Raw genomic sequence first — 72089 nt, forward strand, 5'->3', positions numbered from 1 at the left:
TGATGAGCCACATATTTCAGACATCCAGTGTTACATACTCAGTACTGGAGGGAAGTATGTGAGATGAGAATAAGATAAGAAGACATGAGATTTAAATTGCGATAGTTGTTTTAGGATCTTTTTAAATAATTCCATTTGTACCTACGAAGGTTGTCCTAAGACATGAAGTAGGGTGGTCATTTCCCTTACCGTACTGTTGCTCCTTCCACACAGTACAGGATGCAGTGGAAAGTTCCTGTAAAACAGTGAATAAACTGATGTCTCACAACAAAAATTGCCATCATTTGCACCTCTAATTTTGAAGGAATTTTGGAAAGAGGACTTCGTTATTGGCCAGGCTTATTTCCCTTCCCAATGTGTGGGAACACCACAGTAATTTTTAAAACACAGAGCTGATTGTTGGGCTTCTTGGCTGAATCGTCAGCACGGTGGCGTTGTATCAGGTTCAATTTCTGGTCGGGACAGGGATCGCATCTAGTTAATTCCCTAGCTGGAGGGTTAGATGTTTGTGTTCATCTTATACACATCTTAATTTACGTACAAGACGCCTCACTACCAACCACCACAGAATCACGCAATAGGGAATTCACCCCTCCGCATAGTTTGACGTAAGAAAATACATCCGGCAGTGAAACTGCTCTGAATCAAAATGTAGTGCCAACCCCAACTAGCTGAGGAAAGGTGAGAAAGAAGAAGAAATGCACAGAGCTGGTTCACACATTATTATTTTTTTTTTGCTAGTGGTTTAATGTTGCACTAACACATAGAAGGTTTTCGACAACGCAAGGATGGGAAAGGGTTAGGATTGGGAAAGAAGTGGCCGTAACCTTAGTTAAAGTACAGCCATAGCATTCTACCGGTGTAAAAATGGGAAACTACGGAAAACCATTTTCAGGACTGCCACAGTGGGATTCGAGCCCCCAGCCACAAAAAAAGAAGCGACAACTAAATGGTAAAATAAATGCAACATACTGGTTTCGGGAAAGAAATTTATTATCAGTGTGAATGAGTCTTCATTTTAAAAATATTGCTTGCGAGTTGTTATTCAGAAAACACTGAGTGTTTTCTAAAGATAAAAATGTGTTACAAACTCAATGGCACATCATTCTTGTGCTACTCTTTTATTTTCCTACAGTGAAAGTTGCGGCACTCTAAACCAGGTTTACATTCCGCAGCAGGCGGATTTCCCATGAACATCAACCCCGAACAGAAGTCCCCTTCTCCTGGAAGCAAAAAGAATAAAACAACATAACTTTACACACAACATCACAACATAATACAGCATAACATAATATATACCGATCTTCTTGTTTCAATCTAAAAGTTGTTGTTCGGGTCATCAGTCCATACACTGGTTTGATGCACCTCTCTCTGCCACCCTATCTTGTGCTAACCTTTTCATTTCAACGTAACTAACCACACCATACAGGTACTCTAATCTACTTCTTTTCTTCTTCTTCTTCTTCTTCTTCTTTTCCTACCTCTTTTCCCACACCTGTGGGGTCGCGGGTGCGAAGTACGTGGCACATGTGGATTTGGCCCTGTTTTACGGCCGGATGCCCTTCCTGACGCCACCCTATATGGAGGTATGTCATAACTATTGCGTGTTTCTGTGGTGGTTGGTAGTGTAATGTGCTGTGTGGATATGAAGAGGAGAGTTTTGGGACGGAAACAAACACCCAGTCTCCGAGCCAGAAGAATTAATCAGAAGTGATTAAAATCCCCGACCCGGCCGGGAATCGAACTCGGGACCCTCTGAACCAAAGGCCGGACCATTCAGACAACGCGTCGGACCATACACGTACTCTAATCTGTTTATCATATTCATACCTTGGTCTACCCCGGACATTTTTACCGCCGACACTTCACCCAAAAACTAACTGAACAAGACCTGGATGTCTTAAGATGTGCCGTACCATTCCGTCCCTTCTTAGGGTCAAATATCGCCAAATTGTTGTCCACTCACCAATTCGCTTCAGTATCCCTTAATTTTTGATTCGATCTACCCATCTCACCTTCAGCATTCTTCTGTTAGCCCACATTTCATAAACTTTTCTTTACCGGGTCAGTTAACCGTGCGGTTAAGGGTGCGCAGCTGTGAGCTTGCATCCGGGAGATAGAGCGTTCGAGCCCCACTGTAGGCAGCCCGTGATTTCCCACAGCTGCGCTGTACCTTAATTAAGGCCACGGCCGCCTCCTTCCCATTCCTAGGCCTTTCCTATCCCATCGTCGCGATAAGACCTATCTGTGTCGGTGCAACGTACAGCAAATAGCAAAAAACTAGTTATTGTCCATATTCCGCGTCCATACAATGCCACGCTCCAGACAAAAGTTTTCAAAAACTTCTTTCTAATTCCTATATCAATGTTTGAAGTGATGATTTTTTATTTTCTTTTTTATGAAGGGCCTTCCTTTCTTGTGCTAGTCTGCATTTTATATCCTCCTTACTTCTGTCATCATTGGTTATTCTACTACCCAAGTACTTAATTTCCTAATCTAATAGAATAATGATGCTATTGGATTTACGTCCCACTAACTACTTTTTCGGTTTTCGGAGACGTCGAGATGCCGGAATTTTGTCCCGCAGGAGTGCTTTTACGTGGCAGTAAATCTACCGACACGAGGCTGACCTATTTGAGTATCTTCAAATACCTCCGGACTGAGCCAGGATCGAACCTGCCAAATTGGGCTCAGAATGTATTTCCTAATCCAACATTTCCTGCATTACCAGACTTCATTCGACTGCATTCCATTACCTCTGTTTTGGGTGTATTTTTCATCTTATACTCCTTGCGGACCGGTCCCGAGAAAACTCGTGCATGCCTGGCCGAACGTTGCGGACCGGTCCCGAGTTATCTCGTGTTAGCAGCAGACTGAAGTTTAGTGCTATCTTTTGATATATACCGGAACTATTTGGAGGTCAAGGGTGCTATAACTCTTATGCATGGTACTACACAATCGATAGTCGCATTTCCTTTCGATTATTCTTCATATCATAGCTTTTCTTTGCATTTCCTGACAATATGTTTACAAAGTTTGAAGAGCCATGCATGATGGCAGCGCTCACGGATCGCACGTGTTTAGACAGGGTTGAAATTATTCGCGTATTATGTGCTGATACAGGCTCAGAATGTCGAAGTGATGCTGAATATTTAGAGTTCGATGATGGAATACATTCTAACGGAAATGTTTCAAGTGATGACGAGTAGATATCCTTATCTTCAAGGTGTGGAACTCACGTGGCGCAGGACGAGTCTCATAATTGTGTTACGGGTGTAAATATTCTAAATATTGTAAATAATATAGTGTTTTCTGACAACTAGGTTATGGACAACAGTAAACCTAGACTAGAGGATTTTGAACGTGCTCCTGATATAAAGGTATGGCCTAATGAACCGGGAAACGTAGGACAAGTATCAGTACTTATGTTTGTGAGGACTTTTTCATTATGTAGCTGAGTAGACAAACTTATACTATGAGCAGAATTCACATTCTCATAACGTATCCCGTAAAACCTAAAGTGGACTAATGTCCCTAGGAGGGAAATTAAAAAAAATGTTTTGTGTATATTGATAGGGCAGGTTAAGAAACCATATCTGAAAGATTACTGGCCAACCGATCCCCTAATAGAAAACCATATATTTCGGAAAACTATGAGCCGAAATAGATTTCAGCAAATACTTACCTAACTGCATTTCAACTACTAATCAGGAATGCCTCCAGAATAAAACACAGCAGTCCTTCAAAGGCTAGTGAAGTTCTGGCAGTTTATTTGAATGCATGCACTCCAGTTTGGAGGTAGTTAGAAAGTGGCCGGGAACAGGGCTGTGCATGGGGTGAAGGGCAATGTGTTGGTTGTTTCCATACCATTCAGCAATTTCCCCAGATCTTCTGCAGACTTAGATAGAATAACAATATCATCGGCAAATATACATTATAATTTATTTATTTTTTGCTACGGGCTTTACGTCGCACCGACACATATAGGTCTTATGGCGACGATGGGATAGGAAGGGCCTAGGAGTTGGAAGGAAACGGCCGTGGCCTTAATTAAGGTACAGCCCCAGCATTTCCCTGGTGTGAAAATGGAAAACCACGGAAATACATTATAATTATATACTGTTCATTCCATTATAAACCGTCGTACTTCCGTGTATGAGTGGTGGAGGGTGGTGATTATTCTTTTAAAAGATAGTACAAACGGCCAGCCATCAGAATGGAAAAAAGAAGAAAAGCTTGGACACTTCGAAGAATTAAGGTAGGGGCAAGCGAATGAGCCACGAAGAGTGAGAAAGTAAAAATTTAAAAAAAATGATGGGCCTCACAAACCTTATACCGCCTGGGTCAGAATAAGAGTTTGCGAAGGGAGGCCAGACAGAAAAGATGAAAGTGAGGAGCCTGACATGGGTAAGTGGAAGCAATGCCAGAATCGGCAGGGGAAACAGAGGTCGCCAATCCAAGCTCTCTAGTTGAAATCCCTCTTTTAGCCGCCTCTTACAACAGGCAAGCAGACACCGTGGATGTATTCTACAGTATCCACCCACGGGGGGCAGTGAGAAGGGAAACAAAGGAAAGGGAAACAAAGATTCGTTCACAGCAGTCCATTTCACACCTTGTTGATATGTCTAATTTCAGTCTTTGAATAATAACCTTTTAAATAATTCTTCATTCATTTATCCAGAATTGCTTTAGCAACTTTGAAGTTAATATCTCAATAACACTTTCTTTCTAGACGTAATTTATTTATCCATTTCCGTATACAGTATACATTTCCATTGATATTTGAATTTAGCGCGATTTGTTCAGGTCAAGTCACTAGGAGCACCAGCGTCGAATTGTCTCCCATTTTAGCAAGGCGAAATCCGTAAGTGTCTCGTATTATCTCTACTGTATTTGCCGAGAGCAACCTGGCAGAAGTAAGTTAAAGAGCGTAGTTTTACGTGACTGTTTTTATTGTGATCATAGTAACGGGACGTCCAGATGTCCGTGGAATCCGAACCACATGGACACGGCTTTACAATTCAGCTGAAAATGAAGATTTACCAGGCTCAGCCAGGCTTCCAAAATTGTCACCTCAAATTCTAAGAAGTTTCAAACCATCAGGAACTGACTTCAATTCAGCGCTTGCCAGGAGATCCCCCTCAAACCTTAACACTCGTCAGAAATCTTTTCCTTTTCTCTTTTCCTTTCCAGTGATTTAACGTCGCAGGTTTTCGACGGCGCAAGGATAGGGGACGGTTAGGATTAGGATTAGGAACGAAGTGGCCGTGGCCTTAATTAAGGTCCAGTCCCAATATTTGCCTGGTGTGAAAATAGGAAACCACGGAAAACCATCTTTAGGAATGCCGACGGTGGGGTTCGAACTCATCATCTCCCGAATGCGAGTTTACGCGACCCTAACCGCATGGCCAACTCGCTCGGTTGTATTATTATTGTTGTTATTATTATTATTATTATTATTATTATTATTATTATTATTATTATTACTGCCGTGTTTGCATGAAACAGAGAGAGGTGAAAGAAGGTGCTGGCTTGAATAGGTCTATCTACGACAGTCAAAGATGAATTTAATACTTAAAAAAAGGTTATATTTCTTTTCAGATATTAAATTTTAACAAAACTATTCGCTTGGCGAAAGAACAAGATTTCAGGTACAGAGGTAGTTTGGTACAAAGTAGGAAAAAGCAGAAAAACCCAGTAAGGTTAGTTACAAAATTTGAGCTTCAAGCTCCCAATTTACAAAAGTCCCTACATCACTACTGCTGCGTTTAGTTACATAGTCAAGGAGATGAGTCTCCCAATTTCTTTTCTTCTTCTTAAGCCGTCGTCTCCAAACGGAGGTAGACGATCCACACGGCCAGTTCCTATCTTGACGTTGCAGCCATGCCATGTGGATTTATTGGGATATCTCTCAGGATCTTTAATGCAGTGGTTTCCCGTTGCCTTCTGCATCCTAATGCCGTTGACCAAACTGGTTCCTCCACCTTTGGGAACAATTTCTTGTCTCCAGGACAACAGAGTGTCCTTGCCCATACCCGCTCATCCACTCTCAAAGAGACTGTTGGCACTTGGATATTTAAATCACACAATTTTCACGAGCACCTTTTGCTCCAAAGGTTGCAAGTTACGGCCATCCACAGGCACCATACAATATTTACACAAATATATTTTACATTACAAGAAAGAGCCTCTATGCTCTATAATTCTACCAAGAAGACTGCGCTCCAAAATCCTAACAGCCGTTAACTTTTACACTTGTGATTAGAGCGTCTTTGCTCAATAAAATCTACACCTCCAGGCCTCTCTAGGCACAACCTACAATTTACAAGACCGTATTAGTTGTCTTTTAAGTTTATATGGAAGAAATAATACAGGGGTATCGAGTACCCATTCTACCGGAACTTTGCGGAAAATAACAGGTTCAATTACTGGCCCAAAACTCAAAAAATGTATGGAGGCGGAACATGCGCTCCTTAAAATCAAGGCTTAAAACCCTACTCGGGCTTGTGGCCCGACCGCCAAGAGACATTATTAAAGATTGGAAACCTTCCTCTCGAATTAGCTGGCAAAGATACCTACAGAGTTAGGAAACGCGCTCCATCGATTACAACATGTGAGACATGGTTTCGACAATTTAAATGTGATAATTTCAATTTGAAAGACAGTGTGCGCTCTGGTAGACCACAAAAGTGCAAAGACGAGCAATCGCAGGTGAAGCATGCTGAAACAGTTAATGCACAACGCTATCGCCACCAAATGATTAATTTAAATCACGCATTGATCGAAAGACGACCGAAATGGGCCAGAAGACATGGCAAAGTGATTTTGTTACACGACAATGCGCCGTCTCACACGGCAAAACCAGTGAAAGACACTTTCAAATGGCTTGGATGGGACATCCTTCCGTACCCGCCGTACTCACCCGACCTGGCTCCATCTACCTATCACGTCTTCGCGTCAATGGGGAACGCGCTCGCAGAGCAGCACTTTAGCAATTTCGTGGAAGTTGGAAAATGGCTCGACGAATGGTTTCCCGCAAAATACAAGCTGTTCTTCTGGCGTCGTATTCATAACTTACCTTAAATATGGGCGAAGTGTGTAGAAGCCGATGGCCAATATTTTGAACAAAAAATACGTGTTTTCTGTACCACAAATACTGGCAAAAACTTATGCATACACCTGGTATTTTTACCACGGTCATGGACACTGAAGTATGATTCACCCGCTTGCCACGCGCATTCGTCAGCCTGGCAGTATCACGCTCATTTCGGTGGTATTTGAGGGTGCTCAAATACGTCAGCTTGCTTTCGGTAGATTTACTAGCATATTAAAGAACTCCTGCGGAACAAAATTCTGGCACCTCTGGTCCCCGAAACGGAGGATCGGAAAGAAACTGGCCACCTTACCGTACATAAACTCTGGCTCAGGCACACCTCTGCGGAGGTTCGAACCTGCCTTCGGGCAGAATACACCCTTACCTTTGGTCCCCGAAAATTCGCTATCTGATCGAATCGAAATTTTAACACAATATACATTGGGATGTTTTATGCATTGCTTATAAATTTAATAATTTTCTGTTTCCAAGGGAAAAAAGTAGTTATCAATTTTTTAAGGCTTTTTTCTTGGCTGGGGATGGTTGGAAAATAGCATTCTTGGTCACATTGTATTCTTTTTATATCCACTGGTTGTGTTGTATGACTGTGATATACGTTAATACTTCTTTTATATCAGTTTGTATTTTTGTATTGGATAGAATCAGTGGCGGCCGCTCTTTAAGGGCACAGGGTCACGTGTTCCCCACCCCTCCACTCCGGTAGAAGATATAGGCCTCCTTGCTTTTCAGGTAGAAAATGATCGAAATTAACTTATTTACGTCATCATGTCATAAATACAGCCAATTACATGTACCATATGCTTCTATTCTGCTTGCCCCAGCAGCAGCCGGGCGCAACCCCTCTGTGATTGAAGGAGCAATATACACTGACGGACAGTGACAATGCAACACCAAGAAGGAGTGGTTCGAAAGGGATGAAAGTTGGGGAAAAAACAGAGACGGCACGGACGAATAATTGATGTTTATTTCAAACCGATATGCAGGTTACACAATGCGCACGGCATCGACTCAGTAGGATGTAGGACCACCGCGAGCGGCGATGCACGCAGAAACACGTCGAGGTACAGAGTCAATAAGAGTGCGGATGGTGAGGGATGGTTCTCCATTCTCTGTCAACCATTTGCCACAGTTGGTCGTCCATACGAGGCTGGGGCAGAGTTTGCACACGGCGTCCAATGAGATCCCACACGTGTTCGATTGGTGAGAGATCCGGAGAGTACGCTGGCCACGGAAGCATCTGTACACCTCGTAGAGCCTGTTGGGAGAGGCGAGCAGTGTGTGGGCGGGCATTATCCTGCTGAAACAGAGCATTGGGCAGCCCCTGAAGGTACGGGAGTGCCACCGGCCGCAGCACATGCTGCACGTAGCAGTGGGCATTTAACGTGCCTTGAATACGCACTAGAGGTGACGTGGAATCATACGCAATAGCGCCCCAAACCATGATGCCGCGTTGTCTAGCGGTAGGGCGCTCCACAGTTACTGCCGGATTTGACCTTTCTCCACGCCGACGCCACACTCGTCTGCGGTGACTATCACTGACAGAACAGAAGCGTGACTCATCGGAGAACACGACGTTCCGCCATTCCCTCATCCAAGTCGCTCTAGCCCGGCACCATGCCAGGCGTGCACGTCTATGCTGTGGAGTCAATGGTAGTCTTCTGAGCGGAGCCGGGAGTGCAGGCCTCCTTCAACCAATCGACGGGAAATTGTTCTGGTCGATATTGGAACAGCCAGGGTGTCTTGCACATGCTGAAGAATGGCGGTTGACGTGGCGTGCGGGGCTGCCACCGCTTGGCGGCAGATGCGCCGATCCTCGCGTGCTGACGTCACTCGGGCTGCGCCTGGACCCCTCGCACGTGCCACATGCCCCTGCGCCAACCATCTTCGCCACAGGCGCTGCACCGTGGACACATCCCTATGGGTATCGGCTGCGATTTGACGAAGCGACCAACCTGCCCTTCTCAGCCCGATCACCATACCCCTCGTAAAGTCGTCTGTCTGCTGGAAATGCCTCCGTTGACGGCGGCCTGGCCTTCTTAGCTATACACGTGTCTTGTGGCACACGACAACACGTTCTACAATGACTGTCGGCTGAGAAATCACGGTACGAAGTGGGCCATTCGCCAACGCCATGTCCCATTTATCGTTCGCTACGTGCGCAGCACAGCGGCGCATTTCACATCATGAGCATACCTCAGTGACGTCAGTCTACCCTGCAATTGGCATAAAGTTCTGACCACTCCTTCTTGGTGTTGCATTTGCTCTGTCAGTCAGTGTATAAGGAAACCTTCTCGCTACTTTGCCGCTGGGCATGTGGACGAAGGCAACACTGCTGAAATTACAGGAGCCTCGGTCACAAGCGCATGTGCCCGGAGCTCACTGCTGGCACTGATTAGGATGGCGGGGTGGGAGGTTGCTAATGGTACTATCCCTTCACCAAGGAATGCTGTCAAATACAGTAGATAAAATACGCGACACCTCCGGATTTAGCCTTGTTAAAATGGGAGACAATTCTTAAGTGGCGCTCCTAGTGGCGTGACCTGAAAATTCGCGCTAAATTCAAATATCAATGGAAAAGCATATACGGAAATGGATAAATAAATTACATCTAGAAAGAAAGTGTTATTAAGATATTAACTTCAAAGTTGGTAAAGCAATTCTGGATAAAGGAATGAAGAATTATTTAACAGGTTATAATTTAAAGACTGAAATTAGACATATAATCAAGATGTGAAATGGACTGCTGTGAAAGTGGTTGATCTTTCATTTATACATTACTTCATTAGCTTTAGCATTCCTGCCTGAACTTTTACGGCTAGATTTGTCTTTATTTCTCATTTAAAAACATTGTATCAACACATTAGGATACTCGTCAATAAAAATATTGGCACATACCTTACACACATGATTCAATGAATTAACATTTGGGAGCTGGACGATTTTCCTCTTAACCTGAAGCCTACTAACAGAATCTATCAATTTAGCCTCAAAAACATTCAACATTTCCCTATAAGCAATACTTACCATTACGTTAGGATAAAGCAAATTTGAATCATCATTTTGTTTCAACAAAATATGTACATTTCTTAAGTCACCCATATTTCTTTAGTACTTGACAGCGCATTACGGCATTCCAAATGGGGTAACTTGGAACACAAGCAACCACACATATACGCACATGCATTTTCCTTAATTAAATCAAAGCCAACACATCGGTAATATACAATAAAATAAGCTTATTATATTTTAAGCCAGTTAAAATATGGGTCGCGCAGGTCAGAAGTTTAGGAAGTACTATAAAAATCTCGTGTCACTTGATACAAACACAATATTTACTTACATTTTCTTGTGACGAAGGAAACGGAAAAAAGACCGCAAATCCTTCCGCACTTCATGGTTATTGCAGCCAAACACAGCATATATCTTTCCACTCATTTTGAGAGAAGATATAAAGGAATAACACACGCTACTATTTACTTATGTCAACTTACTGCAAGCGCATAAATATCGCCAAAAACTTCACAAACAAATACACGTACTCTTATGACAGAATCCTTAACTCCAGGTCACTCCGCTAGACAGAGCTCTAATCTCTGTCCCTCGATATCTCGCAAAGTGTCGCGTATTGTCTCTACTGTATTTGGTGCTGTGCAAAGGCTGCAAACTTGCTGTTGTAGTCAGTGTGTTACTCATTTTCTGTGGTGTGTTAGTAGTAATTATTGTGAAAGCAAGTGCGGAGTGTAATCTTTATAAATCCAACAATTTAATTGTTGTATTTAGTAGTTATTCCTCTCAAAGTGGTATTCACAATGAACGAAATACAGTACATAAACAGTAAACGTTTAAGCTACGAAGACAGACTTGTGGCAAAACAATTAGGGCCCCCAAACCACAACTGTGCATAAAGAAGGTACTTAACGAAATAGATCTTACACCAGAAACTTCAACAAATCTTTGTGCGAAAAGTGTGAATGGATCTGTGGCTGTGCTGTAAGTACTACTCGCGCAACTTTTACTGATAGGTGGACACCCTAGTGCTGAATCGGTAGACCTCGACAATCTTCGATATTCGTATTGGCAACCTTTGAAACACAAACTATGAATCGCTTATGCATCACTGTGAGACATCTGGCGTACACTTTACGTACTAGAACTGTTGTTGTTTACACAGCAAATCCAAACTATAAAATTTATGCTAGGAACAAGATTCGCATCGAGAATGTTATATATAATGTTATCTAATGTGTGTGTGACACAGTTGTTGGTTTAACATAATAAAGGTTTTGAAAAGCGACCATACTATCGATTCAATTCAGATTTAATTTTCATTCAGTTGGCAGTATTGTCGGAACCGGGAGAGCTCCCTCCTTACTCATCAACCCCGGAACACCAGCTATCACTAAAAGTTGATCGAGTAACAATGCTTTCTTTTGTTTCCTATGTGTTTTGTTTGGGGGAGGAGATATGTGGTGGACAAAGACCGATGTTAAGGATTTAAATCACTTAAATGAGAAAATTAAGAAACATGGGCTTTATATAACCCATTTGAACAATGAACTGGTTTAGCTCTATTATGACAAGTTAATATTAGGCAACAGCTTGATTAAGGTTATAGGCTTTCTGTTCGTAGACACAACGAACAAGTGGACAAGAATATATACATTTCGTCTCCCAGTATCGAGGGAGTTACGTTTTGTGGCGAGTTTGAACTTGCTTTAAAGGGTCATGATGAATCAGAACACTCATAGAATCCAGGGATTTTTATGGGGCTAATTGATTATAGTGCCAAAATTAATAGCGTACTAAAAGACCATTTAGAAACCTTGTTAAATTATATGTCAAACACACATCAAAGCATATGTTACATCTTTGAAAGCCGATGAATAGTTCATGCAACTTTCAAATGGTGTTGATTTTCAGGTATGAGGTCAATGGTGAAATTAAGGAAATATTTTGGGGCTTTTCTGAGGTACACGATAGAAGTGCAGAAAGCTTATCAGAACTCATTTGAGAGCAACTGAAGGAAACTGAAACAGATATGTTTTCCCAGAAACTCATTTGCCAGACATATGACGGAACTTGTGTGTTTGGGGCCAAAGAAGGGGTACAATGCTACATCCAATGTTATGCACATCAGTCAAATTTTATTCTGCAACATGCAACATCTTCCTCCCCATCCCAGGTTTTTTCAAAGATCTACAAGGCATTGGTACATTCTTTTCTAGATCACCTAAAAGAATGGATGTGTTCTTTCAATTTGTTCAGAAGAGAATTCCGAGATGGTATTTCCAGCATAGAACTGTCAATACTGTCTTTGAAAACAAGGAGAGTTTGATAGAATGTTTCGAACACATCCGTGATACAGAATGCAATGACGAAAACACATTTATTCAAGCGGGAGGATTTGTATGGACTTTTAGAGATCAACCATTCTTGTTCTGGCTTGGATTTAACAACAAAATCATGCCTCATGTGTCAATTTTCTTTGATTGCATTTAGAAACGAGATATTGATTCACTTAAGGTCAGGAACTGTTTGGACAGGTTTTCTGCAAGTGTATCTGAAGTGCGCAGAGAATATGGACATGAGGAAGAGACTGCAGGTGAACCATTTAACAAATAAAGGTGTAGGAACGATGTAGGATCGATCTGCATCTAATCGTATCGTTGCTATTGAAGTTTGTGTTGCCATTGTGCAAAATATTACACAAAGGTTTTCATTTTCTAGTCGCCTGTGTTTGTCAAAACTATTTCTTGTTAATAATTTTGCACAGTATAGCGTGACGTTCTCTGAAAATGATTTTAAAGCCACTCTTCAAGCATACCCTTCTCTTAATGAGCAGAAACTGAAAACAGAACTGCAAGTTCTATATTTTAGAGCAAATGTGCAAGTGGCTGCCGGTTCTACAATGCTGTTACACTTCTTCATTCAGAATAATAACCTGTCGCGTACTTTCTCGGAATGTGTCAATGCGTTGAAAATAACCGTCGCCGTATCCATGACAATAGTAGAAAGTGAATGTTGTTTTTCGACTCTAAATAGAATTAAACATTTTCTGAGAAACACTATGAGAACGCATTGGCTATGCTCTCCTTTGACAAAAGAACGACTAGAGATATCCCAGACTTAGTAAGTCACAGAGCAGTTCGCAACAGCTAATGAGAGAAGACTGGAACTTCTATACAAACAATACATCATCAGATATGGATATCATTATTCTATGCATGTTCATTACATTATAATATTATTTATTTATTTATTTATTTATTTATTTATTTATTTATTTATTTATTTATTTATTTATTTATTTATTTATTTATTTATTTATTTATTTATTTATTTATTTTAGTTCTGCTCTTGACAGCATTTTTTACGTATGGATGAAAACAGCCCGAGTGATGTTGCTCTCTTTTATTCAGTTTTCATTATTTACTATACAATATAATTAGTGTATTCAGTTGACTGTTTTCTATACAATGTACTGTATTCTGTGCATTGCAATTCAATTTTCTGTGTATTCTTAACACTTTTGTTAAGTTAAATCATCCACGGGAGAACAATAATAATAATAAATATATCGAGAAAATCAACAATTATACAATACTAGAAGAACATATTCAAAGACTATAGCACTATGAAGAAGTGGTAATTATACCAATCGTCCTTTCGAATACAGATGCTATACCTAAAACTCTGGTAGAAAGACTGAAGAAGATGGATGTCAACATCAACATCTACAATACCATGCAGAAGACAGTGGACGACTGGAATTGTTCGGAAATTCATGTGTTCAAATTCTGCGTTAAAATGTCGTGTAAATTACGATACAGGATCGATCTGCATCTAATCGTATCGTTGCTGTTGAAGTTTGTGACGTCATTGTGCAAAGCCTATAATCTTCATCAAGCTGTTATATAACATTAACATGTCCTAATAAAGCTAAACTCATTTCATTGTTCAAATGGGTTATATAAAGTCCATGTTTCTTAATTTTCTCATGTAAGTGATTTAAATCCTTAACACCTATCTTTGTCCACCACATATCTTCTCCCAAACAAAACACATGGGAAACAAAAGAAAGCATTACCTACAGCGCAGTCACAGATCCATTCAACTTCTCGTACAAATATTTGTTGAAGTTTCTTCTAGTCATCTGCGTTTGTCAAAACTATTTCATGTTAGCAGTTTTGAATAGTATAGCGTGACGTTACCTGAAAATGATTTTAAAGCCACTCTTCAAGCATACCTTTCTCTCAATGAGTAGAAACTAAAAACAGAATTGTAAGTTCTATATTTTGTGCTTTGATTTCCTAAAATCTGTACGATTGCTCGAATATCATTACCACGAAAGTTTGCAAAATAAATAAATAAATAAATAAATAAATAAATAAATAAATAAATAAATAAATAAATAAATAAATAAATAAATAAATAAATAAATAAATAAATAAATAAATAAATAAATAAATAAATAAATAAATGAATAAATAACTTGTCCTGACTGACTGATTCATCATCGCCGTGCCAAAACTACTGGAAATAAGGAAATGAAATTTTGGGGATACGTTCATATTAACATGTAGGTGTTCGCTAAGGGAGGATTTTTGGATATTCCGTCGCTAAGGGGTGAAAAAATGGGTGAAGTTTTAAAATGAGGATATCTACATCTCAAAAACTTAAAAGTTTAGAGGCGTAAAAATTGGTACTTGGAATCTCCTTTTAAAAAAAAGAAGAACGTATTTTTTTTGTTTCCGGAAATTCCCATTAAGGAGGGGGGGGTGAAAAAGGGGGTTGAACACCTTTTGTGAGGAGACTTATATCTCAAAAACTGAAGCTGTTACAGACATGAAAATTGAAATTTGGAATTTCCTTGTAAATAAAGAAATGCGTATTTGTGTGTTTTTGGATAATCCGATGAATAGGGGAGGAGTGACAAACGGGGTGAATTTTTAAAAATACTATGCAAATTATCTCAGACACGTAACATATTACAGATTTGAAAACTGGTATTTGGAATTTCCTGTAAAAGTAAATAAACATAAATATTTCTTTCGGAAAAACCACTTTAGGGGAACTGAAAAAGGGGGTGATTTTTTAAAATTAGCGTTTCTACAGTATATCTAAAAAACTTAACATGTTGCAGACGTAAAATTTGGTCTTTGGTATCTCCTTTAAAAATAAGGAAACACGTATTCTTTGGTTTTCGGAAAAATCTTAAAGGACGGTGGGGGGGGGGTGAAAGAATTGAAAAATTAGTTGAATTATTTCTATGAGAATGTATATGAATACCAAAAAATCTAAAAATGTTACAAACGTGAAAACTGGTATTTAGAACCTCCTTTAAAAATAAAGAAACACGCGTTTGGTCGGGGAATCACCTTGGTAGTGAAAGGGGGGGGAGGGGTGATGAAAACGGAGATGAATTCCTTTTACGAGGATACATATATCTTAAAAACTGAAGATGTTACAGTCGTGATCATTGGTATTTGAAGCTCTTTTAAAGAAACGGTTACTGGTTTTTTTGGAAAATTAACTTGAGTGAGGAGTGTGAAAGGAAGTAAAAAGATTGAATTCTTTTTCTGGAGAAACTTATATCTCAAAACTGAAGGTTACCGACGTGGAAATTGGTATTTGGAATCTCCTTTAAAAATAAAGAAACACGCATTTTTGGGTGGGGGGAAACCAACTTAACGGGCGGGGATGGAGTGAAAAAGGAGTTGAATTATTTTCATGAGGATACTTATATCTCAAAAACTGAAGATGTTACAGACGTACAGACATGAAAACTGGTATTTGGAATCTTATTTCAAAGTAAAGAGACACATGTTCTTTTGTCTTCGGATAATCCACTTAAGGGGGTTGAATGAATTGGAAAATTAGTTGAATTCTTTGAGTGAGGATACTTATATCTCAAAAACTAAAGATGTTAAAGACGTGAAAATTGGTATTTGGAATCTCCTTTAAAAATAAAGAAACACGCACTTTTGGGCAGCGGGGAATCAACTTAACGGGTAAGAATGGGGTGAAAAAGGAGTTGAATTACTTTTATGAGTATACTTATATCTCAAAAACTGAAGATGTTTCAGACGTGAAAATTAGTACTTGGAATCTCCTTTCAAAATAAAGAAACAACTATTTGTTTTTCTCGGAAAATCGACGTAAGGGGTGTGGGGTTGAAAGTAAGTACAAGGAGTTGAAATATGTTTATGAGGATACTTTATCTTAAAGACTGAAGCTGCTACAGACGTGAAAGTTGGTATTTTGAATTTCCTTTCAAAATAAAGAAACAATATTTTTTGTTTTCGGGAAGTCCACTTAAATGTCTATTCACACATATCCGTGACGTGTCAGTGCCGTGACGTGTCAGTTCCGTGAAATTGCATCAGTGTCAGTGATGATTCATATCATTCCTTTGAATCTGACTGTCGTGTCCACACTTGTCCGGTTCAGTGCCGTATTTTCTGCGTCAGTATCAGTGCAGTATCCGTTCCGTGATATTGAGTATTGTTGCCAACGATATTTTTGCTGTTTCACGGACCTGTTCTGCTGTGAAGTTTGTACGCGCTAGTAAATAAAAAATGAGCGACGTAAGTTCAATGTGTGTGGTTAAATAAATATTTGTTTCATTGTATTTGTACTGTATTATTCACTTACCTCAGACAAACTGCTGACCGTTCTCTCGGTATTATTGCCTTTCTCCAGCGGTTGTCTTGTTTTAAATGAACTTCCAGTTTACTCAACAATATGTTAAAACAATTTTCAAACATTGTGAAATATTTAAAATATTTCGTTTGATCTTCAATTACTTCCTTATACAGGGTAGCAAATTCACCATCACGTTCTCTATTCTGCCATGCCTCATGTACCCACTTCATTTTTTTTTAAACTGACGCTATTCCTCTTCTCCTAAAATTACAGCAATAGCCGTCAATTCCACATCCGTAAACTTCAACATCTCGGCAATCACTGAACTGAAACTGAAACAATACTGATAGGTGCGGATAGCGATCACTGAGACGTCACGTACGTCACGGAACTGATACGTCACGGCACTGACACGTCACGGATATGTGTGAATAGACCTTAAGGCGGGAGAGGGGTGGAAAGAAGTGAAGAAGTTGAATTAATTTTATGAGTATACATTTATCTCAAAAACTGAAGGTGTTACGGACGTACAGACATGAAAACTGGTATTTCGAATCGCCTTTAAAAATAATGAAATACGTATTTTTTTGTTTTCTAAAAATCCAATTAAGGGGCTGAAAAGAATTGGAAAAGCGGGTGAATTTTCAAACTGAGTACCGGTATATCTACATTATATGTCAAAAACTTAGCATTTTAGAGACAAGAAACTCTGTATTTGGAAAGTCCTTTAAAAATACAGGAACATGTATCTTTCAGTTTTCGAAGAATGCACTTAACCGGGGGGGGGGGGATGAATGGAAATGAAAAATATTTGAATTATTTTTTTATGAGGATACTTATATCTTAAAAACTGAAGATGTTACAGACGTGAAAATTGGTATTTGGAATCTTCTTTAAAAGTAAAGAAACATGTATTTTTGTTTTCGGAAAATACGCTTGAATGGGCGTGGGGGTAGGACTGATCAAGGGGTTGAATTCTTTTTATGGGGATACTTATGTATATCTAAAAAACTGAAGATGTTACAGATATGGGAATAGGTATTTGGAATCTCCTTTAAAAATAAAGAAACATGTATTTATTTTTATTGACTTGAGAGAAGACTGTTTTTCACGTGTACAGTTCTATGTCACAAAGACGTCTTAGCCCCAAAAGGTAATACCACAAACATGGTTTACAAAGAATTTCTGGGGTACATGAAACTCAATTTTTGGGTGAGTTTTTATACTTTAGGAATTTTCAGATAATGTCTTAGTACAATGCCGAGGAACGATTACTTTGATCAAATTACGAAATCCACGCGAGCGAAGCCGCGAGTAATTGCTAGCAAATAAATAAATAAATAAATAAATAAATAAATAAATAAATAAATAAATAAATAAATAAATAAATAAATACATAATTTTTTGTTGCTAGGGGCTTTACGTCGCACCGACACAGATAGGTCTTATGGCGACGATGGGATAGGAAAGGCCTAGGAGTTGGAGGGAAGCGACCGTGGCCTTAATTAAGGTACAGCCCCAGCATTTGCCTGGTGTGAAAATGGGAAACCACGGAAAACCATTTTCAGGGCTGCCGATAGTGGGATTCGAACCTACTATCTCCCGGATGCAAGCTCACAGCCGCGCGCCTCTACGCGCACGGCCAACTCGCCCGGTAATAAATAAATAAATACGGTAAATAAATAAATAAATACTGTAAATAAATACTGTAAATAAATAGATAAATAATAATGTCAGGCTGAGTGCTTCAGACGGTACAGCGCTGGCCTTCTGAGCTCAAGTTGGCGGGTTCGAACCTGGCTCAGTCCGGTGATGTCTGCAGGCGCTCATATACGTCATCCTCGTGTCGGTATATTTATTGGCACGTAAAAATAACTCCTCTAGGACAAAATTTCGGCACTTCGGCGTCTCCTAAAACCGTTAATGTTCAATGATGGCTCGTGAGCTGCGATTTATTTATTTATTTAGTATAGCTTAGTTCTGCTCTCGTCTGTGTACCCCCTCAATTCATACCTCAGGAGCCGCCACTGGATAGAATGATATGGATCACTGGCTGGCCGGTACAGGGAAAGTCGTGAGACGTTGCCGCTGTTCCATAACCTCATTTCTATCCATATCGGTAGGGAGTACGTCTGTTTTGCAACCGTTTCATAAAACGGTTGTCTCCGCGCAACTGTTTCGGCGGCAACCGTTGTCTGACAGCAACTGTTTTGCCCAGTAAGTAAGTGACAGTGTCCATGCCCGTGGTAAAAATTAGCCTCTGCTACCCTTCCTCATAGCACATGTTACACGTTGCTGAGCGAGTCTCTACTACTTGCTGCGGCGCTATACAAATCGGTTAGCCGCGACGAATGATATTTTGAGCGTATTTCCGCATTAAAGAAATTAAAGGAAATAATTAGAAGACAATAAGGTTTGTATAAATTGCTTCTTTTTTATAATCCCTAGTTTCTGGCGGCTAAAACAGAATAGAAAGGGCGACTGCCCCCGCCCATTCGCTCCACCCTAATATCGTGGCTTAGAAAGGAAATAAGAAACTACTACGTCGTAGCTTCGTCGGCGGATGCAGAGTCCCCTTAGACCGTACAGCTAGCCATGCCTCTACCGTGGCCCTACAGCTCTGCGTTCGGGAGACGGAGAGGGACTGGTCCCCACTGTCAGTTGTCCTCGGAATGGTTTTGCGTGGTTTTCCATTCTCCTTCACTAAGGCGAATGGCGGGACAGTTCCTAATATAGGGCACGGTCACCAACCCCCCTCAACTTCTCCGAACATCTCCTTCACTGAATCAATCTCCCTCGCCTGAGAAACGGCGTTACCGTTTAGGATTTATGTAGTCGTGGTGGTGACTATTCTTTTAAGAGGAAGTACAACTAGGTAACCAGCCTGTATTAACACTAACCAGGGGGGAAAATGGAAGCGATCCGACACTTCGATAAATGAAAGTATCGGCCAAAGAAAGACAAGGGCCACGAAGGGCGTGAAAATGAAAGACTCCCTAGACCTCGGGAACTTAATACCGTCGGGATCGAAAAGAACAAGAGTTGACCAAGGGAGGTCGAATAGCACAGATGAAACAGAGGAGCCTGGCACCACTATGTCGAAGGAATGCCTGGACTCAGCTAAAGGCCCCGTGGTCGCCAAACCATGCTCCAAAGTTAAGAGTCCATGGGGCCCCTTCTAGTCGCCTCTTACGACAGGCAGGGGTTACCGTGGTGTTATTCTACCGCCCCCACCCGCATGGGGTTAAGACATCAGGGACGGAATGAAAACTTGTGTAGAAGTAGAAGTAGTAGTAGTAGTAGTAGTAGTAGTAGTAGTAGTAGTAGTAGTAGTAGTAGTAGTAGTAGTAGTAGTAGTAGTTTTCTATGCTGTATGATATAACTGTCAGGGATCCAGCCAATCTTCGGGATTATAGTATAACATAACCCATGCGTACATTCATCCATGGTATGAAAGTACAGTAGAGTCACGCTAATCCGAACTAACTGGGACAGGGGCCAGTTCGGATTGGCAAATTTTCGAATTAGATATCAGAATGTTCTTCCGAAATCCAGCGTTGCGCCTCAACTGTAAAGATTGGCATGTAATAAAATCAAACAGGTACTGACTTTATAAAGAGAAATAGCTGTATATATATTCAGTCGTCAGCCCTAAGGCTGGCTGGATCCTCAACAGCTCCACCATCAGCTGTCATAGATGGCCTAGGCATCACGGAAGAGGCGTACGAAAGTATTTCCTAGTGAGCCCTTGCCTCAGCAATACTACTCTTTTCCATCATATTTATATTTACATTCTCAGGTAATCTTTACATTATAGAATCTAGAATCTTTCAAACTCGTATTAATTCAGCGTTGTTATTAAAAATGGTTTCGATCCCAGTCGAGTCGGGCATTTTAATCGCATCTGATTAATTCTTCTGGCTGGGGGACAGATGTTTGTGTGTGTCCCAACACTCTCTTCTTCATATTCTGACAACCCACCACTTTACCAACCACGACAGAAACACACAACAGTGAATACATCCCTTCATAAAGGGTTGGCGTCAGGAAGAGCATCCGGTCGTAAAACAGGGCCAAAGCCTCATATGCTGTACAGTTCGCATCCACGATACCAAAGGTATGTGGAAAAAAAGCGGTAGAAGAAGAGAAGAAGATATAATGTTGAAGCTTTTATCTGAGTAAGTTATCAGACTCCATTAACTTACCTAGGAGATTTACACAAGTGTCACAACAAGCGCAAAAAGAACTGGCCTCCTTGACGTAACCATTAGGACAAGATTCAGCAGTAAGTCGTTCACATTGCACTGTATCGCAGTAATTTGATGGGCACACGATGGCTGATGACATCCCAAACATGGTCACTAAAACCACAAAGGCAGTACACCATCGAAGAGCAGCATCCATCTGTTAGGAATAATGCATTGAATTAATAAGGGCAATTAATAATAACAATATTGTTGTTAGCTATACGTACCACTAACTACTTCTACGGTTTTCGGAGACGCCAAGGTGCCGGAATTTAGTCCCACAGGAGTTATTTTACGTGTCAGTAAATCAAATGACAAAAGGCTGGCGTATTTGAACACCTTCAAATACCACCGAACTGAGCCAGGATCGAACCTCCCAATTATTAAAAACTTGACTATCTTACTTGTATAATACTTGTGTCTGCCTGTTCCCATTTATCGACTGCTGCAGCACTTCTCATCTGACTCTTCAATCAATCAATCAATCAATCAATCAATCAATCAATCAATCAATCAATCAATCAATCTATCAATCTATCAATCAATCAATCAATCAATCAATCACAACTGATCTGCATTTAAGAGAGACGCCTAGGTGGCAGATTCCCTATCTGTTGCTTTCCTAGCATTTTCTTAAATGATATCGAAGAAATTGAAAATTTATTGAACATCTCCCTTGTAAGTTATTCCAATCTCTAACTCCCCTTCCTATAAAAGAATATTTGCCCCGGTTTGGCCTCTTGAATTCCAATTTTATCTTCATATTGTGGTCTTTCTTAGTTTTAAAGACACCACTCAAACTTATTCGTCTACTAATGTCATTCCACGCGATCTCTCCACTGACCGCTCGTCGTGCAGCTCGTCTTCTTTCTCCCAACTTTTCCAGTCCAAACTATGCAACATTTTTGTAACGCTACTCTTTTGTCAGACATCACCCAGGACCAAGAACAAATCGAGCTGTTTATCATTGGATTTTTTCAAGTTCTTGAATCAAGTAATCCAGGTACACTGGAACCATACTCTATTTGGGCTCCTACCAGACAATTGTATGCCCTCTCCTTTACATCCTTACAACAACCCATGAACACCCCAATAACCTTATACAGATTTGTACCCTTTATTTACAATCCCATTTATGTGATTACCCCAATGAAGATCGTTCCTTATATTAACACCTAGGTACTTACATTGATCCTCATAAGGAACTTTCACCCCATCAATGCAGTAATTAAAACTCAGAGGCCTTTTCCTATTTGTGAAATTCACAACCTGACTATCAACCACGTGTATCATCATACCATTGTCTGCTGTCCATCTCACAACATTATTGAGGACCAAGCGAGTTGGCCGTGCAGTTAGGGGCGCGCAGCTGTGAGCTTGCATCCGGCAGATAGTGGGTTCGAATCCCACTGTCGGCAGCCCTGAAGATGGTTTTCCGTGGTTTCCCATTTTCACATCAGGCAAATGCTGGGGCTGTACATTAATTAAGGCCATGGCAGCTTCCTTCCCATTCCGAGGCCTTTCCTATTCCATCGTCGCCATAAGACCTGTCTGTGTCGTTGCGGCGTAAAGCAAACAATAAATAATAAAAATATTATCGAGGTCATTTTGCAGTTGATGACAATCTTGTAACTTATTTACAGTATAATATCATCCGCAAAAAGCCTTACTTCTCATTCCACTTACTTACTGATAGCATTTCTATATATAAGGAAACATAAAGATGCAATAATACTGGCTTAAGGATTTCCAATTTTCATTATTACACGGTCAGATAAAGCTTCGCCTACTCTATCTGAGATCTATTTTCTAGAAATATAGCCACCTATTCAGTCACTCTTTTGTCTAGTCCGATTGCACTCATTTTTATTTTTCCACTAGTCTCCCATGATCCACCTTATCAAATGCCTTATACAGGTCAATCGCGATACAGTCCATTTGACCTAATTCATCCAAGATATCTGCTATATCTCGCTGGAATCCTATAAGTTGAGCTGCAGTGGAATCACCTTTCCTAAACTCGAACTGCCCTCTATCGAACCAGTTATTAAATTCGCAAACATATCTAATATAATAAAAAAGAATGCTTCCCAAAGCTTACATGCAATCCATGACAAACTGATTGGCATGTAATTTTCAGCTTTATGTCTATCACCCTTTTCTTTATACACAGGGGTTACTACAGCAACTCTCCATTCATTTGGTTCACCTCCTTCATGCAAAAAAATTATCAAATAAGTACTTTAGATATGGTACTATATCCCAAACCATTGTCCTTAGTATACACCCAGAAATCTTATTAATATCAGCCGTTTTTTCTAGTTTTAAACTTTTGTATCATATTGTAAATGTCATTATTATCAGAAGGTACATTTTAATACAATCAATCAATCAATCAATCAATCAATCAATCAATCAATCAATCAATCAATCAATCAATCAATCAATCAATCAATCAATACTGATCTGCATTTAGGGCAGTCGCCCAGGTGGCAGATTCCCTATCTGTTGTTTTCCTAGCCTTTTCCTAAATGATTTCAAAGAAATTGGAAATTTATTAAACGTCTCCCTTGGTAAGTTATTCCAATCCCTAACTCCCCTTCCTGTAAATGAATATTTGCCCCAGTTTGTCCTCTTGAATTCCAACTTTATCTTCATATTGTGATCTTTCCTACTTTTATAAACGCCACTCAAACTTATTCGTCTACTAATGTCATTCCACGCCATCTCTCCGCTGACAGCTCGGAACATACCACTTAGTCGAGCAGCTCTTCTTCTTTCTCTCAATTCTTCCCAACCCAAACTTTGCAACATTTTTGTAACGCTACTCTTTTGTCGGAAATCGCCCAGAACAAATCGAGCTGCTTTTCTTTGGATTTTTTCCAATTCTTGAATCAGGTAATCCTGGTGAGGGTCCCATACACTGGAACCATACTCTAGTTGGGGTCTTACCGGAGATTTATATGCCCTCTCCTTTACATCCTTACTACAACCCCTAAACACCCTCATAACCATGTGCAGAGATCTGTACCCTTTATTTACAATCCCATTTATGTGATTACCCCAATGAAGGTCTTTCCTTATATTAACACCTAGATACTTACAATGATCCCCAACAGGAACTTTCACCCCCATCAACGCAGTAATTAAAACTGAGAGGACTTTTTCTATTTGTGAAACTCACAACCTGACTTTTAACCCCGTTTATCAACATACCTTTGCCTGCTGTCCATCTCAACATTATCGAGGTCACGTTGCAATTTCTCACAATCTTGTAAATTATTTATTACTCTATACAGAATAACATCATCCGCAAAAAGCCTTACCTCCGATTCCACTCCTTTACTCATATCATTTATATATATAAGAAAACATAAAGGTCCGATAATACTGCCTTGAGGAATTCCCCTCTTAATTATTACAGGGTCAGATAAAGCTTCACCTACTCTAATTCTCTGAGATCTATTTTCTAGACCTCTCAATAGCCACAAAATTAAAGCATTATAAAACAGTCATACAACCAGAAACAGCATACGCTAGTGAAACCATTTTCAAAACAACTAATACTGCAGCAATAGACAGAATACTCAAAATAGAAAGAAGAATCAGAACATGTATAAACAAAAGATACCAAGGAAATGGATATTGGAGACTAATTTCTAACGAAACAGTCTACAAAGAAATAGAACCGGTAATGAGCACTATCAGAAAAAAACGAATCTCATTCTTTGGTCACCTAGGCTAATTATAACACCCCAAAATAGAATCAGCAGGATAATAATAGAAAAAATTGTGGAACAGTAAGAGTAACATTAAGCGGATTACAGAAATCAAAGAAGATATGAAGGAACCCCAAATTACAGTAGAGGATTTAGAAAAAGACCCACAGAATCAAGGAACTCAAAAACATAGACACCAGACTATAGACCAAGATCAACAGACAAACCGTGGGAATAGTGATTTCAGACGAGGAGAGAAAATCAAAATCCGAGAGAATGAATAAGTACTGGGCTGAGAGAAAATCGAAATATCCATTGTATAATTGACTAAAGTGGTCCAATGAAGGCCATAAAATATAAAATAAATAAATAAAATTCATCTGTATCTACAAATGCATGCCCGCTTAAGGCCGTGATTAATTCACACGACTTGTACGGCACCGTTATTGAATTAAGACCCTTCAAAAAACAGGTCGCCTTGTAAAATATTTCATTTTCAGATAATAAAATATATTTATTGCCTATTTATAAAATGAAAGCTGGAAATCATGGAGGAAGTTGGATGAAAACCAGTGTGGTTGCTGCCAATTGTTCACTTGTAGGCATGACGAAATTAGACAGAAGTACATGGATATGATTAGTGAGAAGTACCGAACAATGGACAGTAAGCAGTTTCAGGATATAGAAAGTGAATGGGTGGCATACAGGTATGCTGTAGTAGAAACAGCAAGGGAATGCCTAGGAACAACTATGTGTAAAAATGGGAAAAAGCTAACACCTTGGTGGAATGATAAAATGAGAGCAGCTTGTAAACGTAAAAAGAAGGCTTATCAGAAATGGTTCAAAACAAGGGCTGAGGCAGACAGGGAAAATTTTACGTAGATGAAAGAAAACAGAGCGAAACAAATACGGTAGGTGTTGAATCCAAAACAAGTCTTAGGAAGATTTTGGAAATAACTTGGAAAGGCTAGGTCAAGTAGCAGGGAAACCTTTCTGAACAGTAATAAAGAATCTTAGGAAGGGAGGGAAAAAGGAAATCAAAAGTGCTTTGGGTCATTGAGGTGAATTCAAAGATCCCAGGGAATCACTGGACAAGTGGAGGGACTATTTTGAATATCTTCTCAAGGTAAAAGGAAATCTTTATGGTGCTGTCGCGAACAACCGACCTCACTGGGATAGGAAAATGATGTTGATGAAATTACGCTTGAGAAAGTGGAAAGGATGGTAAATAAACTCCACTGTCCTAAAGCAGCAGGAATAGATGAAATTAGAACCTCAAATGGTGAAGTATAATGAGAAGTCAGGGATGGAATACCTTCACAGAGTAGTAAGATTAGCATGAAGTGTTGGTAAGGTACCTTCAGATTGGACAAAATAGTAATTGCACCTACCTATAAGCAAGGGAACAGGTAGGATTGCAACAATTATCGAGGTATCTCATTGAGTGGTTAGTATACCAGGCAAAGTATTCACTGGCATCTTGGAAAGGAGGGTGCGATCAGTGGTTGAGAGGAAGTTGGATGAAAACCAGTGTGGTTTCAGACCACAGCGGTGCTGTCAGGATCAGATTTTGAGTATGCGCCAGGTAACTGAAGAATGCTACCAGAGGAATAGACAGTTGTGTTTCGCAGATCTAGAGAAAGCATATGACAGGTTACCGAGGGAAAAGATATTCACCATACTGGGGGACTATGGGATTAAGTGTAGAATATTTAAATCAATCAAAGTCATTTATGTTGACAGTTGGGCTGCAGTGATAATTGATGGTAGAATGAGTTTTTGGTTCAGGGTATTTACAGGGGTTAGAGAAGGCTGTAATCTTTCACCTTTATTGTTCGTAGTTTACATGGATCATCTGCTGAAGGTTATAAAGTGGCAGGGAGGGATTCATTTACTTGGAAATGTAGTAAGCAGTCTGGCCTATGCTGACGACTTGGTATTAATGGCAGATTGTGCCGAAAGCCTGCAGTCTAATATCTTGGAACTTTAAAATAGGTGAAATGAGTATGGTATGAAAATTAGACTTCCGAAGGCTAAATTGATGTCAGTAGGTAAGAAATTCAACAGAAATGAATGTCAGATTGGTGATACAAAGCAGGAACAGGTAGATAATTTCATGTACTTAGGGTATGTGTTCTCTCGGGATGGTAATATAGTAAGTGAGATTGAATCAAGGCGTAGTAAAGCTAATGCAGTGAGCTCGCAGTTGCAATCAACAGTATTCTGTAAGAAGGAAGTCAGCTCCCGGACGAAACTATCTTTACATTGATCTGTTTTCAGACCAAGTTTGCTTCACGGAAGTGAAAGTTGGGTGGACTCAGGATATCGTATTCATAAGTTGGAAGTAACAGACACGAGAGTAACAAGAATGATCGTTGGTACACACAGGTGGAAACAATGGCAGGAGGGTACTCGGAATGAGGATATAAAGGCCAAGTTAGGAATGAACTCGATGGATGAAGCTGTACGCATTAACCGGCTTTGGTGGTGGGGTCATGTGAGACGAATGGAGGAGGACAGGTTACCTAGGAGAATAATGGAATCTGTTTGACAGGGTAAGAGAAGTAGAGGGTGACCAAGACGACGATCGTTAGACTCAGTTTCTAACGATTTAAAGATAAGAGGTATAGAACTAAATGAAATTACAGCACTAGTTGCAAATAGAGGATTGTAGCGACGTTTAGTAAATTCACAGAGGCTTGCAGACTGAATGCCGAAAGGCAGAACGGTGTTTAATGCTGCATGTATGTAGGTGCCGGTGCCAGTACCAATATATTATTTACACAATGTTTTATTGATGTATGCCATATTGCAAAAAGCCAGAGCGGGAAAAGTAAAGGCATTTCGTTTTACGAATTGACATGTGATGCAGACGTAAGGCAGAAATGGCTGAAAAACGTATCATGGTACAATTTTGTTCCAAATTTTTAATCTAGAACATCGCTTGTTTGTAGTCTGCATTTTGTTGAAGCAGATTTCCGTCCAGGACTAAAAGTAAAGGAACTGAAGGATATATTGTTCGTTATGTAGTTAAAGTCCCCCATAAGTCCAACCCCTCGTCCACGTCGTGGGGGACGGGCAACGGTACTAAGTAGGGGATAGCCTGTAAGGGTGAGGTACAGCGGGGACCTTGTGTGTCCCAGGACCGCTACGGTAGCTGTGAAGGCCTTACAGGAACCCTGAAAAGTAACGGCTAACGGGGCTCTGGTGAAGTCCTTTACGGCAACTGAGGCGGAGAAGGAAACCTTTGGTACGGCAAAGTTGGCGGAGGAGGCAAGCCTTCCTCTTGGGGTAAAATAAAGAGGAAAACCACTGCCTTGTGGTGAAGACGGATCTTCAAAGGCTAAGGGAGACTACCCCAACAGAAAACAGCAGGCTTGGAGGCGTAGGTGTCAGCCCCACCACCAAGCTCGGGTGCTGTGGGCCAATAACTCGCACACCCTTAAATTACCTTATTACAGAAACATCAACAATGAGAAACCGGACTGATCCAAATATGACGACATTTGGCTTGAAAAGGCTAACGAAAATTGGGCTATGGAATGTGAGGACTCTGCGGGAAAGTGGAAGGCTACGACAGGCAGTGGCATGTATGAGGAGTTATGGCCTGAACATCCTAGGTTTGAGTGAGGTAAGATGGAGTGAGTTTGGGGAATTGGCAACCCATGATGGAGCTACATTTGTATACTCTGGAAGACCCGAGGGCGACGGAGCGAGTTATGGAGGTGTGGGTATATTAATGGATAAGAAGGCCAAGAGGAGCCTTCTCGAGTGGTACCCAGTGACGGAAAGGATAATAGTGGCACGTTTGAAGACCAATATTAGAAACATTGTGTTGACAGTATGCTATGCACCTACGGAGTCGGCGGAGGAGGAAGACAAACGGGCGTTCTATGGACATCTTAATACAACGGTTAATAAACAGAAAAGGAAGGATATCATCCTAGTTGGAGGAGATTTGAATGCAAAAGTGGGACTGGACAACGAAGGACTTGAACATATTATGGGAAGGCGTGGTTTAGGGGAACGAAATGAGAATGGACAGCTGTTTGTGGACTTCTGTGCGAGCCACAATTTGGTTATTGGTGGTACTATATTTCCACATAAAGACTGATTTAAGGTACATGGGTATCACCAGATCATAGGATAGAAAACCAGATAGATCATGTGGCTATTGGACGAAGGTGGAGGAGTTCATTGTTGGATGTGAGGAACAAGAGAGGTGCAGACATTGGTATGATCACCATCTTGTTGTGGCTACCTTTAGAATGAAGATCCAGGCACAAAAGAGAAGGATAGAGCAGATAAGGAAGCGATATGATGTTGGAAAGCTAAGGGATGACAGAAATGTGAAAGAAGCCTTCAGGATAGAACTAAAGAATCGATTCCAAGCACTCACTGAGGTGGAGGATGAAACTATTGAGGAAAAATGGGCGAAGACTAGATCTGTATTTACTGAAGTAAGTGAAAATATCCTGGGTTTTAAGGACAGGAGGAAAAAGGACTGGATGACTGACCAGACATGGGAAATTATCAGACAAAGGAAAGAGATAAAGGAAATAATGAATGCATGTAAGACACGAGCAAGGAAGGCAGAATTGCAATCCAAATATGCTGCGAAGGATAAGGAAGTAAAGAGAAGTGTGAGGAGAGATCAAAGGAAATGGATAGATGACCTATCTCAACAAGCAGAGGAAGCAGCCAGAAAGGGAAATCTTAGAGAACTCTATACCATCACCAGAGTTCTGGCAAGGAAGCAGATGCAGAAAAACCGTCCAGTCAGAAACAAAGATGGTGTCCTCCTAACAAACTCCGAGGATCAACTGAAGCGATGGCAGGAACATTTCTCTGCGGTGTTAAACCACTCCTTGGAGGAGCAAGTAGATGCAGAAGAAGGCGAAGAAGAAGAAGAAGAAGAAGAAGAGGAGGAAGAAACCCAGCCTGACCCAAGGATTAAAGTCTGCATTCCAACAGTGGAGGAAATCAAGCGGGCATTGAGAGAGTTGCATATTGGTAAGGCAGCAGGTGTTGACAATATTCCAGCAGAAGTCATGAAGGTTGATATGGATACCACTGCCAATATGTTGCAGCCGCTATTTGAGAAGATATGGGTTAATGGAGAAATGCCGACAGATTGGAAATGTGGGTTGCTGGTGAAGTTGCCAAAGAAGGGCGATACGTCAAACTGTAACAACTGGAGGGGCATTACGCTTCTTTCAATCCCTAGCAAAGTTTTCACCAGGGTTCTGTTGAACAGAATTAATGCGTATATCAACTTGAGGCTCCGACGGGAACAGGCAGGTTTTCGATCGAATCGCTCGTGTGTAGACCAAATAAATACCTTGAGGATAATTCTGTAGCAGTGTGTTGAGTGGTCATCTCGCCTCCATGCAGTGTTCATCGATTTTGAAAAAGCTTTTGATTCGATCAACAGAGAAGCTATGTGGAAGGAAGTGAAGCGGTATGGAGTGCCATCACAAATTACCAACCTCATTCAGGAAACATACCGTGATTATACATGCAGAGTCATACATGAGGGCCGTGTATCTGACCCTATATCTGTACGTTCAGGAGTACGTGGTTGTTTCCTCTCGCCAACCATGTTCCTGGTGGTGATTGATGCAGTAATGCGGAATGTAACGCGAAATGTAAAACCTGGTATCCAGTGGGGATTGGCTAATAGGTTAGAAGACCTAGATTTCGCTGATGATGTGTATCTCCTGTCTGAGGCACATGGTGAAATGCAATCAAAGATTGAAGACTTGGTAAAAGAAGGAAAAAAAGTGGGACTAACGATCAATTCAAAGAAGACCTAAGGATGAACACCAACAGACTAGACCCATTTGTCTTCAGTGATGAACCTATAGAGGATCTGGATAGTTTCACCTACTTGGGCAGTGTAGTTACCAAAGATGGAGGAGCAGTACAGGATGTTTCTCCACGTATAGAAAAAGCAAATGGTGCCTTTGTTCGGCTCTATCCGGTATAGAAGAATAACAAAATATCTACCAGGACCAAACTTCGCATTTTCCAAGTAATGTCAAGGCTGTTCTACTATGTGGGTCCGAGACCTGGAAAGTGACAAAAGTGATTACCTCCAAGTTGCAGACCTTTGCCAACCGCTGTTTAAGGAAGATCCTAAACATCTACTGGCCGGAAGTAATCCCCATTTATGAACTATGGGGAAGGACGGGTGAAACCGAGATGGCCATACAGATAAAGCGGCGGAAATGGAAATGGATAGGGCATACGTTGAGGAAAGAGAATGAAGCCATTGAGAGAGAGGCACTGGATTAAAACCCGCAGGGTAGAAGGAGGAGAAGAAGGCCCAAACAAACGTGGCGAAGATCTGTACACATGGAGGCAATGGAAGAAGGCAAGACCTGGAGAGAGGTGAAGAGGTTGGCTGGCAACAGGATCAGATGAAGATGCTTTGTTGATGCCCTATGTTCCACAAGGAACAACAGGAATTAAGTCAAGTAAGTCAAGTACGTAGTTAAAGGTTATAAACGCGAGTATAAACGCGGGTGTGGAAATCTTGACAGCCGGGCTAAAGTATTCATGAATTTCGAATCAGCTGTTTACGTTAAAAATGCGTAAATCAGTCAGCTGACAGATAGTGGCAATAAGTCTATTGGAGTAAAAACAACCAATAAGTGTTTTAAAGCCGATAAAGAGTGTTTTCTCACATTCACTCGTTTCTGTATCACTTTGTATTACATATCCGAGCCTACTTACGAAGAAATCTGAAAGAGTACACTGTTTTTTTACTCGCATCAGTCAATTCCTGCTGCTTGTTTCGTTTCATTTTACCAATTTTCGCAAGTATAGCACAGAAATGTAAAACACGTAATAGACTACAATAAACAACCAGTGTTAAATGGCTTCCGAGTTCGCGGGGTTCCATGTCTGATGCAACGTTGCCAATTTTCCATAACCGCACGAAAATGAAAACAACCGTACTTCTAAAGTGCTAACCGTTCAATACCAAGATGCTGTAATTAAATTAAAAGTATAAATAATGTTCAATGAATATACAAGAATTGATAAACGCGTCATTCCGTACGTTTTAAATGCGAAGAATGAATTCCACGGGAATTTATCAGCACTACTTTGGTGACAATAGTTTGGGAACAGCTAGTCACGGGAAGGAAGGTGGTAATGTAGTGTTTGTGGAATTATTCAATGTAGTAGTTCTCTGCATTTCTCCACAACTCTGCTCTGATCCTTGTACTCGGCTACCGATAACTGATCATCTGTAATGGAACTCGATTTGTTACGATATGTCCGCATGAACGGTTAATTGTTTGACGATGTCTCTCATGACCGCTAGGCAGCTCTCGCGCAGAACTGAAACGTCAGGTTCCAAGGTACAAAGAGCCAATTACAGAATTCAAGACTCTGCCAAAAGCAGTGAAAATATTTATTGCTCATATTAGAATATGAGCTACAGAAAACACGCAAAACACCATATGACTTGTTACTTTATAACATGATGGGAACGTACATGTAAGGGAACTCCGGATTTCGTAAAATAAATTTTCAAAATCGAATTTGAAAATTCAGGCGCCAGGTAAAATTGTTCAGGCGCCATGGTGACTGGGCGCCCGGTATTTTTCGACCCCTGGTTGGTATAATACGTATATATTGAGCGGATGAGAAGGCTTCTTTCCTTGGTTTTAATATTTTAGCGTCGGAGCAATTAGACCCCACCCCCTGTGCTAACCGTCGGTCCAGTTCGACCCCACTAATTGGTTAATCTCCAAATTCCTATAACCATCGAACCAATTCGACAACACCCGGTGTTAATGATTATTCTTTTAAGAGGAAGTACAACTAGACAACCGTCCTCAACTGGATTAAATTTCAAACTACAGCAATCCGTCACCCTGTCGGTCAGAAAACTGCGTAAAACAGTGCGTTATCTGGCAATTTACTTCTCCGAAGGGTTACACTTTCACACGAAATCAATTATTCAAGTTGCCTTTTAGAAGTGACAGATCTCATCAAAGAAAGACTCATCGTAGAAGTTGAAAGAACTGGTAGAGGTTCGGCCCCCGGACTCCAAGATGGCGGGTTCAAACCCGGCAAACGAAGGAGATGCCCGTGCGTTTAGGGTCGCGCAGCTGTGAGCTTGCATTAGGGAGATGGTGAGTTCGAATACCACCGTTGGCAGCCCTGAAGATGGTTTTCCGTGGTTTCCCATTTTCACACCAGGCAAATGATGTCCCCTACTTCCGTCACCGAAAACCTTCGATGTGTTGGTGAGGCGAAGGCCCCAGGGGCTCTGAACTTTGGAGCATGAGTTGGCGACCACGAGACCCTGAGCTGAGTCGACATACTTGTGACAGGCTCCTCACTTTCACATATCATATCCGACCTCCCTGGCCAACTTTTGCTCTTTTCGGACCTCGACGGTATTAGAGCATTCTAGGTTTAGGGAGTATTTCATTTTCACGCCCTTCGTGGCGCTTGTCTTTCTTTGGCCGATATCTTCATTTTTCGAAGTGTCTCATCCCTTCGATTTTTTCTCTTTGATTAATGTTATATAGAGGATGGTTTCCTATTTGTACTTCCTCTTAAAACAATGATCACCACCACCATTAAACCAGTAGCAAAAATCAAAACCCGGCAGAAGTAGTCGGATTTTTGAAGGACGGAAAATAGTCCATTCGACACGCTATATCATACGGTGTGTGCCTGTAAAATGTCTCTGGTGACAGATTTGGTGTTTACCCTACAAAATTAATTAAAAACTCAGCCAAAGACGCCCAAGAGAAATTCGGTTTACTCTGCCATCTAGTAGCCCTAGAGCAAAACGGAACGTCGAAATTGACGAGCAAGCAGCCAGATGGCGTCCAGTTAAAATGCATACACACGGTAGGTAAATAAAAATAATAATCGTATGGCCTCAGCTACCGTGTGCAGACATTTTAATTTGACGCCATCTGGCTGTCTGCTCGTCAATTTCGACGTTCCGCTTTACTCTAGGTGCACTAGATGGCAGACAGTCAACCGAAACTCTCTTGGGCGTCTATGGCTGAGATTTAATGAATTTTGTCGGGTAAACACCAAATGTGTGACCAGAGATCTTTTACATGCCGACATCGTACGACATGGAGTGTCGAATAGACTTTTTTCCGCCCTTCAAAAATCCGACTACCTCTGCCGGGTTTGAACCCGCTATCTTGGGATCCGGAGGCCGACACTCTACCACTGATCCACAGAGGAAGCTACACGGTAGTTGATGCTATATTATTATTATTATTATTATTATTATTATTATTATTATTATTATTATTATTATTATTATTATTATTATTATTATTATTATTGTTGTTGTTGTTGTTGATAAAATAGCAATAAAACAGCAATTGTTATATGACAAGATGTTTTACACATATTTTTGATTATGAGGATACATTAGCACATGTCGAGTCTAGTCGAAATGTAAACAGTTCTGGCAGTACGTCCATTTCAACAGAGAGCAGTGGAAATGGGCCAGCTTTTGCCAATAGTTTATTATGCCTTCTTATAAGCGGCACTTCAACCTCGTACAAACTTCGTTCGTTCATTTACCGTCCAGGGTTGGTTGTTCCCTCGAACCAACACCACCTAGATATATCTAGGTGGTGTTGCTCGAACTCAGCGAGGGATCCCACCTCTACCGCCTCAAGGGCAGTGTCCTGGAGAGTGAGACATTAGGTCGGGGGTATACAACTGGGGAGAAAGACCTGTACCTCGCCCAGGCGGCCTCGCCTGCTATGCTGAACGGGGGCCATGTGGAGGAATGGGAAGACTGAAAGACAAGGAAGAAGAAAGGGAGCGGCCGTGGCCTTAAGTTAGGAGAAATAGGAAACCACGGAAAACCACTTTAAGGGTGGCTGTGGTGAGAATCGAACCCACTCCTACTCAGTTGACCTCCCGAGGCTGAGTGGACCCCGTTCCAGCCCTCGAACCACTTTTCAAATTTCGTGGCCTCCGGGGGTGGCAGCTAATCACACTAACCACTACACCACAGAGGCGGACACAAATTTCATATTGCCTTTTTCTTCTTGAAGGGGCTGTCCGGTATTGAACTGTACAATCTGACAATGTCAATCATCAAACATATTGAAATTATTCGTTCCGTAATTTTAAGACTGATTACAGATAAGCACAAGGCAATGAAATGAAAATGAAATCGCGTATGGCTTTTAGTGCCGGTAGTGTCCGAGGATACGTTCGGCTCGCCTGCGCGTCGTGATGGGGATGAACCCAGCCCCCGTGCCAGGGAAATTAACCAATGTTGGTTAAAATTCCCGACCATGCAGGGAATCGAACCCGAAACCCCTGTGACCAAAGGCCAGCACGCTAACCATTTAACCATGGACAGGACGCCACAAGTCAAATGTGAATACGATGAGGTGAGGTGAGATAGGAAAAATGAAAGTGAGGAGCCTGGCACAAGGAAGTGGAAGCAATGCGAGACTCGGCTAGGGGAACAGTGGTCGCCAACACACGCTCCAACGTTCAGACCTCATGGTCCCCCACCCCTATAGGCACCTTTTACGACAGGCAAGTAATACCGTGGATGTATTCTACTGCCCCCACTGACAGGGGGAAGTGAATGAAGGAGTGAATGGTATTTTGCATTTATCAGAGATTGTTACGATATTTGATTTTTACATTTTCCTCAAGTACGTCGTGTTTTATGATTTTTGACTGTAAGTGCGAGCTGTATTCAGATCTCTAGCATGTAAACACAATTTTAATCTCTTCAGGCTCAGTATACTTTATTACTTACACATATATTTGTAGTTATTTTTGAATGGTAATCTCAGTTATGAAGTGGCTTGTGCGTGTACATTGCCTTATTGAGGTGATGGTGGTGATTACTGTTTTAAGAGAAAATACAGTTAGCAGCCATCCTCTATAAACATTGATCAGAGAGAAAGAAAAGGAAGAGGTCCGAAAATTCGAAAATTGAAGGTATCGGTAAAAGAAAGGGAAGGGCCACGAAGGGCAGAAAATGATGAATCCGCAAACCTAATACCGTCGGAGTAGGAAGAGAACAAGACTTGCAACGAGGGAGGCTAGATGAAATTGGGAACCCTGACACAAGAAAGTGGAAGTAATGCCAGGCTCAGCTAGGGTCCTCATGGTCGCTAGCATACACTCTCAAGTTGAAATTCCCTGGGGTTCCCTTTCAGTCGTCTCTTACAAACCAACAGGGCATACCGTGGATGTATACTACCGCCCCATCCCCATGAGGAAGACTCAGCTAGAGGCCTCGTAATCACCACCCCAAAACCCCAAGTAGAAGGCTCTGGGGCCCCCTCTCGGTCACCTCTTACGACAAGCAGGGGATACCGTGGATGTATTCTAAACTCCCCATCTTTATAGGGAAGACTCGGCTAGAGGTCACCAACCCACACACACTATTTGACAGCTCCTTGGAATCCCCCTTTAAGTCTCCTTTCACGACAGGCAGGGTTATACTCTTTTGTCCTCACCCACAGGGAAGAACCACCCAGTTTCAATTAATAATAATAATAATAATAATAATAATAATAATAATAATAATAATAATAATCATCATCATCATCATCATCATCTGTTTACCCTCCAGGTTCGGTTTTTACCTCGGACTTAGCGAGGGATCCCACCTCTACCGCCTCAAGGGCAGTGTCCTGGAGCTTCAGGCTCTTGGTCGGGGGATACAACTGGGGAGTATGACCAGTACCTCGCCCAGGTGGCCTCACCTGCTATGCTGAACAGGGGCCTTGTGGAGGGATGGGAAGATTGGAAGGGATAGGCAAGGAAGGGGGAAGGAAGCGGCCTTGGCCTTAAGTTAGGTACCATCCCGGCATTCGCCTGGAGGAGAAGTGGGAAAACACGGAAAACCACTTCCAGGATGGCTGAGGTGGGAATCGAACCCACCTCTACTCAGTTGACCTCCCGAGGCTGAGTGGACCCCGTTAATAATAATAGTAATAATAATAATAATAATAATAATAATAATAATCCTTAATCTGCTTACCCTCCAGGATTGGTTTTTTCCCTCGGACTCAGCGAGGGATCCCATCTCTACCGCCTCAACGGCAGTGTCCTGGAGCGCGAGACATTGGACCGGGGATACAACTGGAGAGAATGACCGGTACCTCGCCCAGGCGGCCTCACCTGCTATGCTGAACAGGGGCCTTGGTGGGGGATGAGAAGATTGGAAGGGATAGACAAGGAAGACGGAAGGAAGCGGCCGTGGTCTTAAGCTAGGTACCATCCCGGCATTTGCCTGGAGGAGAAGTGGGAAACCACGGAATACCACTTCGAAGATGGCTGAGGTGGGAATCAAAACCCCTCTAATCAGTTAACCTCCCGAGGCTGAGTGGACCCCGTTCCTGCCCTCGTACCACTTATCAAATTTCGTGGCAGAGCCGGGAATCGAACCCGGGCCTCCGGGGGTGGCAGCTAATCACACTAATCCCTACACCACAGAGGCGGACCATAATAATAATTAATAATTAATATTAGTGTGATTAGCTGTCACCCTAAAGGCCCGGGTTCGATTCGCGGCTCTGCCACGAAATTTGAAAAGTGGTACGAGGGCTGGAACGGGTCCACTCAGCTTCGGGAGGTCAACTGAGTAGAGGGGGTTTCGATTCCGCCCTCAGTCATCCTTGAAGTGGTTTTCCGTGGTTTCCCACTTCTCCTCCAGGCAAATGCCGGGATGGTACCTAACTTAAGGCCACGGCCGCTTCTTTCCCTCTTCCTTGTCTATCCCTTCCAATATTCCCATCCCCAATCAAGGCCCCTGTTCAGCATAGCAGGTGAGGCCGCCTAGGTGAGGTATTGGTCCACCTTCCCAGTTTCATCCCCCGACCCAAAATCTCACGCTCCAGGACACTGCCATTGAGGCGGTAGAGGTGGGATCCCTCGCTGAGTCCAAGGAAAAACCAACCCTGGAGGGTCGACGGATTAAGAAAGAAATAATAATAAGAAGAAGAATATAACCTAGGTTGCCTGCATGGCAATTTCGAATGTTACTCACCCAGATGGCAGAGAAACAGATCTTTGTTGGGTAATATATATTTTTGTCTGGCTATTTCTAGCCGGGTGCAGCCCTTGTAAGGCAGACCCTCCGATGAGTGTGGGCGGCATCTGCCATGTGTAGGTAACTGCGTGTTATTGTGGTGGAGGGTAGTGTTATGTGTGGTGTGTGAGTTACAGGGATGTCGGAGACAGCACAAACATCCAGCCCCCGATTCATTAAAATTAACCAATGAAGGTATGCGATAGTGAATATTATTTTAACAAAAATATCAACACTGGTTAGTTTAACATTAATCAGTTGAAGAAAATAGAGGAGACCTGACACAACGAGGATTATTTATTTTTTATTTTTTTACTAGTTGCTTTACGTCGCACAGACACAGATAGGTCTTATGGCGACGATGTGATAGGAAAGGGCTAGGAGTCAGAAGGAAGCGGCCGTGGCCTTGATTAAGGTGCAGCCCCAGCATTTGCCTGGCGTCAAAATGGGAAACCATGGAAAACCGTCTTCAGGACTTCTGACAGTGGGGTTCGAACCCACTATCTTCCGAATACTGGATTCTGCCCGCACTTACGTGACTGCAGCTGTCGAGCTCGGTATTGAAGAATGAAGGTAGCAGCAAAAGAACGAGGAGGATCACGTGCGCTGTAAGAAGACCTCGACAATGTTGTGAGAAGGTCAGCAGATAATGGCATGGTGGTAAACGGGTTAAAAAGTCAGATTGTAAGTTTCACCAAGAGGAAATGCCCTGCCAGTTTTAATTACTGTGTTGATAGGGTGAAAATGGGGATCACAGTTACTTAGGTGCTGACATTTGGAAAATAATAATAATCACGTCCCGCGAACTACTTTCACGGTTTTCGGAGACGCCATTATAAAAAATGTTCATTGGGGTAATCACATCAGCGAGGTTGCATATAAAGGTTACAGATATCTTTGTATGGTTATGTGGGTATTTAGGGTTTGTAGTAAAGATGTAGTCCGCCTCTGTGGTGTAGTGGTTAGCGTGATTAGCTGCCACCTCCGGAGGTCCGGGTTCGATTCCCGGCTCTGCCACGAAATTAGAAAAGTGGCACGAGGGATGGAACGGGGTCCACTCAGCCTCGGGAGGTCAACTGAGAAGAGGTGGGTTCGATTCCCACCTCAGCCATCCTCGAAGTGGTTTTCCATGGTTTCCCACTTCTCCTCCAGGCACATGCCGGGATGGTACCTAACTTAAGGCCACGGCCGCTTCCTTCCCTCTTCCTTGCCTGTCCCATCCAATCTTCCCATCCCTCCACAAGACCCCTGTTCAGCATAGCAGATGAGGCCGCCTGGGCGAGGTACTGGTCATTCTCTCCAGTTGTATCCCCGACCCTAATTCTGAAGCTCCAGGACACTGTCCTTGAGGCGGTAGAGGTTGTATCCCTAGCTGAGTCCGAGGGAAAAACCTACCCTGGAGGGTAAACAGATTAAGAAGAAGAAGAAGAAGAAGATGTAAATGAGAGGGCGTGTATGTCTCCGATAAGGCCCCAATTAATGCAGGACATGTGTGGTTCCTGTGTATGGGACGCCCTCCAGTAATCCAGGATTACTTGATACGAGAACTGGGAAAGTTCCAAAGGAAAGCAGCACTATTTGTTCTGGGTGATTTCCGAGAAAAGAGTGGTTTTACGGAAAGGTTACAAACATTGAGCTGAGAAGGAAGTAAAAATAAGAGTTGTTGGACTAAGGGGTATGTTCCTACCTATCAGTGGAGAGATAATATGGAATGACATCAGTAGATGAATAAGCTCGACTGTGACTTTAAAGGTAGGAAGGGTCATAATATGAAAGTAAAGTTGGAATTCAAGATGACAAATCGGGGCAAATATTCTATCGTAGGAAGAAATGGGGACTGGAAAAATTTATCAAGGAAAATATTCGATAAATGTGTAGGTCTTTTGAAATCATTTAAGAAAAGACTAGGTAAACAATTAATGTCCGCCTCTGTAGTGTAGTGGTTAGTGTGATTAGCTGCCACCCCCGGAGGGCCGGGTTCGAAGAAGAAGAAGAAGAAGAAGACACAATTAATAGGGAATCTACCACCTGAGCAACGGCCCTAAATTCAGATCAATGATGACTGATTGAAAATCGACAGCTCCTTTAGCCTTGCAAATCTAATACCATCGGGGTCCGAAGAGAGCAAGGGTTGACAAAGGGAGACCAGATAGAAAAGATGAAAGCAAGGAGGACGATCTTTGACCGAGTTACGTAGTAGTTTTGTAAGGTAAACACCAAGTATCTTTCTTAATCTGCTAACCCCCCCCCCGGGTTGGTTGTTCTCTCGGACTCAGCGAGGAATCCCACCCCTATCGCCTCAACGGCAGTGTCCTGGAGCGTAAGACATTAGGTCGGAGGATACAACTGTGGAGAATGACCAATACCTCGCCCAGGCGGCCTCACCTGCTATGCTGAACAGGAGCCTTGGAGGGGGATGGGAAAATTGGAAGGTACAGACAAGGAAGAGGGAAGGAAGCGGCCGTGGCCTTAAGTTAGGGACCACCCCGGCAACCATCCTGGAATTTGCCTGGAGGGGAAGTGGGAAACCACGGAAAACCACTTCGAGGATGGCTGAGGTGGGAATCGAACCCACCTCTACTCAGTTGATCTCCCGAGGCTGAGTGGACCCCTTTCCAGCCTTCGTACCACTTTTCAAATTTCGTGACAGAGCCGGGACTCAAACCCGGGCCTCCGGGGGTGGCAGGTAATCACACTAACCCCTACACCACAGAGGTGACAACACCAAATGTCACCAGAGATATTTCACATGCCGAAATCGTGCTACATAGAGTGTCAAACGGACTTTCATTCCTCCCTTCAAAAAACCTGACTACCTATCTACCCACAGTCTTGGGATCCGGAGACCAGTCCTGGAGACCAGTCCACGACCACTAATCAAGAAAACTAGCTAGTGAGAATGACACAATGCTGGGGCTGATAATATTCAAAGTAAAAATGTTCTTTTCCTTCAAAGCCCCTTAAAGAACCACAAACAATTCTGTTTTTATATAGTTTGCTTTACGTCACACCGACACAGATATGTCTTATGGCGACAATGGGATAGGAAAGGGCTAGGAGTGGGAAGGAAGCGGCCGTGGCCTTAATTAAGGTTTATTCTCAGAACTTGCCTAGTGTGAAAATGGGAAACTACGGAAGACCATCTTCAAGGCGGCCGACAGTGGAATTCGAACCCACTATCTCCCGAATGCAAGCTGACAGCTACGTGCCCCAAAACACGCGGCCACTCGCTCGGTACAAACAAGTCGTTAAAGATACTCATCTAATTTCTCTTTATAATGGAACCTAACTCAAGGCCGTTAATACCACGACAATGCGAAACAGAATGTAAACTCTGCCTGCTTTGAATGCGGTTGAGTTTGACCATTCAGTAAAAGTAGGCAGTGAACATCTGTTAATATCCAAGTAGAAGTTGAAAGATCTATAGGACATGAAGAATTTAGTATCGAAAGAAAGACTGGCGTCTATGACGACGACTAATTCATGACTAAGACATTTTCGTTTGTGAATGGAACGTAGTATTTATCAGAATGAAATCCTAATATAAAAACAGATGTTTATATGCTGTAAAACGTTCACCATTTCTTTTCAGAAAATGAAATCAAATGTAGGAGTTAAGGGAGGATTCAGTAACTTATTTCCTACAAGATTTTGTGGAACTAATGCCACGGTATGAATATATTGCGATCATTATGAAAAACATAAAAATAAAAAGGTGATGTATTGTATTTCATCTGGAAAAGATTCAACTGTCAAAGTTGATTTTTTTTCGCTAAAATGTAGAGGACCGAGCTCGATAGCTGCAGTCGCTTAAGTGCGGCCAGTATCCAGTATTCGGGAGATAGTGGATTCGAACCCCACCGTCGGCAGCTCTGAAGATGGTTTTCCGTGATTTCCCACTTTTATACCAGGTAAATGCTGAGGCTGTACCTTAATTAATCAATCAATCAATCAATACTGATCTGCATTTAGGGCAGTCGCCCAGGTGGCATATTCCCTATCTGTTGCTTTCCTAGCCTTTTCCTAAATGATTTCAAAGAAATTGGAAATTTATTGAACGTCTCCCTTGGTAAGTTATTCCAATCCCTAACTCCCCTTCCTATAAATGAATATTTGCCCCAGTTTGTCCTCTTGAATTCCAACTTTATCTTCATATTGTGATCTTTCCTACTTTTATAAACGCCATTCAAACTTATTCGTCTACTAATGTCATTCCACGCCATCTCTCCGCTGACAGCTCGGAACATACCACTTAGTCCAGCAGCTCTTCTTCTTCTTTCTCTCAATTCTTCCCAACCCAAACATTGCAACATTTTTGTAACGCTACTCTTTTGTCGGAAATCGCCCAGAACAAATCGAGCTGATTTTCTTTGGATTTATTCCAGTTCTTGAATCAGGTAATCCTGGTGAGGGTCCCATACACTGGAACCATACTCTAGTTGGGGTCTTACCAGAGACTTATATGCCCTCTCCTTTACATCCTTACTACAACCCCTAAATACCCTCATAACCAAGTGCAGAGATCTGTACCCTTTATTTACAATTCCATTTATGTGATTACCCCAATGAAGATCTTTCCTTATATTAACACTTAGAAACTTACAATGATCCCCAAAAGGAACTTTCACCCCATCAACGAAGTAATTAAAACTGAGAGGACTTTTCCTATTTGTGAAACTCACAACCTGACTTTTAACCCCGTTTATCAACATACCATTGCCTGCTGTCCATCTCACAACATTTTCGAGGTCACGTTGCAGTTGCTCACAATCCCGCAACCCATTCACCACACTATAGAGAATAACATCATCCGCGAAAAGCCTTACCTCCGATTCCACTCCTTTACTCATATCATTTATATATATAAAAATACATAAAGGTCCAATAATACTGCTTTGAGGAATTCCCCTCTTAATTATTACAGGGTCAGATAAAGCTTCACCTACTCTAATTCTCTGAGATTTATTTTCTAGAAATATAGCAACCCATTCAGTCACTCTTTTGTCTAGTCCAATTGCACTCATTTTTGCCAGTAGTCTCCCATGATCCACCCTATCAAATGCTTTAGACAGGTCAATCGCGATACAGTCCATTTGACCTCCAGAATCCAAGATATCTGCTATATCTTGCTGGAATCCTACAAGTTGAGCTTCAGTGGAATAACCTTTCCTAAAACCGAATTGCCTTCTATCGAACCAGTTCTTAATTTCACAAACATGTCTAATATAATCAGAAAGAATGCCTTCCCAAAGCTTACATACAATGCATGTCAAACTTACTGGCCTGTAATTTTCAGCTTTATGTCTATCACCCTTTCCTTTATACACAGGGGCTACTATAGCAACTCTCCATTCATCTGGTATAGCTCCTCCGACCAAACAATAATCAAATAAGTAGTTCAGATATGGTACTATTTCCCAACCCATTGTCTTTAGTATATCCCCAGAAATCTGATTAAGGTCACGGCCGCTTCTTTCCCAGTCCTAGACCTTTCCTGTCCCATCGTCGCTATAAGATCTATCTGTGTCGGTGCAACGTAAAGCAACTTGTAAAAAAAAAAAAAAGTATAGAAAGGAATAATGATTTTATTCATGAAGTATATTTTGGGCTTATGCCGGGTAATTAATTATAAACACACTCTATGCGTTTCAAAAGGAACCTTGCCTTCTTCATCAGGAGACAACAGAGAAATTAAACGACGCATTAGAGGTTGCGAGGAGAAAGCAACAAGGAACTTAAAATGGTGACCTAAGATGTAAAAGGGACGCCATTTTAGCCCCATGCTAGAGACGAACAAATGGCAACAGTCAAGGAACTTAGAATAGGGCAACAGTAAAGCATCATTCTCTGATGTTTCTGATAATAGGTAGCCATGATTCACTGAGGTTGTAGCCTGTATCGCGGTTGAAATTATCTGGGTGTTTACGTATTTCAACCGCCTCCCTGATAATTCTTGGGCGATATTGCTTTATACGGGCAAGAACATTTACTTCTTGGAACAAGACATCATGACCATGTGTTAAGGCATGATCAACAAGAGCTGATTTATCACGTTGGTTGAGTCTGATACATCTGGTATGGTATGTTCTTTGATGCGAGTACATCCTATTCTCGAAGTCTATCCAATATAAACCTTGCCACAAGGTAGATACAAGGTTGTTGCAATTTAGGCAAACTATCATTAGTTGGTCGCAGGGGTTGCCTAATCTTAGTGGATGTTCCAAAAAATAGTTCGTACATGGTACCTACGTAAGATTTTAGCAATACGATCTGTCATGGTATGTATGTAAGGCAGGTAAGCAGTTCATTTTATATCTTTTTCCTTAACAGACGTCCGATTACGCGTCAATTTCAGAACCGTTGAGATCAAAGCTCTGCTGTAACCGTTGCTCTCAAAGGTGGTTCTCAAGGTGTTAATTTCCAGGAGATAGTGGGTTCGAATTCCACTGTCGGCAGCCCTGAAAATGGTTTACCGTGGTTTCCCATTTCCACACCAGGCACATACTGGGGCTGTACCTTAATTAAGGCCACGGCCGCTTCCTTCTAACTCCTAGACCCTTCCTATCCCATCGTCGTCATAAGACCTATCTGTGTCGGTGCTACGTAAGGCCTTTAGCAAAAAAAAAAAAAAAAAAAAAAAGAACACGAATGGAAAGATACTGAATCGAATTGGTGAGAGAAGAACTATTTGGAAAAATGTACATGAAGGAGAGATAGAATGATAGGAAACATCTTAAGATACCCCGGACTTGTTCAGTTGGTTTTCGAGGGAAGTGTGTGTGTGGGGGGGGGGGGGGTAAGAATGGTACGGTGGTGGTGGTGGTGATTATTGTTTTAAGAGGAAGTACAACTAGGCAACCATCCTCTATATAACACTAATCAGAGGGAAAAAAGGAAGGGGTCCGACACTTCGAAAAATGAAGGTATCGGCCAAAGGAAGACAAGGGCCGCGAAGGGCATGAAAATGAAAGACTCCCTAGCCCTCGCAAACCTAATAGAGTCGGGGTCGGAAAAGAACAAGAGTTGACCAAGGGAGGTCGGATAGGATAGAAGAAAGTGAGGAGCCTGGCACAAATAAGTGGAAGCAATGTCAGGACTCAGCTAAGGGCCCAGTGGTCGCCAACCCACGCTCCAAAGTACAGAGCCCCTGAGGCCCCTTTTAGTCGCCTCTTACGACAAGCAGATTAGAGTAGATGTATTAACTACGCAGAAATTGTTAGCACAGAATAGAGCTGCAGTGCTGCATAAAACCAGTATATGGACTAATGACCCAAACAACAACAACAACTACAACAATAACAACAACGTATATCTTTTCCGGCGAGAAGTATTATCGAGGTCATCCATGATCAAATAATCAATATATTTTATACATAACCTAGCATAAAGCGGTTCTTAATTTCCAACAGATCGCTTATATAACCTATTTTAGAAAGGAAATCATGATGTCACCAGAAGATAAGTCGGCAATTGCATCCACATAAGGTTGTAAAGATCTTCTCACCATCTCTGCCTAACAGAATAGATTCTCGTGGATTAGTTTCTCACTGACATGCCGTAGTTGACGTTTTAGTTGTAGATATCACCTCAATCTGTCACGAGGTGGATCATAACCTTATACCATCTCTGACAGATTAGCCCAAATCGCGAGAAAAATATTTCACTAAGCCCACTCTTACGATAATTAATTTGTTATCACATCTGACATTCTGATACTTACACATGATACATCTAAAGCCCTTGAATATGAGAGAAGCTCTTGTTGTATTGCCCTTCATAAGTAACACTTATTTGTTTTGATGAGAATTACCAATTATCATGGAAGACATTACTGTACCTTAAAACAAGTAGCGATCGTCTGTTGTTTCTGACAAGTTTCTGACTGGCAGCTCCCCTGCTTGCTACTAGCCGTACTACACTGAAGCTGTCGTTTAGCAGTTGTTTATGTAATATCGATCTCTCAACTCGGTGACGTCAGCAAATACAGTAGAGACAATACACGACACTGAGCGAGATATCGAGGGACAGCTACTGGAGCTCACTCTAGCGGATAGACCTGAACGGTACTGATTCTGTCATAAGAGCACGTGTATTTTTGTGTGAAGTTTTTGGTGTTATTTATGCGTTTTCAGTGAGTTGACATAATTAAATAGTAGCGTGTGTCATTCCTTGATATCTCCTCTCAACATGAGGGGAAAGGTATGTGCTGTGTTTGGCTGCAGTAATTACGAAGTAGAGAAAAATGCGCAGTCGTTCTTCAGGTTCCCTCGTGACAAGAACATGTAAGTAATATTGTGTTTGCATATATATTCTTCCAGTGACAGAGATTTTTATAGTACTTCATAATCTTCTGACCTGCTCGACCCATGTTTTAACGGGCTTAAAATATAATATGCATATTTTATTGTATAGTGCAGCAGTTAACCTTCAATACCGATGTGTTGTTGTAGGTGTGATCTGTGGGTTTTGAAATGTCACAGAAGCGATTTGGATAAAGTGTACAAGAAAGAAGGGACGTTACGCTTGTATAAGAATTATAAGATCTGTTCAGATCATTTCCAGGCCAGCGACTTTAAAACTCCTCGACTATACAGCCAAGGGTATGTTACATTTTTACTCTAATTGTACGTAAATATTCCTCAAAGCATCACTATCGACAACATTTTCAAACTTTTCTTTCTTTTATCCCTCTTCTCAGATTAAAGCCGGGATTTTATAGATTTTCTTTCTGTTAGTAGGCTTCATGTTAAGAGGAAAATTGTCCAGCTATTAAATGTTAATTCATTGCATCATATGTGTAAGGAATGTGCCGATATTTTTATTGACAAATGTCTTAATGTGATGATACATTGTTTTTAAGTGAGGAAAAAAGACAAATCCAACCGTAAGATTTCAGGCAGGTATGCCAAAGCTAAAAAAGTAATGCATAAATGAAGGATCAAGCCATTTCACAGCAGTCCATTTCACACCTTGTTTATATGTCTAATTTCAGTCTTTGAATAATAACCTTTTAAATAATTCTTCATTAATTTATCCATAATTGCTTTAGCAACTTCGAAGTTAATATCTCAATACCACTGTCTTTCTAGACGTAATTTATTTATCCATTTTCGTATATACATTTCCATTGATATTTGAATTTAGCGCGATTTGTTCAGGTCAAGTCACTAGGAGCGCCACCGTCGAATTGTCTCCCATTTTAGCAAGGCGAAATCCGTAAGTGTCGTGTATTGTCTCTACTGTATTTGACGTCAGTTGAGTAAATACAGAACTTTTTTTCTTCTGAATCAACTTTATTCTTTTCTCAATCTGTACAACATAAACCTTTATGTGAAAGGCAATCTGAGAAGTCGAGAGGTTCAGTAATCACAGTCCACGTACATGCCAGTAGCCTGCCTGATAATATGTATTTGTGCGAATATGACATCATTGTAGTTCGTTGCTGCGGTGTAGTGGTTAGTGTGATAAGTTGCCACCTCCGGGTTCGGTACGAGGACCGGAACGGGGTCCACTCAGCCCTGGGAGATCAACTGAGTAGAGGGGGTTTAAATTCCCACCTCAGCCATCCTCGATGTGGTTTTCCGTGGTTTCCCAATTCTCCTCCGGGCAAATGCCGGGATGGTGCCTAACTTAAGGCTACTCCCACTGTCTTCCCTCTTCCTTTTGTATCTCTTCCAATATTCCCATCCCCACCACGAGGCCCCTGTTCAGCATAACCGATGAGACCGGCTGCACGAGGTACTGGTCCTGCACTTCAGTTGTATCCCCGACCCAAATTCTCACGCTCCAGGACACTGCCCTTGAGGAGGTAGCAGTGGGATCCCTCATTAAATCAGAGGGAAAAACCAACCGAAATTTTAAAAGATCGAACCGATCGGCCTCCTAATCATTTCAGACAGAACAATAATCATGACAATGAATTTAATAGCTTTTCTGTTTTATTGCTATTTTTCTACCAAGCAGATTCGTAATTGGTTGCGAGCATGAGGGTTTTCCGTTGAATTTCCTGTCCTCTACTTTATTTTGCACCTATTGGTAAGATTCCAGGATGTGCTTCACATGAGTGAAAAACCCCTAGAAAAATTCAGACTAACGATAAATGGATTTGAACCTCCACCATATCGTGGACCACACGTAAATGCTCAACTATAGGCTATAATAATTTTACGTCCCACTAACTACTTTCAGGGTTTTCGTGAGATGCCGGTATTTTGTCCCAGTGGTTGCAATTAGGAAGGGCGACGGGAGGCAGTTGTCCCCCACTTTGTGGAGAAAACATTACGTTTCTATTCCATTTCTGCCACCTGAAACCCGAAATTTTGGTGCTTTTTAATGTATAATTCCTGTTGTTTTATCAGCTAATTCTTTCCTTCAATTTCTTGAATTATCAAGAAAAATACTTAGCGGAACTACGCGCAAAATGTCGTTCGTTGCGACCAACCGGTTCGCACAGCGTGTAGCACGTGCTGTGAGGAAGAGTACCCGAGGTATATTTTTACCAAGGTCATGGGACACTGAGGTATGTTTCATCCGCTTGCCGCGCGCATTCTTCAGTTTGGCAGTCTTTTTTTACTCAGTCAATGCGTCTGCACCAAACGAGCTTACCAACGAGCTCGTTGGTCTGTACAGTTCTATCTAGTGTCTTTACGTTGTTAACAATTGCGGCAATAAGGATCCCGCAGACCCCGCGGGGCGGGGAGCCCATGGCTTGTGGGGGGTCCATGACTGTTTCTTAATTCAGTAGCTGAAGAGTGATTTTAGATATTGATAAAGCTACAGCACACAACACAGTATTATTTGTATTACAGAGGGTTATTCCAAGCTTAGGCCGTCGTAGTCCAGAGCTTCTTTCATTAATAGGAGTACGGTAGTTATTTCTGAAAGAATGTGGGTTTTCCAACCTGTTCTAATAATAACCATCCCTTGTTGCCACTCACAACAATCTACAGGGCTTTTGAAGCAATTAGCCAGTTCTGAGAACCCAGTAGTCAGCGAAGATGCGATAGCAAAGACATCCCCCTTATCTAAACTCTAAATACTGAAGTCCGAATGTAGTTATAAGGGCTTAAGTAAACCTCTGCGTTGACTCACATTAGCGCTCGTAGTGGTAGAAAAAGGCAAACTGCTAATCTAATCGACTGGATAACGATAATGAAGATAATGATTGTAATTTTTAGGACTTGATAAAGAATATGTTCTCATACTTTATTAAATTTCATTTACCTAAATTTCGTAGCGCATATCCCTAGGATGTTTTCAACATAAAGTTGCTTGCCTGATGGGCTAGAACTGTGGATTTTTGGGACAAGGGGCTGTTTGGAAATGGACGCCTCACTTGCTAAAAAAAAAAAATTAAAAAAATTTAAAAAAAGAAAGAAATTTCACACCATCTCTTACAGCATTCTAAATGTGTACGCAAATGTTTGGTCTATATAAGTCTCTCAAATAATGCTTAGACTTTAAACAAAGGCAAGGAAGCTTGTAGTTTTATATGTTTGTTGATTGATATCATGGTCATAGTCACTGGACCTTCAGTTTCAGCTGTAATTCGAACCACAAGGAGGTTTCATTTCAAAAATCTCAGATGTAACGACTAGAATTCGAATCGCAGCCGTCTTAGTGAAAGGTTAAATTTCACACTAATTGGTGATGTCAACATTGTTCTCATTAGGAAGAAAAGTACGAGCAAATATTAAGTTCTAATAGATTGTTAATAACAGCTATAACAAGAACTCTATTGAATTCTCGTGACACTTCTCGTAAGAGTGTATTTCACTGAAGTCTTTGCACAACATTATCCCGAAGTCAAGTGGAATGCGCACTATTTTACCTTCTTCTTTTTCATTCAGTGAGATGTCGCTTACAGATTGACGTCAAGTCGGTGGATTGGAAGATCTACTGACCTTCACAGCTTCGAGGTGCGACCAGTAGCGTTGTTTATGGACGATCGTCACCAAGAAACAAATAAATAAATAAAAAACCCAGGATAGCTACGTCCGAGAGTTTGAACAACTTCAGATTTGAGAACACCATCAGAGGTATGTATTGCTTATCAACATCATCATTATTTTTCCTCAAGTAAATAAGAATCATTGTGTACCGCAGTGCAGTCGAGACAGGCAAGTGTTGAGCTTAGCAATCCTCAGGAGCTAGGATACGGTTCTCCTAGCTTAGTCTAGCAGTCAGGGTCTTCACTTTCAGTTTTCCTATCTGACATTCGTTGTTGAACTCTTGTTCTCTTTCGACCTCGGCAGTATGAATTATGTGAGGTTTATTTATTTATTTACTTATTTATCTGTTTACTGTATTGTTATTATTATTAGTATTATTATTCCTTTTCTGGCAGGATGTAGTGTTTACAGTGCACTATGTCTTCTGGTATGGGCTAGAATAAATTTGTTACTTTCATTGACCTGTCTCAGTCTCATCCTTGGCTTTGACAATATGAAAGTGACCGAAGTATGAGCAGTTCTAGTAATGCCATTCCTTATGCAGCCAATCCCTGTTACGAATGGATGAAAATATTGCTCATAGGGTCAGTTGGTGCATGCATTTCAGTGGCCTTGGCAGACAGATATGTAATAGCAACTTCTGGCTCAGTGAGGAAAGCAACGGGAAACTACCTCACTCCTCATTTCCCTAGTATGCCTCTTCAGTGACACCTAGGCTATTTATGACAGCTGTTGGTGGGGCTGTAGAGGATCAAACCGGCCTTTGGACTGAATACCCAACATACATTATTATTATTATTATTATTATTATTATTATTATTATTATTATTATTATTATTGTGCTTTTACGGCCACAATGGGCCACTGTAGTCAATTTCTGTCCGGTCTTCTATGATGTTTTATGGGTTTTCTTTTCTGTTCTTTCAGTATTTCTTCATTCTATCTGATGTTTATTGTCGTTCTTCTTCTGAAAATACCTAGTTGTTTCTCCTTGATCACATTTTGGTAGGAAACTAATTTTAGTATTCTTCAATTTATTTACTTTGTTTGATTTATTCTTTAAATCCTCCAGTGTTATGTCTTATTCTTTCATGTCTCCTGTTATTTCTTTTATCCAGACAGCTGTGAGCTTGCATCCGGGAGATAGTAGGTTCGAATACCACTATCGGCAGCCCTGAAGATGGTTTTCCGTAGTTTCCAGTTTTCACACCAGGCAAATGCTGGGACTGTACCTTAATTAAGGCCACGGCCGCTTCCTTCCAACTCCTAGGCCTTTCCTATCCCATCGTCGCCATAAGACCTATCTGTGTCGGCGCGACGTAAAGCCCCTAGCAAAAGAAAAAATATCCAGACAGGTTGCTGTTTTTGTTTCCTAAGCTTTTCCAAAATTCTGCGTATTAACCTGTCTTGAGGTGTTCTCAGCAGATGACCAAAGATTGATATTCCCTTCTTTCTTATGAAATCCGTTATAGGTTCTATTTCCTGATATACTGCTGCATTTGGGATGATACGCCATTCTCCTTCTTTTTGGTACTTCTTATTAATGCATGTTCTTACTATTCTTCTTTCTTTCTTTCTTTCTTTCTTTCTTTCTTAATCTGTTTACCCTCCAGGGTTGGTTTTTCCCTCGGACTCAGCGAGGGATCCCACCTCTACCGCCTCAAGGCCAGTGTCCTGGAGCGTGAGACTTTGGGTCGGGGATACAACTGGGGAGGATGACCAGTACCTCGCCCAGGCAGCCTCACCTGTTATGCTGAGCAGGGGCCTTATCGGTGGATGGGAAAATTGGAAGGGATAGACAAGGAAGAGGGAAGGAAGCGGCCATGTCCTTAAGTTAGGTACCATCCCGGCACTTGCCTGGAGGAGAAGTGGGAAACCACAGAAAACCATTTCGAGGATGGCTGAGGTGGGAATCGAACCCCTCTACTCAGTTGACCTCCCGAGGCTGAGTGGACCCTGTTCCAGTCCTCGTACCACTTTTCAAATTTTATGGCAGAACTGGGAATCGAACCCGGGCCTCCGGGTGTGACAGCTAATCACGCTAACCACTACACCTACTTTCTATTTTAAAAAAATTGTGTCTATGTTATTCTTTTGCTTTAGTTTAAATAATGTTTCACTTTCATAAGTTATTTCAGGTTGGACTAGTGTTATAATGTTTCAATTTTGTATTTATTGACAAGCATTTCTTGTTGTATGTATTTCTGGTTACTTGTTGGGCACTGGATAATTTATTCGTTTTCTCTGTCCAAGAATTTTTTTCATTTAAATTGTATGTTATAGTTTCTCCAAGGTATTGAAATTGTTTTACAATTTCTATTTCTTTCCCACATATCAGACGCTGCTTATTGAAAGGGGATATATTGCCATTATTTTAGTTTTTTCGAACGAAACTGTTAATCCTATTTTTCCAGCAATAGTTGGGAGATTTGTGATTTGATTCCGAACTTTATTAAGGTTATTAGCTAGTAGTGCCAGATCATTTATTTATTTATTTATTTATTTATTTATTTATTTATTTATTTATTTATTTATTTAGTTAGTTAGTTAGTTAGTTAGTTAGTTAGTTAGTTATAATATCTTACTTTAACTGGCACAGTTAAGGCTATAAAACCCACTTAGCCTTCTTTGAACCACACACACAAACACTCATACACATACAGATGATATTATATATCTACATACCTATAAGCAGGTATTTACATATCTAGTAAATAACCAATGGAAATAAGCTTAGATTCGACCTATTGTGCCCTATAATGCCTTCGTCAACGTCAATCCAATGCCGAAATCTGACCAAGTACATTATAGTTACCAATACACTCACCAGCACATAGCACATAGCTCCGGCGTAACAGCAATCTTCAGGGTAAGAAAAGGGTCAACGTAATAAATAAATTAAACGATGAGGAATAAAAATGAGCAGGTCATGAACAAATCTAACCAAATAAACAACCGTTGAGCTGCATCTTCGATTTTAACAAACTGGTTTATTACAATAAACTAAAATTTCTAATAATGAACAAGTATCCAATGAAATTTACATAACTGGCATCGTTGTCATAAACAAATCAAAATAAATTTCTTGACATAACCGGGTATCTTGATTGAAGTTATAGACCATGTGGAGGAGATGTCTTGCATCATGGAAACATCCAACACTGCAACAGGCCGCATAATGTTTACGTCAAATAAAATGAATTGAATTATAAATCTGCTCGTAGGCAACTCAAATCTATTAAGAACATAATCTATTTCTAACGTGAATCTATGCCTCAGTGCTCATAATTACCCTACAAGTTCCAAACAAGCATACAATATACGCTCTACTGTCTGGGAATCGATCGCGAGACTTCCCAAGTACAACAACCATATGACATCAAATAAAATGAGAAGAACCTATTTACATCATGCAGATACATATGAATAGTTATGTGCCTCTTTGAATGACAGCGACAATCGTGTATAAAATTTTGTCTACCGAACCCTAATATAAAAAGGTCACTGCTCTCCCGTCTTCTTGACAGACAAACGCACTGTTTCTACCTTCAAACTTTGGTGTCCTGACGTCAGAAATTACCCACATTGGCCCTTCAACACCTCGGCTTTTTGTATAAACTGAGCAGTCAGGCCTCTTTGTCGTAAACATCTCCCTCAGCTGACAACAAGTAAACAGAGACAAGGGGGCGACTCTCCCCTCTTTCCGGCCCGGGAATCTACCATACGTATTGCCCTCATTATAATATAATTACTACAGGCCATTTTATTCCTTAGAGTTCAAATTCAACCCTCTAGCGCAGATAAAACTCAAATACAACAGGCCCGTTCATTATTTATCCTTGGTGCTCTCAGCTGCACATTCATATACATACCCTGGCCTTCTTATCGGCACTCACATTTACAAATTACTACATAACCATTATTTCTCATGCTATTTAGGGTCTCAACTCAATACTCTGGGCATAATAACATTATTCCTCATTTCTTATGGGCTTCCTACGACATGACTTGCTCAGCTTAATACGCCAATCCGAGTGCATTCAAGAGATATAGAAGAGCTTAGGCTTTCTTCATTTGACAAATAACATTACAGGCTACCCTGCTCATGCACTGTGCTAGTTCCAAAACTGCCTGTCTTGGTTATACTCATATAAGACCGCATAGGTCCCGGTGAAATGAAAATGCACGAACTAAAGTTCCCTACCTTGAAAATAATATTTCTGCAATAATGACACGAAACGAATGAGAATAACAACATGCAAATATTAACTAAGCTTGAGTCCTGGGCATACATTCTATTTACTCGGCCATTCATATCCCAACCTATTTACATATTGGCGGAAGGCCAAATTTATCTACAATTAACCTAACCATTATCATACTGCTGCATGCTTAAACAATGGAATTATCTGACCTTTTTCTGATGATATAACTGAACAGTCCCCCTGTGGACATTGCGAATTTACGCCATCATGTTGACGTTAGAAGCTGGTGACAACACTCGTGGTTCGATGACTGGTGACATCCTGGTCGGCTGTGATGTTCTCTGCAACTCGTTCAAATGACTTGATTATCGCCTCCTCGATGTCGTGATGATTGGACGTCGCTGATGGTCCACGTTCGCACCTCGATGCCGTGAAGAATGCTCGGCAGCTTCGGTTCCAATTACCGCTTCACCGTGATGGATGAGCAGTGTCCAGTCCGCACGTGATGCAGGAGAAACTGTAAGGAAAATCAGATTACAATGTGTCCTCAATTCGATGCCTATATCTCCCCTCTAACCTTTTATTTTAATCCCGTAATATCAGGTCACATTCTGAGCGTTATACATGTAAGACAGTTACTCAATTCTCAACTGCAATTTATTTTACTCTTGACCGCTCTTTTCTACTGACCTAATTGAATTAATATCAATCTTCTGAGCCTACACTAGTATGTGCCGTTCGTTTAGGACAATATTAGCCTCAGATTATGCTATGTAACTATGCGTGACACCATTACTAGCAGCGGAATATTCTCACAGGAAAACAGGTCAACACTTGATGTACAAAGTTCTGATCTCTATTACAAATGGTTGTTATTTACACGTCCCGAGTATAAGGTGAACTCTGACTGCGTTGCTTGTAGATAAAAGTGGTCTTCTCTTCGCTGAGTAGCGGCGTGACAGACACCCACGTGACAGCGATACACACAGTGAAATGACTCACGCGTCCGCGGCAGTCGTATATATTAGCGATCTCACACCCACGCCACCAAGCTCTACGTGTGTGGGCTTTATGCGCGCGCCTGCGGAGTGGAAAATTTCTCCCGCGGTATGCATATTAATTACACATACCTTTATTGTGATTACAACTAGTGCCATGCAGCATATCAAAATATCCTGATTGCAGTTCTTGCATCCAATCCTCTGCATTCCTCTTGTAGTCGAAGATATTGAATAAATTATTTTCCCTCCAACATAAACTTCCCCGCGATTTCTCACGGAGCTGCGTACATCCCAAGCTGCAAGTGAAGAGGTTCGCTGGGGTAATAAATTTGAATGAGCATCTAGAAACTCCAGCTCGCTTCTGACGCTAAGTTCTTCTCGAAAAGCGTGCAACATCAGATACTATTACACAATAAGATGCCACCCAAGGCCCTTTCTTTGTGGTCTCATGCAATTCCCATAATTATTATTATATCAACATTCTTTGACCATGAACCATGACCATGACCATGAACTATCATAACCTGTTTGTCCAACCCTTGCCCCCGTTTTAGTATTAACTTAGTAATTTATTTAAATTTATTCTCAATTCAATTAATTTTTGTAGTTTTAACTATTTTAAGTATCTCATTATTTTATTTAAGATTTTGATTAGTATGTGGTTAAGTGGAAGAGAGGGCCTCGAGCCCTAACTTCGCCACTGTAAAAAGGCATTAATAAATACATTTCTCTACTGGGTCGGCTATGAGATGAGATGAATCTGTCGTGGCGGATTTTTATGACCGGATGTCCTTCCTGACGTCAACCACATCAATGAGATGATATGAGTGACGTGATATATGATAGTAGGAACGGAGAGGGTGAAACCCGGTGCCGGCACATAACCTACTTCTGTCGGATAGTACCAAGGGGTCTGCTCAAGGCTTAACGTCCCATCCGACGGACGAATCACCATTAACAACGTCATATGCCATCAATACATATGAACACTGCAGAGAGGTTTGGAATTTAATTCAGGCTTTAGGCACGCAATCTAGTGATTAGAAATTGTGATGGTGAATTTTTTTTCGACCAACGGGACGCTGTTAGACCGTTTAGACTTCAACGCCTTAACGGTCTTGGCCACCAGATAGGCTAATTCAACCAATCATAACAATAGTAATAATAATATTGATAGTAATAATAATGACAAGCAATTAAATAATTCAAATTTACATTTATAGAATGTTGAGGTATAGCTAGGGTAGTGTTATTCTGAGAACGAGTTTTAAAGTTATGAAAGGAGGATAGTTTAGTAAATCTCGTCCTCGAGTATGGAAGAGATCGTGTCCTTAAAATTTTGTTAAGACTGAGCCATGAATTTTGAAAAACGAGCGGTGATATATGCACATCAGGCTTCAGGTGTAACATAAGTCTGATACAAGCATTATGTATTTTCTGCAATATGTTAGCAAGATACGTGTAGTACGCGAACCTTTTCTTGATCCCTGAGCTCCATAGTACTGAATGGGAACTTGGGATCAAGAAAAGGTTCGCGTACTACTTATTGCGTTGTACACCACGTCACAATAGTCTAACAAAGGCGTAACTAAGGAGAGTATGAGCTTTGTTTTTATTTTTCCAGGTAAAAATATCCTCATCCTATTCGAAGGATGTAAACAGTTGTACACTATTTCACAAACAGTTAACACCTGTTCATTCCGTGATAGGTTTTCATCAGTAAGGATACTCCAATATTTTAACGTCCAGGTAATTCTTTTCTGTCAATAGTGTTATCCTATGACGCCTATGACTTTAAAGGATTTATTTTTAATCATTTCTTTCCTATCCATTCACTAAGGAACATGAGTTCGGAGTTTAGTACCGGGTATAACAAATCTTTTTTTCGTATGACACTAAATTAGCTTTTCATCTGCATAAATATGGTGTCGAGACCTACCTAGAGCAGATGAAATATCATTCATATAAAGACTAGACAATAAAGGCCACAAGATCGAATTCTGGAGTACGCCTGCCGTAAACCTACTCCAGGAGGACGACTTACCAGCTACAACTTACTGTCCTCTGATACTTTTCAGGTAAATAAGAATTAATCCAATGTAGAGTGTGCTCAGAAAAAAATTAGGCTACGAAGCTTGGCTACAAGTACATCTTGGTCAACACAATCAAATAATCCTTTTTTTATTTTAACATTTTGTAGACAATATTTTTATTTTTTATTTAAATCAAGAACCCAACCAGCTACAAACTCGCACTGAAGGACAGTATATATTAAATTCACAATTACATCACAGTATTAATTCTAAGAATGAAATACAATGGATAATAATGATGACAGCCGACTATACAATTGCTAGTAGTACCGTAATACCATTTCAACACGAGTTCATAATTTATCGGTAAAACGGGTATCCAGATAAACAGATTATGTTATTCGGTACAAAATAATAAATAAGTTACAAGATTGTGAGCAACTGCAAAATGATCTCGGTAATGTTGTGAGATGGACAGTAGGCAATGATATGACGATAAACGGGGTTTAAAGTCAGGTTGTAAGTTTCAGAAACAGGAAAAGTCCTCTCAGTTTTAATTACTGCGTTGATGGGGTGAAAGTTCCTTGTGGGAATCTTTGTAAGTACCTAGGTGTTAATGTAAAGGCGCGTTTAGACGGTGCCTTTTTTCGTGAAAGGCCACTGCATGCTGTAGCCTATTGCAAGCCGCAAGGTGCAAGAGCCGCAAGAAACATGTCTCTTGCCTCTTCGTGTTCACACGAACAGAAACGAGGCGCATGCAGTATTCGAAAATGGCTTCTGAACAGTTTAAATGTGCTAGTGCCGCTGCTGTCTTACTGCTCTGATAATTAACGCTAATAAACGCAAACATAATCGAAAGAGATGGGTGTCAAAGACTTCCTGTGCGGTCGGAGGACGAGATTAACTATTATTCAAGACGTCAGTATTGATAATGATAACTATTTGTTTTGTAATTTTACTCGGATATCTCCACATGACTTCGAGATCATCTTGCAGTTGATTGGACCATTCATAAATAAGGAAAACACTAATATGTGAGAAGTCATTTCACTGTGCACGCGGTTATCTGTGACTACATTTTCTAGCACACAGTATTTACAAGTTGGCACTGCCTATTTACAGAGTTCAAACTTCAAAAATAAATCATGAAATCAAATGTTTGTAAGATTTACAACGCTCCCTCTTCAGTCGTTTGCGTAATCACTGTCTGATGAGTCAGATGAACTGTTGTTTAAATTTATTATAAGGGAATCAATAATAGGGACACTAGGGACGTCTTCCGTGAGCGCATTCTTCTCCCAATAATGTTTCTCAATTTTATTGGGGTGTCCAATGCATTTTTTTGCATAGCTCCGGATTAACGGACCTCAAGACCTCAAGGCTTCTTGGCATAGATCCCGCATCACCTCCACTGACCTTCCTTTTTCTGCCTGGTTAAACATATTCACTTTAGCTCTTTTATGTTTTGCATATGCTTATATAGACTTTATGGGGTTTAGCTCACAACGAGAGGCAGCCAGATGAGTTCAACGTCAGGACGAACATGCTTGATGATCTACTCCAGTAACCGGAAGTGCGGCTTGCCGTGAACAATGAGCTCCGCTTTAAACAATTTTTACTTTACTCTTTGTAAGACTGCGTAGCTGAACGGTGAGCTTATTGGTTTTCGGATACAACGGCCCCTGGTTTGATTACTGGACAGGTCATTGAAATTCATCTTCTTTGGGGCCAGGTGATAAGGCTTATTCGAAGTGTACCCTCTCTTCAAGGTATCAATAGTAATGGCGGGATGTGTTCAACGTTTGAAACGTACTGTGTTAAAAGTTCTGCGTTTATTCATCTACCATGGCATTCCCTTATTCCAATTTTTCACCCCACAACACAACACATTCATTACGAAGTAGCTCTACATGACTCAAAGCTGAACAGAACAGTGACAGAGTTCAGTTAGCGTGGCAAATAGGAACTGGGCAACATCGCTCGGCCGATACGCTGCTTTCTTCTCTCAAAAACACACAATCTATATACCGTATATAAAAGAAAATGTCCTGACTGACTGACAGATTCAGAATCGCCGAGCCAAAACTACTGGACATAACGAAATGAAATTTTGAGGACACATTTATATTACAATGGAGGTGCTCGCTAAGGAAGGATTTTAGGATATTCCGTCGCTAACGGGGTGAAAAGGGGGGTAAATTTTTAAAATGAGTGTATCTATATTTCAAAACTTTAAAAGTTTACAGATGAAGAAATTGGTATTTAGAATCTCCTTTAAAAATAAAGAAATACGTATTCTTTTGTTTTTGAAAAATCCCACTTTGAGGGATGAAAAAGGGTGAAAAGTGGTTGAATGCTTTTAATGAGGATACTTATATCTCAGCAACTGAAGACATTACAGAACTGCAAATTGGTATTTGGGATCTCCTTTAAAAATAAAGAAACACGTACTTTTTTGTTTTCGGAAAATTCAATTAATGGGGTTAAACAGGAATGACAAATGGGGTGAATTTTTGAAAGACTATATCGAAAGGTGGGTAGCAGCCTTTCGGTAGTTGCAAGGGCGGCAGTCTAGATGATTGACTGATACGGCCTTGTAATAATACTCAACATGGCTTAGCTGTGTTGATACTGCTACACGGCTGAAAGCAACGGGAAATTACAGCCGTAACCACCTCCCGAGGACATGCAGCTCTCTCTGTATGAATGATGTACTGATGATGGCTTCCTCCCGGGTAAAATATTCCGGAGGTAAACTAGTCCCCCATTCGGATATCCGGGTGGGGACTACACGAGAGGGGGCGATCATCAGGAAGATGGATACTGACATTCTGCGAGTCGGAGCGTGGAATGTTAGAAGTTTGAATCGTTGTGGTAGGTTAGAGAATCTGAAAAGGGAGATGGATAGGCTAAAGTTAGATGTAGTTGGTATAAGTGAAGTACGTTGGCAGGAAGAACAGGATTTTTGGTCAGGCGACTACCGAATTATCAACACGAAATCAAACAGGGGTAATGCAGGAGTTGGTTTAATAATGAATAAGAAAATAGGGCAGCGGATAAGCTACTACGACCAGCATAGTGAAAGAATTATTGTCGCCAAGATAGACACCAAACCAATGCCCACCACAATAGTGCAGATCTATATGCCTACTAGTTCAGCGGATGATGAAGAAATTGAAAGAATATATGAGGAGATAGAAGATTTAATACAATATGTCAAAGGTGACGAGAATCTAATTGTGATGGGAGACTGGAACGCAGTGGTAGGCCAAGGAAGAGAAGGTAGCACAGTAGGAGAATTTGGATTGGGACAAAGGAACGAAAGAGGAAGTCGGCTGGTTGAATTCTGCACTGACCATAATTTAGTCCTCGCCAATACTTGGTTCAAACACCACAAACGACGGCTGTATACGTGGACGAGACCTGGAGACACTGGAAGGTATCAAATAGACTTCATTATGATTAGGCAGAGATTCAGAAACCAGGTGTTGGATTGCAAAACTTTCCCAGGAGCAGACGTGGACTCTGACCACAACTTGTTGGTCATGAAATGCCATTTGAAATTGAAGAAATTGAAGAAAGGAAAGAATGCAAAAAGATGGGATCTAGACAAGTTGAAAGAAAAGAGTGTGATGGATTGTTTCAAGGAACATGTTGCACAAGGACTAAATGAAAAGGCCGAAGGAAACACAGTAGAGGAAGAGTGGAGAGTCATGAAAAATGAAGTCAGTAGGGCTGCTGAAGAAATGTTAGGAAGAAAGAAAAGATCAACTAAGAATCAGTGGATAACTCAGGAGATACTAGACCTGATTGATGAACGGCGAAAATACAAGAATGCTAGAAATGAAGAGGGCAGAAAAGAATACAGGCGATTAAGGAATGAAGTGGATAGAAAGTGCAAGGTAGCTAAGGAAGAATGGCTGAAGGAGAAGTGCAAGGATGTCGAAGGCTGTATGGTCCTGGGAAAGGTAGATGCTGCATACAGGAAAATCAAGGAAACCTTTGGAGAAAGGAAATCTAGGTGCATGAATATTAAGAGCTCAGATGGAAAGCCACTGCTAGGGAAAGAAGACAAAGCAGAAAGGTGGCAGGAACATATCCAGAAGTTGTATCAAGGTAACGATATAGATAATTTGGTTCTGGAACATGAAGAGGCTGTTGATGCTGATGAAATAGGAGACCCAATTTTGAGGTCAGAGTTTGACAGAGCTGTGAGTGACCTAAATAGGAACAAGGCACCTGGAATTGATGATATTCCCTCTGAATTACTGACTGCCTTAGGAGAAACCAGCATGGTAAGGTTATTTCATTTAGTGTGCAAGATGTATGAGACAGGAGAAGTCCCATCCGATTTTCGGCAGAATGTTGTTATACCTATTCCGAAGAAAGCCGGTGCTGACAGGTGTGAAAACTACCGCACTATTAGTTTAGTATCTCATGCCTGCAAAATTTTAACACGTATTATTTACAGAAGAATGGAAAAACAAGTTGAAGCTGAGTTGGGGGAAGATCAATTTGGCTTCAGAAGAAATGTAGGAACACGTGAAGCAATCCTGACTTTACGTCTGATCTTAGAGGATCGAATCAAGAAGGACAAGCACACGTACATGGCATTCGTAGATCTAGAAAAGGCATTCGATAATGTTAATTGGACCAGGCTATTTATGATTCTGAAGATGATAGGGATCAGATACCAAGAACGAAGAATTATCTACAACCTGTATAAAAATCAGTCTGCAGTGATAAGAATCGAGGGCTTTGAAAAAGAAGCAGCAATCCAGAAAGGAGTGAGGCAAGGCTGCAGTTTGTCCCCTCTCCTTTTCAATGTTTACATAGAACAGGCAGTAAAGGAAATCAAAGAGAAATTTGGAAAGGGAATCACAGTCCAAGGAGAGGAAATCAAAACCTTGAGATTTGCCGATGATATTGTTATTTTATCTGAGACTGCAGAAGATCTCGAGAAGTTGCTGAATGGTATGGATGAAGTCTTAGGTAAGGAGTACAAGATGAAAATAAATAAGTCCAAAACAAAAGTAATGGAGTGCAGTCGAACGAAGGCAGGTGATGTAGGAAATATTAGATTAGGAAACGAAGTCTTAAAGGAAGTAGATGAATATTGTTACTTGGGTAGTAAAATAACCAACGATGGCAGAAGTAAGGAGGACATAAAATGCAGACTAGCACAAGCAAGGAAGAGCTTTCTTAAGAAAAGAAATTTGCTCACTTCAAACATTGATATCGGAATTAGAAAGATGTTTTTGAAGACTTTTGTGTGGAGCGTGGCATTGTATGGAAGTGAAACATGGACGATAACTAGCTCAGAAAGAACGAGAATAGAAGCTTTTGAAATGTGGTGTTACAGAAGAATGCTGTAGGTGAGATGGATAGATCGAATCACGAATGAAGAGATACTGAATCGAATTGGTGAGAGGAGATCGATTTGGCTAAATTTGACGAGAAGAAGAGATAGAATGATAGGACACATCTTAAGACACCCAGGACTTGTTCAGTTGGTTTTTGAAGGAAGTGTAGGTGGCAAGAACGGTAGGGGTAGACCAAGGTATGAATATGACAAACAGATTAGAGCAGATGTAGGATGCAATAGTTACGTAGAAATGAAAAGGTTAGCACAGGATAGGGTGGCATGGAGAGCTGCATAAAACCAGTCTATGGACTGATGACTCAAACAACAACATATCTACAGTATATCTCAGAAACGTAAAATGTTACAGGCGTAAAAATTGGTATTTTGAATCTCCTGTAAAAGTAAAAAAATATAGGTGATTTGTTTTCCGAAACTCTACTTAAGGGGAACTAAAAAGGGGGTGAAATTTTAAAATGAGCATGTCTACAGTATATCTCAAAAACTGAACATGTTGCAGAAGTGAAAAATGGTATTTTGATATCTATTAAAATAAAGAAACATGCATTTTTTGTAAATGGCGTTGCATTCTTTTTATTAGGATACTGATATCTCAAAAACTGAAACGTGAAACTTATATTTAGAAACTCCTTTAAAAATAAAGAACTACGTATTTTTTTGTTTTCGGAAATCCCCTTAAAGGGAAGTGGAGGGCACTGAAAAATTATTTGAATTATTTGTAAGAAGATACTATTATCTCAAAAACGAAACATGTTGAAGACGTGAAAATTGGTATTTGGAATCTGCTTTAAAAGTAAAGAAACACGTATTCCTTTGATTTCGGAAAATCCAATTAAAGGTTGGGGGGGGCTGAAGGACGTGAAAAATTAATTTAATTAATTGTATGAGGTTACTTACATCTAATAAAAACTAAAGTTGTTACAGACGTGAAAATTGGTATTTGGATCTCCTTTAAAAACAAAGGAGGACGCATTTTGGGGGAAAGTCATCTTGGGGGGGGGGGGTGAAAAGGAGTCGAATTCCTTTTGTGAGGACACATATCTCAAGAACTGAAGATGTTACAGTCGTGATAATTGGTAGTTAGAAGATTCTTTACTAATAAAGAAACATGTAATTTTTTTCGGAAAATTCACTTAAGGGGGCGGGGTTGAAAGGTAGTGAAAAAAGTGAATTCTTTTTAAGGGGTAACTTATATCTCAAAACTGAAGGTAACAGACGTGAACATTGGCATTTGGAATCTCCTTTAAGCATAAAGAAACACGCCTTCTTTCTTTAGGGGGAGGGGAAAATCAACTTAACGGTGGTGGGGTGGAAAAAGAGTTGAGACCAATTGTTTTTACTGTTCATAGTGTACTTGATTTTGATCATAAACCGATAAATTTGAATCTTTCCTGGGTATGTTTTCGAGAGCCATCTTTTCCTTTGAAGAACTTCAAGTTAGATTACAGTAGATTCTCTTGGCACATAAATAAAAATTTAAACACAGCTGTATATGTATAAAATGAGAGTTTTGTCTGTACATTGCTCAGAATTTGAAAAGAATGGTATTTCTGTATCGATCAAGTCCATATTAACAAGTAAATGCACTTTTTACTTTTCCGTCATTTCTGTCTGTCTGTTTGTCTGTCTGTACACGCATCACGAGAAAACGGCTGAGAAGAATTTAATGAAAATCGGTATATAAAGTCCGAGAGTAAGTCGCTACAATCTAGCCATACATAATCTTATTCACGCTGAGAGAAATGGTATTTTACGGGAAAACGAACTTCAGGGCTTTCGACAGTGGGGTTGGAACCCACTACCTCCAGGATGCAAGCTCACAGCCGCGCGCTCCTAACCGCACCGCCAACTCGCCCTGTCGTATCGAGTATAACAGTCTGCCTGAATATTCTTCTTTAGCATGGCGCTCCTCTGTTTCATAAATTTTGTGATACTACTGGTACGTAACAAACTGGTTCATCATAGCATTCGAGCTATTCAATCCCTTCTCTGAGGCACTGATTGGAATGAACAGTGTGCATATTTAACGGAATAATGGCAGAGGAGTGATCATGGCTGTCTGTGGCCTGTTCATTCCAGCTCTGAAACTTGGACTCTTAGATCGGCACCGTAGTACTGTTCGTTAAAAATGAGAATATGTGCGGTTTTTCATTTGATCGAGTATTTTATACGATAACATTGCGTCTAATCGCTGCTTTCCTACTGACGTTTTTGTAATGGCCTAAGTTGACTTCAGTTAGGAAAACCACAAAGTTAGTCTCTCTGAGAATCCCGTAGCGAAGCACGGGTACAGCAGCCAGTTTGAAATAAACGATAGGAATGAAACTGGCCGTGCAATTGTTCACCTCTATAATAAGGTCAATAATGCACGGAAGTATATCATTCGTATCGCTAGGAATCCCGCGCACTTCCTTATGCGCGACAATGGTGCTGGTCACATTATCAGCAATGACAATGGCAGCAGATGTAATTTACCGCCAAGTAGCGGTCATGCATCTTGCTGCGGCGTCCAGAACATCAATAATAATAATAATAATAATAATAATAATAATAATAATAATAATAATAATAATAATAATAATAATAATAATTTTCTGGGCCGTCGTCAAAATGTGCGAACCGCGCTGGGAACTGGTCCTGACCGGGTAATGTCTACGAATGCAGTCCGGCCGCGGCTTCAGTACCGCCATGGTACCCAAGACGACACCACGCCGGATCACCTAAAGGATTTGATCCATACTAAAACTGCTTATAGGAAACGATGGCAAAGATTTAGGGACCCAAATGACCAGGCGGAATACCTGGAGCTAGCCCGGGAAGTATGAAATCGATTGCTGGAAAGAAAGATTGAAAAATCTGAGGAATTTTGCCGTCGGATCGCGATATTTGGCGGATTATATATAAAATGATAAGCATTCAATTATAAAGTTCAGTATAATACCGTAGCGAAGCACGGGTATCTTGCTAGCTAAATATATAACAATATTAAATTGCAAGCAGGAAAAAAGCAATTTTATGTTTAGCCTCACATTCTCGGGTATAACAAGCCGAACTTTTTACTGCTATGATTACCTAGTAATGAGAAAATATTGTTTCACAAAATTTACAACAACCTTTTTCACAAATATCAGATTAAATAAAAACTTGGTGTACATATCAACAATGAGTTACTTTAAGGGGAGGTATGGCTGAATTTTTCGTATTTTGAGCCAAAAACTCGGTTTTTCTTTTTATTCATACAAAAATAGCCCAATTCTTCCTCTTTCAAGAAACGATTTTATTTTAGTCATTCCGGCTTTTTCAAAGATTGTATAAGTCATTTCATATGAGCCCGCAGGACATTTAAAAGCCCCGAACCACACCCACACAACATTTAATGCAATGGAAAAAGACATTGGAGAGGTCCTGTGGAAGAGATCAATCGAGAATGGTTTCCGTTACACATCAATGTTGCCAGATGGCGATGTCAAGACCTACGCCCATTTCAATGAGATTGAAGTGTATGGTCTAGAACAAACGACTGAGAAACAGGAATCCATAAATCATATTTCTAAGCGCCTTTGGACTGCTCTTCGAAACACTTTAAAGGAATGGAGGGCGATGGATGTGACACTGGGTGAGCTAAAAGAGGGCAGTTTGAAAGAGAGCACTATAACTAAATTGATCCATGATTATAGGCATGCCATAGTAAATAATGTGCCAGATATATGGAAAATGAAAAAGGACAGTTTTTGTAACTCTTCGACTCTGTATGTCAACTGACCGCAAACCTCAGCATTTGACTTGTCCTAAAGGTGTCGACTCCTAGTGTTTCTACAGCCGACAACAGGCAGAAGGAAAACCAACTGATAGCCACAGTAGAATGGGTTGTAAGCTTAGTCCTTCTGTTGTAGAGAAGATAGCACCTGTGAATTTAGGACTGACCTCAGATACTGCAGCGTTGTACAGCGGGGAAGACTCAGAATGCCAACGAGGAGACATTTATTTTCCAAGACAAAACTTGAACTTGGTATCCTCAGGGCTGTCTCAGAACTCAATATGGGGCATTACAAAACTCTCTTCACTCTGTCAGAAATTCGACGATCCCTATGACCTCATTTCCTCTATGCAAGATACAAGACGTATTGCTCGAGCAGAGAAGAGGGGCCGTGATCAAGAGAAAATGACTAGGAGACAGGTAAAATGGCAGAAGATATCTAAGTACTAATCCCCCCCCCCACCAACCCAAGGAAATGTGAGGGAGAAACATATGGAGTAGGGCAGTTCTGAGTGAGGAAAGATTAACTTGCCTTTTTCTCGCATTGCTGGTTTTCAGTGTTTTGCTGTGTACAAAATGCTCCTTTCCATGTAATTCTTATCAGATATTGTTGTAACTGGGTAAGGTTGTTGCCAAGGGTATAGTTATGTAAACTAGTTCTGGGTTTTGAACTGCTTTGATTCTTAATATAAATTTTGATATGTACATTCAAACTTGTAATCCTGATTTTTTAAATATGGACTACCTATAAAATGAGAGTTTAAACATTCATGGAAAGAACAGGATCCATCTAACAGCATCTAACACAAAGACTTTGTCACAACGGACTTTTTTATGGCACAAGATTTTTAATAAGAAAGGGCAATAACTCAAGAACTAATAAAGCTAATAAATCATAATGAGAACATTAGATGCCAGCAACGGTCTATGCAAGTGGTTTAACATTTGTTAATTATATGATGAAAACTGTGGAAGTTTAAAAATTCAGTCATACCTCCCCTTTCTCATGAGCTTTATAACAAGCCGAATATTTTATTGCTATGATCACCTAGTAATGGGAAAATATTGTTTCGCAAAATTTACAACAACCTTTTACACAAATATCAGGTGAAACTTTCGTTATTACTAGTATAGTCGTGCGCACAAGACTGACGCATACGGCGCTGCATGCTCCAAATTGCCTCGCCTTGCCGAGAGCCGCAAGATGCACGAAAAAGAAAAGGCACCGTCCAAACGCGCCTCAAGGAAAGAACTTCATTGGGGTAATCACATAAATGGGATTGTAAATGAAGGGTACAGATCTCCGCACATGGTAATGACGGTATTTAGGGGTTGTAATAAGGATGTAAAGGAGAGGGCATGTACTGTAAGTCTTTTTGCTATTTTGCTTTACGTCGCACCGACACAGATAGGTCTTATGGCGACGATGGGGAGAGGAAAGACCTAGGAAGTGGAAGGAAGCGGCTGTGGCCTTAATTAAGGTACAGCCCCGGCATTTGCCTGGTGTGAAAATGGGAAACCACGGAAAACCATCTTCAGGGCTGCCGACGGTGGGGCTCGAACCCACTATCTCCCGATTACTGGACACTGGCCGCACTTAAGCGACTGCAGCTATCGAGCTTGGTACTGTAAGTCTCTGGTAAGACCCAAACGAGGGTAAGGTTCCAGTGCATGGGACACTCACCAGGATTACTTGAGTCAAGAACTGGAAAAATATCCACAGAAAAGCAGCTCGATTTGTTCTGGGTGATTTTCGACAAGAGAGAAGGGTTACAAAAATGCTGCAAATTTTGAGCTGAGAAGACTTGGGAGAAAGGGGACAAGCTGCTCGATTAAGTGGTATGTTCCAAGACGTCAGAGGAGAGATGGTATGGAATGACATTAGTAGACGAATACGTTTGAGTGGTGTCTTGAAAAGCAGGAAAGATCACAATATGAAGATAAAGTTGGAATTGAAGAGGACACGTTGGGGAAAATATTTATTTATACGGAGGGAAGATAGGGATTGGAATAACTTACCAAGGGAGATGTTCAATACATTCCCAATTTCTTTGCAATCATTTAAGAAAAGGCTAGGAAAACAACAGATAAGGAATCTGCCACCTAGGCGACTGTCCTAAATGCAGATCAGTAGTAATTGATTGAGAAAAATAACACGAATGGCTCTATTTTGTAAAGTCTGTAATGGTTTTAAACTAAATTTCTTTTTTACCAGCCCAGGTGAAACACATGTAGAGTAAGAAATAAAATTCAGGAAACTCAATCGTCAAAAGTTACCAGTGTTTCGCCCAGAGTGCGGCAGGGGCTCATCAGTTGGATACCGCACCTTTTCCAAGACACTGGCCGGCTAGCACGCCGGTAGCGACACCACTGTCTGTCTGTCGAGAAGTTTTCATTCCCCGCCCGTCGGGCGGGGCGGGCCCCCTAGATCGTTACGCGATCGCTCGGGCCGAGAGAATTGAAAAGATCTGAGAGGTACGAGAAGTGAAGAAGGTGGATAATGCGAATTGATAGGAGGTGGAGAAGTTATGAGGGTCTCTTACGTCATAGTGGAGGAGATGTTAGGAATTCGCTTGGCTGTGGAGATGAAAGAAAGTGAGGATTTATACAGGAGTACAGAGATGAAAGTTGCGAGAGGGGATAAGGTGGTGTAGTGTAGAAGCTATGCGGGAAAGGACAGTCGTAAGTTGTCGTAGATGGTCTAGTATAGGTGGGGGGAATGAGCTATGAACAAAGGAGGTAAGTGGACGGACGTGTTGTGTACGGTGAAAAGGAGGATGATCGAGCCGGGTGTGACGACGACGAGATGTGGATTGAGGATTTCGAGCGCGGGGAAGGGAATGAGAAGGTTCAACAGTATGGCGACGGCCGTAGAGATTGACACCATGGGAGACGAGGTGGTCAACTGCTGCTGCGCTGGTGAGCTGGAGACGGATTAGATAGGTGGAGCCATGGGTGTTAAAGATGCGAAACGCCCTCGAGATGGGTATGCCTTGACGAAGAAGTTGATGGTGAACTTCCGCTGGCGAGATGAGGGGGTCGATTCCGCGAACGACGCAACTGAACAGTGCGGGTGGAGTTGATGTCGATGGCGTTGAGCGGTCGGCGGCTGCTGCAAGTGCGGTTGAAGATGGTGGTAGCACTGTTGATGGTGGTAACGGAGGTTGGCGGGTTGTTGCTGGTGACACTGTGGATGGCGGCAACGAAGGTTGACTTGCTGCTGCTAGTGCGGCTGAAGATGGAGTTGGCGTAGACAGTCGGTAGATGCGATGGGGGTCGGGGACGAAGGTTAACTTAACAAGCGATGGATGGGACGATGTAGTAATGGTGAGGGAATGGGAAGAGTAGGTGTGATAACAGAAGGCTAAGGCTGTGGTGATTGTGGTTGTAGGCATGGTGGGGCAAGGTATTAGGGAGGCTAACGTCCAACGAGGAGTCGGCCTATATGCTTTGTTGGCTCGGCGCGAGCGGATAGTAAAGATGTGTAGCCACCCGGCCGATCAAAATTAGCAGGAGAGTCTTCTGCGATGAGTTGTGTAGTCCACTTGAGAGACGTCGATGAAAGACCGACACCACTGCAAGCCATGCATGTGATAAGCACAATGCAGTGCCGACGTACTAGGGGAGAATTGCATCTCCGCTTGCTATATTGCCCTCCCGGGCTAGCATGACCAAAATATGGCTTCCGATTGAGGTAGCTAGAAATAAAATTCAGGAAACTCAATCATCAAACGTTACCAGTGTTTCGCCCAGAGTGCGGCAGGGGCTCATCAGTTGGATACCGCACCTTTTCCAAGACACTGGCCGGCTAGCACGCCGGTAGCGACACTACTGCAAACCATACATGTGATAAGCACAATGCAGTGCCGACGTACTAGGGGAGAATTGCATCTCCACTTTCTATATTGCCCTCCCGGGCTAGCATGACCAAAATATGGCTTCCGATTGAGGTAGCTAGAAATAAAATTCAGGAAACTCAATCGTCAAAAGTTACCAGTGTTTCGCCCAGAGTGCGGAAAAGATGCGTGTTTCTTTATTTTTAAAAGATATTCCAAATACCAGTTTCCACGTCTGTAACCTTCAGTTTTGAGGTATAAATTTCTCCAGAAAAAGAATTCAATATGTTTACTTCCTTTCACACTCCTCACTCCAGTGAATTTTCCAAAAACAAACAGTAACCGTTTCTTTAAAAGAGCTTCCAAATACCAATTATCACGATTGTAACATCTTCAGTTTTTGAGATATATGTATCCTCGTAAAAGGTATTCATCTCCGTTTTCATCCCCCCACCCGACCAAGTTCATTCCCCCCACCAAACGCGTGTTTCTTTATTTTTAAAGGGGGTTCTAAATACCAGTTTTCACGTTTGTAACATCCTTAGATTTTTTGGTATTCATATACATCCTCATACAAATAATTCAACTAATTTTTCAATTATTTCACCCCCATCCCTCCTTTAAAGTTTTTCCGAAAACCAAAGAATACGTGTTTCCTTATTTTTAAAGGAGATACCAAAGACCAAATTTCACGTCTGCAACATGTTAAGTTTTTGAGATATACTGTAGAAACCCTAATTTTAAAATTTCACCCCCTTTTTCAGTTCCCCTTAATTGGATTTTCCGAAAGAAATATTTGTTTCTTTATTTTTACATAAAATTCCAAATATCAGTTTTCAAATCTGTAATATGTTACGTGTCTGAGATAATTTGCATAGTCTTTTTAAAAATTCACCCCGTTTGTCACTTCTCCCCTATTCATCGGACTATCCAAAAACACACAAATACGTGTTTCTTTATTTTCAAAGGAAATTCCAAATTTCAATTTTCATGTCTGTAACAGCTTCAGTTTTTGAACTATAAGTCTCCTCATAAAAGGTGTTCAACCCTCTTTTTCACCCCCTCCTTAATGGGAATTTTCGAAAACAAAAAATACATGTTTCTTTACTTTTAAAGGAGATTCCAAATACCAATTTTTACGCCTGTAAACTTTTAAGTTTTTGGGATGTAGATAACCTCATTTTAAAAATTCACCCCATTTTTCACTTCCTTAGCGACGGAATATCCGAAAATCCTCCCTTAGCGAGCACCTACATGTTAATATGAACGTATCCCCAAAATTTCATTCCTTTATGTCTAGTAGATTTGGCTCGGCGATGATGAATCAGTCAGTCAGGACAAGTTATTTTATATGTACAGAAGGGGATTCCAAATACTAATTTTTACGTCTGAAATATTCAGTTTTGAGATATATGCGTACTCATAAAAGTAATTCAACTTTTTTTCACCCCCCTTCTTACCCCTCCCCAAAAGTGCGTGTTTCTTTACTTTTAAAGGAGATTCCAAATACCAATTTTCACGTCTTGAACATCTTTAATTTTTGAGATGTAAGTATCCTCACACAAAGAATTCAACTAATTTTCCAATTCATTCACCCCACTTAAGTGGATTATCCGAAGGCAAAAGAACATGTGTTTCTTTACATTGAAATAAGATTCCAAATACAAATGTTCATGCCTCGAACACCTTCAGTTTATGAGATATAAGAATCCTCATAAGAAGAATTCAACTCATTTTTCACACCAGACCGTTAAGTTGATTCCCACCCCCTCCAAAAATTCGTATTTATTTTTTAAGGTGATTCCAAATACAAATTTTCAGGTGTATAACCTTAAGTTTTTTAAATATAAGTTTCTCCATATACATAATTAAAGTTTTTCACTTCCTTTCACCCCCACCCCTTAAGTGAATTTCCCGAAGACCAAAATACTTGTTTCTTTATTTGTAAAAGAGTTTCCAAATGCCAATTATCACGATTGCAACATATTCAGTTTTGAGATATATGTATCCTCATAAAATTAATTAAACTCCTTTTTCACAACCCCCGCCCCCAGGTTGATTCCCCCCCCCCCCCTAAATGCGTGTTTCTTTATTTTTGAAGGAGATTCCAAATACTAATTTCCACG

General features: G+C 41.0%; 1 long non-coding RNA gene across 2 annotated transcripts; it reads right to left on the minus strand.

Annotated features, from left to right (window-relative positions):
- Window positions 1-975: 975 nt before the first annotated feature.
- Window positions 976-45724, minus strand: LOC136874105 (uncharacterized). 2 transcript variants are annotated; one of them, XR_010860234.2, is made up of 3 exons: window positions 45635-45724; window positions 20965-21163; window positions 976-1223 (listed from the first exon to the last, which is right to left on the minus strand). It is a non-coding gene; the product is annotated as an uncharacterized lncRNA (long non-coding RNA). The 2 variants fall into 2 exon arrangements; XR_010860235.2 differs by having other exon boundaries at window positions 45518-45645.
- Between the last annotated feature and the right edge of the window lie 26365 nt (window positions 45725-72089).

The sequence above is a fragment of the Anabrus simplex genome, chromosome 5, assembly GCF_040414725.1.
Source record: "Anabrus simplex isolate iqAnaSimp1 chromosome 5, ASM4041472v1, whole genome shotgun sequence".
NCBI classification, from domain to species: domain Eukaryota; kingdom Metazoa; phylum Arthropoda; class Insecta; order Orthoptera; family Tettigoniidae; genus Anabrus; species Anabrus simplex.